The 72,089-nt window shown below is 36.2% G+C and overlaps 4 protein-coding genes across 4 annotated transcripts in view; 2 read left to right on the top strand and 2 right to left on the bottom strand.

Moving 5' to 3' along the window:
* Positions 1 to 2,435, top strand: part of LOC121409168 (sedoheptulokinase-like) — a 6,890-nt gene extending 4,455 nt beyond the window's left edge. Inside the window, exon 3 of the mRNA XM_041601013.1 lies at positions 409 to 2,435. Coding sequence (XP_041456947.1) covers positions 409 to 1,007 — 599 coding nt within the window. The 3' untranslated portion in view covers positions 1,008 to 2,435. The remainder of the gene's footprint in view (positions 1 to 408) is intronic.
* Positions 2,436 to 7,360: 4,925 nt separating this feature from the next.
* On the bottom strand, positions 7,361 to 13,537 carry LOC121409167. Its single transcript, XM_041601012.1, has 4 exons — positions 12,998 to 13,537; positions 11,875 to 11,999; positions 10,438 to 10,556; positions 7,361 to 9,311 (listed from the first exon to the last, which is right to left on the bottom strand). Exons 1-4 carry the CDS (start codon positions 13,472 to 13,474, stop codon positions 9,175 to 9,177), a joined length of 858 nt encoding a protein of 285 aa, XP_041456946.1. The 5' UTR covers positions 13,475 to 13,537; the 3' UTR covers positions 7,361 to 9,174.
* A 1,244-nt stretch (positions 13,538 to 14,781) lies between these two features.
* Positions 14,782 to 24,305, top strand: LOC121406969. The gene is made up of 3 exons (XM_041597843.1): positions 14,782 to 15,109; positions 15,873 to 23,406; positions 24,170 to 24,305. Exon 2 carries the CDS (start codon positions 16,922 to 16,924, stop codon positions 22,547 to 22,549), a length of 5,628 nt encoding a protein of 1,875 aa, XP_041453777.1. The 5' UTR covers positions 14,782 to 15,109; positions 15,873 to 16,921; the 3' UTR covers positions 22,550 to 23,406; positions 24,170 to 24,305.
* Positions 24,306 to 37,196: 12,891 nt separating this feature from the next.
* LOC121409166 (switch-associated protein 70-like) lies at positions 37,197 to 65,319 on the bottom strand. The gene is made up of 14 exons (XM_041601011.1): positions 64,958 to 65,319; positions 60,237 to 60,548; positions 59,327 to 59,542; positions 52,056 to 52,202; positions 49,202 to 49,331; positions 46,476 to 46,654; positions 44,902 to 45,039; positions 44,107 to 44,244; positions 43,556 to 43,693; positions 41,816 to 41,953; positions 40,998 to 41,164; positions 40,281 to 40,500; positions 38,531 to 38,728; positions 37,197 to 37,867 (listed from the first exon to the last, which is right to left on the bottom strand). The coding sequence occupies exons 1-14, from the start codon at positions 65,054 to 65,056 to the stop codon at positions 37,763 to 37,765; spliced, it is 2,325 nt and encodes a 774-aa protein (XP_041456945.1). The 5' UTR covers positions 65,057 to 65,319; the 3' UTR covers positions 37,197 to 37,762.
* Between the last annotated feature and the right edge of the window lie 6,770 nt (positions 65,320 to 72,089).

Raw genomic sequence — 72,089 nt, 5'->3', positions numbered from 1 at the left:
GGCCGCCGTACGGCTGCCGTAGAGCATATGTGACCAAGGTATTAGGTACTCTTTTAAACTTCCATAATGTTGGTGAGTAGGCAAGAACAAAAATTGCCTGTAGACTGAGTCTGATTTTCACTTAACTGACACACCTAGGCAATAGTCAAATAGTTTAAGCAGAAATTCTGCTACAACCATAATGGACTAATGCTTTGTATGAGCACAGGAATGGACCATGGCAAATAAATTTAACATCACATGTGTTATAATAGTAATGTGCAATAACAAAAGTGATATTTTGAACTTGTAGTTCATTTCTTTATTCCATAAGTTTTTGTATTGTGAAACAAATAAAGTTTGAATGAATATGCTCCATGAAATAATGAAATTTATGCAATTCAACCAATCCCTTATGATCTATTGCAGTGATAAGCATCAGTACATCTGCTCAGATTGTTACTACCACTTCACCTGGTTTCACTCCAACGGCATCGGACGGCTCATCCCCCATTGAGTACTTCCCATATTTTGACAGGAAGTTCCTCTCTGTAGCTGCTTCACTAACAGGAGGTAATGTCCTTGCCCACCTGGTGACTACACTCCAGGAGTGGCTGAGTGCTTTAGATTTACCCCAAGCATCCGATAAAGATAGATTATTCTCAATAATGATTGACTCGGGTTTGAAATGCAAGGATACCACGCTTGAGGTTGATCCAGTCCTTGGAGGAGAACGGCATCAGCCAAACAGAAGGGGTTCGGTGTCCAACATTGGGTTCGAGAACCTATCTCTTGGTGACATCTTCAGGGCCACTTGCAGAGGTATTGCAAATAACCTCAGCAGAATGTGTCCTGCAGAAGAGATGGTTTTCAAGGGAGTGACACAGGTTGTTGGGTGTGGCAGTGCCCTGCTTCGTAACCCGGTACTCAAGGAAGAAGTTGAGAAAGTATTTCAGAGTTTGCCATTTGTGTATAGTGATAAGGGTGATGCATCATTAGGAGCAGCATTAGCAATGTGTACAGATTAAATCAGTTAATACACTGCTTTTTTATCACTTTTACTTTTTCCTGGTGATGTTCAACATTGTGGGAAAATTAGTTGTCTTGGTGGAGCATAAAGGTAAAGAGAACCGAGAAACAAAGAATTACAAAAGAATACACAGATGCTCTGTAGCCTTTGATGGCAACCTATGATGCCGCCAGTTTCATGCGAATATTAAAAAGTGATCTGTGTTGAAAATAGATAACTGGGATATTTCCATTTTTATTTGAGCATGAAACATAGATATTGAACACATGATGAAATATACATCAAAGGCGTATTGTGTGTCATGAAATTGGGCGAAATGTTGTATATCGTTTAAAATGTGGTAAAACCTAATGATTTGACGTTTTTACAAAATCCCACAAACCTCCACAGCAGCTCAATGAAATGGTCGCCTGGTATATTATAAGCTTTCTCAAAGGATTTATTTAAAAAGGAAATGGTTGTAAAATGAAATGCTTTGCATAAAATGGAAGCATTTTTGTTTCATACAAACAATTCACTAGTTTCTAGAATAACTGTACCAAACCTGAGTGAAGTTGAAAAGTAATTGTCAATTTTCTATGCTTCTACAGGCTGCGATAAATCTGTTATGAAAGCCCAGACAATATTTGTCAATCTGTCATCTTTCTCCAGAAAATATAGTGTTTTTTCAAAGCAACAAAGATGTTTCTATAAATACTGCACTCTGAGATTAAGTGGATTTAAAGGGCAAAATAAAACAAACATAGAACTAAAAATCATATTGTATAATCGGATATAAACTGTCAAATTATCAACCTTTTTTTTATTTTGCACTGTTTTGAAAGAAAGTATACTTATGTCTATATCAATATGAATCTATATTAATAGAGTGATTTAGTATTTCATTAAATAACAATTATTTTTAAATGTTATGCAAAAATGTAGTGCATGGTCAAGTTCTTCAATTAATGTGTTGAATCATCCTTACAATTCCAACTTTTGATCCACGTTCATGAAAAATATTGCAGGATGTCATATATAATGGTAATGAAAAAGTTGACTTTTGAGTTATAACAGCATCATCTCTTTCTCTTGCATGCACATCACATTCTTAGGAAATACAAAAGTACTAAAATAATCTTTCCTTTCTTATTCACTTTTACTATTACTGTTTTTGAAATAAACTGTGCATGGAATAATACCCTCACACTGTACATGTAAGTCCACGCTAGTAAAAGAGAATAAAAGGAGAAATATCATACGAGCATAACACTCAAAACATCATAATCGATATAAAATAGGAACGCTATGACATTTCAAAATTTCACTTAATTTCATATTGATAAATGCACATTATGGTCGTTACAGGAGTTAGAAACACCATTTATGTCTTAGTAATTTTTCTTACAGTATGTGCTTTGCTTTATGAAATATGAAATATATTTGCTATTTTGTACAATGACAAGTTTCCCTTTTGTCAAATCTGCCAAAAATATGCAATATTGTATAATGAAATACAAAAGAAACACAGAGTCTGTGACATCAATGATTCTTTCATTTGTGTATTTGTGCATATATTATTAGTGTTTCATGAAAAATGAGAGAAATTTCATGTCAAATTATCAAATCAGATGTACAATAAGAATCATATGTATGTTTCTTATTATACATCCGATTTGATCAAATCTTTGCAGTTTGATTCTTTTTTATTGAAATGTACCTATTGTTGAGGTAGACTTTCCGTCTAAGGATATCCATTTAGATTGCACGCTTTTTCTCCGGGTAACGTGAATTGTGGGGAGGAATGAGGCCAGTTCTGCTATTCTTTTTTTTCACCAACATACAGATAATTTATTGACACTTTGGGCAGCTTGAAGCTTTGATTGTTAAATCATCACAGAAGAACATGCCAATGTATTTGTATGTTTTGGGGTTTGTGAATGAAATGATGTGCCAAAAGTTTGGTCGGCAAAAACCGCATCAGGATATCTACCCCCTGGACAGCCACCCACCGGACATCTACCCCCAGACTTCTACCCCCCCCCCCGGACCTCTACCCCCAGAGCAGTCGGAAGCCGCAGGAGTGATTTTACGTGATATCCGACCACCAACGGAGTCATCCAAATCATCGATAGGGTCCTTCTCCCGCATCAAAGACACTTCGTTCTCCTTTAACCCAATCAAACGGTCATGATATACTGCCAAATTCAGTAACTTAATTGTGGGTTTAATTTGTATTTAGATTGCTAGTACCTCGTTCTGTATTTCAAAACGGAAATAAAACTACCAACTTCTATTTTATGTAACTAAAGAATGGTCTTTGCATATTTTTACACGTTGGTCATTTCTTGTTTTTGAGAAAGATAAAAGAGGGCGAGTTATGGGGTGCTTGACTATTATACTGTACACTGGGTTGCAATCGCCTTTATCCTAAAATGATTTTATTCACACATTTGGGCATAACTTTTCTGCTTTTTTTTAAACATTTTTTTACTGCACCAGTAGTGGTATTGGTAGAATGAAATGTAGAGGAGGGAGAAATGGTCGTGTTTTTTAAAATAAAGTCCAAAATGAACTCGTCCACTATTTTTCTAAAATACCCCTTTTCTCTATTCTTCCCTCTCCATTTGTTCCCCTATATCATTCCTGCCTTTACTTCCTGTTTTCTCTCTCCATACTGAATCTACTTTCTTCCATTCATCTTCACTGCTTGAAAGAACAGTAAGCCTATAGATAGGGCCTATATAACAATGTGAAATCACCTTCACACTGTTTTCACTGTTTCTTTCCAGCAGACTCGTTTTCTCTATTTACTGGATACCCTACTTCTATTTCCCTAATCTCTTTACCTTTTCAACATCCCCCCGTCTACCTTGCTTTTATAACCCTTTCCGCATCTTAGTTTTCTGATCTTAGTTTTACCTTTATCTACAAGTGTAGTTTCTTCAGAGAGCATTACGTCCTGAAACTGACGTAACTTTTTCCCAAATCGAGTTATAGTACTGTTGACCCCATTCCCCCCTTTTACCCCCTCGTTCTTTCTCCCCTTGTTTCTGGCATATGACTACTTAGGCGTATTATTCTATTTACTATCTTTTCTAATAAGAGCAGTCACCTGATGGTCATCTCATGCTTATGTTTTACATTACCTCTCATTAAAAAGAAACCAAGACGCCATCATGTTTATATGAGAGGTCCACATCTAAGGTAGATAGTGACCCGATTGATGAAGGCGCCATCAAACTTAAACCTGGCCAGTACGGTGGATATCATGAAAGTGTATGGGGCCTTTAAATCCCCTCCCATTTTTTTTTAATTATATCACCCAAGATAGAATAATTGGCTCTACATTTAGAACTTCACAAATAAATCCCAGTCGATTCATCATTTTGTGATCCATGAATAAAGGTTTTGCCAAATATAAATTTAAATATGCATGTGATTTATTTTGTTGGGTGTTGCTAGGGAATATATTGCCAGCAGGGAGTTTATGGGTATGGTTACGTGTGTGTGTGTGTGTGCGTGTGAGAGAGAGAGGGGGAGAGAGTGGGCGTCATGGAGCAAGAATTAAAAAAGAATGGGAGAAATAATGAAAGACAACATTACTCCCCCAAACATATGAATAAATCAAGAAAATTGATCACATTCCACACTTTTTGATTGGCTTTTATTAAAAAAATTAGTATCCACGTATAAATGCAAAGAGAATACGGGATAAAATAATACAATCACGGATAGAGAATATCATTTCTCTTATAAGGTCCAGAGATTTAATCACCACATTTTCAATAACGCATTCACAAGTGATCTTTACCTCGTATAGTCATAACATTCATTGATAAGTACGGGTCATTCCATCTGGATTCACCCAGTGGTTGCACCCGACCGTCTCAGAATTCGTTGTAAATTGGTAAACATAAAATTCAACATGGCCCAAGCACAAAACAGAAAAATTATTCAAATCGGTCCGTCGGTTCTCGCGCTACAGCCCGCCCTTTTCTCCTTGTTTTGACAAAAATGGGCGTGACCTTCAACTTTCAATGGCCATTGCGTCATAATGTGTTGACCAATTTTCACGAAAGTGGTACTATTTAATAGGAAATTCAGAGAGGAATCCAAAACATGCATCAAATAATGTATTGGAGCGATTTATAAGGTCGTGACCCTTGACCTATTCTTTGACCTTGAATTTGACCCCCGGACAAATAATTTTTTGACTTGATTTTCGTGTATGTTAATTATTTGTATGATATTGACAAAATATGTTAAAACCAATGATGATATTTTATTTCTTCACCTTTAAAAGCTCTTCCAAAGATACCATGAAATTTCACTCTAGTCCCACATACTGATATTCATGTTAGTAAAGTGTTCAAAAGTTACATGATTTCTTCTAATCTTAAGTCACAGTATGCAAACACATTAAAAGAAATTAAGCTCATCAGTTCACAAATGAAACATTAAACATTTATGCTCATGAGTAGGTATCTGTTTAGGCATTTTGATGTTCAGCAATATATATCATTATATGTATATATTCTTCTTAGTAAAGTGTTTACCCGGTACTTTTATCATCAAATTGTTGAGTATATGCTTATATAAGGATCCCTAATATACATATATGATATATATTGCTGAACATAAAAATGCCTAAACAGATACATGTACCTATTCATGAGCATAAATGTTTAATGTTTCATTTGTGAACTGATGAGCTTAATTTCTTATCATGTGTTTGCATACTGTGACTTAAAGATTGGAAGAAATCATGTAACTGGTGAACACTTTACTAACATGAATATCAATATGTGGGACTAGAGTGAAATTTCATGATATCTTTGGAAGAGTTTTTAAAGGTGAAGAAATAAAATATCATCATTGGTTTTAACATATTTTGTCAATATCATACAAATAATTAACATACACGAAAATCAAGTCAAAAAATTATTTGTCCGGGGGTCAAATTCAAGGTCAAAGAAAAGGTCAAGGGTCATGACCTTATAAATCGCTCCAATACATTATTTGATGCATGTTTTGGATTCCTCTCTGAATTTCCTATTAAATGGTACCAGTTTCGTGAAAATTGGTCAACACGTTACGACACAATGGCCATTGAAAGTTGAAGGTCACACCCATTTTTGTCAAAACAAGGAGAAAAGGGCGGGCTGTAGCGCGAGAACCGATGGACCGATTTGACTATTTTTTTTTGTTTTGTGCTTGGGCCATGGTGAATTTTATGTATACCAATTTACAACGAATTCCGAGAGGTCTACAACGTCTGGTGCAAAATTGTACTTTCATTGGGTGAATTGGCATGGAATGACCCGTACACTTTAGATATAATTTTTCTTTACTTGTCGTGTTTATTTGGTAAAATATATAAAACAAACGTAGCGTCTTTTCGTGCCCTCATACATGTTGACGAGTATATAGTCATCATGAAATTATAAATTCCCAGCGTTAATTAACCATATTTAATTTATTTATTGATCGAAGTTAGAGATGACAATTATTGCACAATTAAGAAAACGAACCATCGATTTTGAATGTAAATCAGTTCGTAAAAGCTAAAAAAACGTTTCACATGAACCAAGATACTGAACAACTTATATGCAACCTAACTAGTGTTTGAAAATAATACATATGAATTGATTTTCATATGAAAATAAAAAGTAATATAACAATACATGTTTCGTATTCTAATATATCGCATCTTGTCTAAACCATATATTGTTTATTATTGTTGTAATCTCTTTTATTGTTGACCTCATGGGATACCTCTATAATTCGGTGATACGTGCCATCCTGAGTATATATCAGCAATAAAGGAATGAAATAATGAATAAATAAAATAATGAATAAACAAATGGTAATAATAATACCAACATGCTTATATAGCGCATACATGTATCACTGCCAAATGCATCCCAATGCGCTTAATTGCATATTAGTATGGCTTTAGCCCCGCAGCCTTTTACAGCGCGGTGGCATTTCAAGGAATAAATTCCTACCAGTTAACCATTTACCTCACCTGGGTCGAGTGCAGCACAGTGTGGATAATTATCTTGCCGAAAGAAATTACGCCATGGCTTGGATTCGAACCCACGAACCTTTGTTTCAGAGTCCAAAGACTAATCCACTGGGCTATGAAATGTTTATTTAACAGCAAGTATTTCTCCAAGTAAATACATTTATTCATTTTTTAAGCTGGATTAGAGTATAATCACTTGAGATTGAGCATTTTGCACGTTCCTGACACCAGCAGCTTATGTCGGAAGGATATTTATCTTGTAATGTTGATATATTGACCTTTTCAAATGTTCTTTTGTGACAAACTAATCACACTCGTTACTATATTCTATGAGCATTCTTTATAGTTTATATTGATGTGTATTTTTAAGTTAAAACGTTCTGCATCTACAATATTCATTTAACAACACAACTACATTTGACATTTTTTACAATTGAAGACAGTTCAAGCAATTAAAAAACTATAAAATAATAAGAGTTAGACAACTAAATTATTCCAAAAAGTAGAGTTGACATGTTTGAGTTTATAGTAATTTCTTCACATACATGTAGATAGCACCATGGAAAGAGTATATAGGTGTATTTAGGATTACAACATTTAAGATCTTCCATGTTTACATTTAATAAAAAATGCAGTAGATGTACAATCAACAAGCATATATATTCATTACACATTTTTGTTGAGCTGTTGTTGCTCCCATTTACAAGCAAAACATCAGGCGAAACATGAATTTTCAGAAAGACAATGACCTATGTGACCTTTGACCCATTGAATCTAATCAGATCTTCGTCACTTATGATAAGTGACAATATGATTATTACCATTGTGATAATATTATCTTGTTCATACTATGGTGCCTAAGACACTTTGACACATATCGCAACATCAAATTAGAAGCAGAGCAGCTGTTGTAAAAATGCTTTCTTCTATCTCTTAGAATAAACAAGGTGCCTAAACTAACAAGTTCACATCTACAAGAGTGAATTCATGTTAAAGAAAAGAGAGTCATAATCTCGTGTTTTAAACAATATTACAAGCATAACTCTTTGTCTCCCCAAAATAAGATCAGTAAAAGTTTTTGAAATCCTCAGTGACAATAAATTACTAAGTTTGATGTGGTTATGTTACCAGGGTAATTAAAACTCTAAATTAGGCAATATCACTATAAAGTAACACATTAGTCTACATAATAAACCTCCCTTGGTTGATTACTGTATCCTGCTAAAAGTGATTTTTTTAATGCCAAAGGTTCAAGTTTTGATACCATTTCCTGCAATTGATGCTGAAGGGAAGAGTAGAATTAAGCAGTGAGAGTAACATGATGAAGATATAGAATACATATAACAGGAAAACGATGTTATTGAAGAAGTTTGTGAATTTTGTGATTTTTATTTGAAATCACCAAACTTTTTTCTCTCCATGGACCAAATTAACAAATACCATATCCAACATCAACCCAGTCTATCTAAAATAATGATTATGTTATTTTTTATACTTGCTACATCACTGGATTAGACACTGGCATGATGGTAAAAGGGAATGGGAGACTGACTACTGACTCTATGACACAACAGCTCATCATTGCAATCAGCAAAAAGGAAGCAATGCTAGAAAAATTTTCACAATTAAACAGTGACTAGTAGCAGCTCATCTGACAATTATTCACACAAAAAATCCATTTCCATCATGATAATCATTCATCATGTCATAATTATCAGATAATAGAATCTGTTGAGCCCTTTGCTTCATCAGCTATGCTAAAAAATAACAAGACATTTCTGCATAAAGTTTTGATATATCTTTCAAAAAGTAATAGAGAAAAAGAACAATTTTTCACATCTATATAGTGCTTCATACATCAGTGACCATAGCAATATCTCTAGGTGCTTTCTATGACTTTTTACAAGTTTTTATTTCTTAACTATTATTCAAGTGTACATCTTTGGCACAGCTTCAAAGTATGTTGACAAATTTTTTTATAGCATCAGTACTAATCTTAAATGTGCCGTGAAAGTACAGTGGAAGACTTATTTTATTTATTTATTTATCATTTATTCTTTTTTTTTTGGGGGGGAAGGGTCTGTTTTAATGATGGAAGAAAGCCCAATGTATGCATGAAAATACCCTGACCTTTGTGTGTATTCCAGGAAAATGCTTAATTGTGTCTGAAGATATATCTGTTCTTTGCGAGGAGAGGATCTATAATTTTCTTCCAGTCCGTCAATGTCCAGCTTGGCTGAGAGGAGATAACTGCACCATTGATGAAGGTCTGAGGTGTGCCGTAAACACCACCTGTCAGACAGAGAAGAGTGAATAACCATTTAGTGAATATCTCATTACTTGTGTGATCAGGGCTGCCATATTTATCACTACTGTACAGACACTGACCCCTGGGGGGCCACTTCTATCCATGAGTGGATACCATGCGCGACCATGAGATCTCAAAAAGCAACCTAAACATGTATTTTCCATATACTGAAAATGCACCCCTTAAAAAGTATTGACATGTGAAACCCTACTCTTAACAAGTATTGGAAACAAAATGATACTATGGGCAAGTATTCCCTGAATTGCAACCCTAAACAAGTACAGCGATACGTCGAGGACGTTGATCGTCAGTTTTACCCTTACCTACACCATTGGGTTTAGTTAGTACACCCCCACTCGAGCAAATCGTACTCTAAACACCTAGTGCTGACTCCTGGGGCAAAAAGTACATATGCTTTATAAAACATTTTAGTCTTGATTTTTCATACCCCCGCAAATTTGACCCTAAACACATATCTTTCCTAACAAAATAGATACCCTTTTTTCTTTATTTTAGTGTTCTTGACACCCTTATTACGTTACTTACGTAACGTGCCATATCTTGAAAAAGACATCCTTTTTACGTGTTTGTTTGGTCGTGCATGGTGCCACTTGTCAATCTAAGTGCCCCCCCCCCCCCCCCCGGGACACTGACTCATGTGTAGAAAATTAATGAGAGATTGAAAATATATTTTTTTGTCCATTTCATGTGTGAAGTTCAATATTGGCAATCAAATTAATGAATAAGCAATTAAATATAAAAATACTAATGTTAGAACAGATACATGTATAATAGTGATGATGAAAATAACATTAAGATTAAATAATAATGAAAACATTAATAACAATAGTACAGTATACTAATTTTATAAAAATTATAACAATATTATAACAAATAACAACAAATGTACAGACATTGAGAAACAAAATGTTCGTCTAGATCACTCCATGACTGAAAAGATTTCCAGACCCTCCTCACTTAATGACAGATCATTAATCACATCAACTCCCCGGATCAACTCAACCCTTGCAGGGGGTGATGTGTGATCAATATAAGACGAGATATTCCCTCTCTCTCTCTGTCTTATTTAGAGATATTGAAAATACTTACGTGTTGCACCATACTTGAATTCTATCCTAGCTAATGATTGGGTTGGATCACTGCGTGCTAGATGCATCTTAAACTGAGCTTTAGAATAACCAACATCTGATGCCCACTCAGAAAGGGTACTGTAAAGGGGAAAAAGTTTTACAGAAAATTGTAATACAATTAGCTTTTTTAAGGCAAATATGTTTGCTTTAAAAGTTAGACATCTTTTTTATACCATATTACCAAGGGTAGAACAACACTCTGTCATTAATCCACAAAAACACAACTTTATTTTATTTTTATTCTCCTGTATAACACATGAAATATTAATATTTTCATAAAGGATTGCTCACAAATAGACAAATATCACATAGACTATATTGCATGTATACAGCAAACCTTTAAAGGTAAATGCTAGTTTTGGTAACGATATCAAAATGAGTTCGTACAGAATCCAATGAAATGACCACCAAAGTGTCTGTTTGTATAAATAAAACGTATGTGCCAAAGGATTCTGGAAGATATTTTGTAATTGCTGAGAAATCAGCAAATAAGCACAGGATTCGGGTAGAGCTTCGGGCCCAACATTCAAAGCAATAATTATACACTGTCCCACGTGCGCTTATCTGTGTTGGGGATCTTCAGTCTGAACATTTTTCAGCGTAGATTTAAGATTTCACAAAGTTCAGTTTATGTAACTGTACCAGATCTAGATCCTCGATGATATACTGACAATTAAGCCTTGTTTTAATACTTTCTTGTGAAATCAGTGTTTACTGCAACTACTGGAATTTCTCTTTAATATGACTACGCATCAAAAACTACTGTAGTTGAACCATTGGTTTGATTTGAATAATAAAGATTTCTTTTTAAATCTCCACTGATCTACAGTGTAAATTCAAACCTTCAAGCTTTGAATTCAATTCTAAATCTCAATCTCATATTAGTTTTAGCTCATCAACAAGGACAAATCTGGATTTATTAAAAATCCATGAAATCTAAAGAGTATGAATTATCACAAAATAAAAACGGAAGGGGTCAGTGTGTTTTGTTTATCTTAAGGGCATCTTCATAAAGCTGTTCACAAATTAATAATAAATATTATTAATATTTCATTCAGCATTTCAACAAAGGTCAATTTATAAGCAATTTACATGAGTGATAATCACAAGAATGATGACCTGCTTAAGTTCTAAATGAGATTTACCCTAATCTGTCCTTTTTTAACACAATGAATATGGTTCAATGTCCTACAGTACATGTATTTATATATGAAGTCAAAGAGTGAAAATAATAGACTTTGCCTTCAGATGCATGTTAACATAATTAATCAATTTGACACTTAAGTGTAGCTATATGGGGATAAGTACTAATAAAATCTGATTTGGCACCCAAGAGCAGATCTCCAGTCATGCATACAGTCAAGTTTACCATCTAAACATAGAAATGCCTTCTTACTTTATAATATACGTATCAGGCTGTTCTGAGATATTTCCATCATAGAGTGCTGCTTGCTTGTCAAAGACTGTGTTAAACCAGCTGTATGTCTTGTTTGGATCAAGCATATCTGCTACAAAGGCACCCTGTTCCATTAGAAAGAAAGATTAACATTTCATTAAAAAATGCAACTGATTACTTCCTGTTAAAACTCACTCAGACTCTAGTATGCAAAAAGCAAAGTCTTGTACAGTCTCCAGCCTACAGACTGGTAATATGTAGCTATGCTATGGCTTTATACTTCCTCATTGTGGCCAAATACATTATTGAGTCGATTTTGTTTGGCCATCTATTGATGGCATAGATGTATCTCTACACAAAACAAAGGATGGTTCAGCACACAAACTAATTTCGAGGTCAGAGCTAGTTTGAGCACTTTGTAAATGTGACATTAATGATCATTTAATGCATACACGTAGGCCTATAAGCCCAGTTAAATACCCTCCCACTCCTCTTATATATTTAACCCCCAAAATCATATTAGATGAACAAATTTTTAAAATAAAATGAGATATGAATTAAATTCAATGACATTAACACTGATCTCGCTATTATCATTGGCGATATCAGCGAATATACCCAGCAATCCTCAAATTGCTAAGATTCCTACCCAAGATAAATGTAACAATAATAAATAAAGAAGTATAAAATTTCTAAAGAGCCATGTAAAACACTCAATTCTGCCATGACTTGCTCATAACTCAAAGTGGTTTAGTGCATCGGGTTAAAGCTTTAATAGCACTGTAGTGTAACTGTTCATGTCAAGTTTTATATCGGTTCAAATCCCCATCTTCATATTTTTGGGGGAAGAGTTAGTTTAGCAACAGCCACCCTCACCCATAAATATATCATTTTTTTTCAGACTTTGGGTGGCTGTTACGATATGAACTCTTCCTTTTTAGTGACAAAATTGATATCAATACATTAGCCTTAATCCTTGACTGCAATAGTGAATTTTAAAAAAAGAACCAATACTTGGGACAAATATTTTTTGGGTTCTGGGCATAATAGTTAATATTAAACTTGACCTTCTCTGTCAAGCCGGACCCCATAGCCTATAGGCCTATATAGGATGTTGTCATACCTGGGCAGCAGCCATTGCAGCTCGATGATAGGGTAGAGGAAAGATCAAAGCTGAAAATCTCACTGTGTCTGGTCCATAGTAATCTGCAACTCTCTGATATGTTTTCCAAGCAGCCTTACAGTCTGGACATATGAGATCTACAAAGGCTTCGATTTGTATAGGAGCATTACATGATCCAGTGCCGTAGAAAAAGCCAGGTGGTCGAAGAGGAATCGGTGCCTGAGCGGTACCGTGGCTGATCAACCCGCCGAAGACCAAGGCGAGCGATGCGACAACGGTCCGATGCATGTTCTCGCTACGTGTCATAGAATCGGCCAATGTTTGCTCAAGTTTGGGTAATACTTGTGCTGGAAGGTAAGCCGTTGGCAGGTTCCAGATTAAACAAGTGCCGAAAAGGAAAATTTCTACAACGACTACAGCTAGTAAAAGCCAAAATAGTCCTACCAAGTTCCGTGCAAAACGATCACGAATAGACATTTAGTCTTGTCATTGTTTACACATCAGAAAAATTGCGTAATCGCCGCGATAAAAGCGACACGCCCTCTAGATCTCGTATACATCAAGTACCGGTACGTAATTTGATGATAAATGCATGGCAGCACCGGCACGGTCATATTTGTGGAGGGGTGGGGGGGGGGGGGGGTAAGTGGGTCAGATTTTTTGTGGAGTTTAGCCGAGGCCACAACGCGTCATCACAATTATGGCCAATATAACTTACTTCATTCACTTGGGAAAATACATGCACTGATATATTGCGAGCGAGTATAAAAATGTAGGCATATTTGAAGGCCCATTATATGCAAGCACGAAGCGCGATTTTCGGGGTTATAATTTTATATCAGGGGCGGATCCAGCTTTCGCCGATAGGGGGGGGGACGAAGAATATTTTCATCAACATTTTTCTCGATTGGCCGCTATAATCTGATTTTTGTTGTTGTTTTTTTTAGGTTAGTCCTAACTAAAGACTGAAGTTTTAAGAATATGTTTTTTATATGTGGACTTAATATATAAATTCTTTGATATCTTATAAACTTTGACCTGAAGATTCTGAGGAGATTCTATAATCATAAGATAAGTATGGTATCCAACCAAACATTGCGAATCGCGAGCCGAAAATTTATTATAGTAACGTGAAAAGGGACTCCATTAGAACGGTTCTTTCGTGATTAATGAAGAAAATACATGTATCATCAATTAGATAATGAGAGTGTGAAGCGCAAACTCCAAATTTTTAATATTCCGACATGAAAACTAGACAGTTTAAGCGCGTTTTTATTTAAATAAAGAACAAGCTATGTGTTCACAAACCGTTAATAATTAAATGCGAGCGCGAAGCACGAGCTTAATTTTTTGATATACTGACATGATGAAGGAGCATTTTTTACAAATTTTGGTAAGAATTTCCAAAAAGGATAGGTAACTTATAATTCAAACAATTCGTGCGCGCAGCGCAAGCTGAAATCTTGTTTTTTGTGTAAATCAAACAAAATAATGAAAGATTGAGGTGCAAGCTAAAATATTGTGTGCAAAATGATTTCAGAACTGGATATAAGTGCCATTAATCCTCTTGAATTGGATTCATTACACAGGCAATGCGAGCGCGAAGCGCGAGCTAAAATTTTATATAAAGTTTATTTGCAAATTGATCCCTTAACTTTTTTTTGTTTCCTTTCGAGGTCGGGCTGGCCGTTACGAGGATGTAAATTACACATCATGGGTATGATACTTTTTTCTTACTTTTCTTTCTGTGTAACAGCACACCATACTCAACTGAACTCATTTGGCATCCCATAATAATCCAAACAATGCTTTGTTTGTTTGGAGGAAGTCCTCCAAGGTATATAGTGACAGGGAATGGGATGAAGGGTGGTATAATCTAAGTATTGTTACTGCAGATAAGATGCCAAGCAGCATGCTTGCGTGTTAATACAGGAGAGCAGTGCTATTGCAGTACTGCATATCAACTTATAGAACTTTCAACTATATTGGTTAAAACTATGTTTCCTTTAATGTTGCTTTGATGGAGCAAATGATGATGTGGATAGGAAACAGTTCTGCAGAATTAATTGAAACTCAGAGATTTGTCTGCCTTTGATGCCAACTGGCACAGTGGTAAGCATTATTCAAAGTCATATTATTATTATTATTATACTGCATATCTTTGTCTATTTCATGTTTCTTTCTTGTATGAATGTTCTTTTTATTGATCTGTAATGTCTTAAATACTTTATACTTCATACTGGAAATGATAAGTACGGAAGAAAGATATTGAGATGTTATGATGTATACCATAATACTGTAAATATAACTCTGTAAATAGGGTCTAGCATGTGAGACTACACATACCTATAGGGGCAGCTCATTTTGTGAAACAAAGAGGGTCTTGTTATCTAGCTGTTTGTGGGGTCCACTGACCACTGTCCACTTTGGAATGTGGTTCCATTCACACTAATCTTTATTTACTTTCTCCTTTCACTAGGTGATTTGGGTATATAATGCAATAATGAATGCATGGGTCGTTTACATTGTAGTAACTTAATTCGATTTATATTTAATCTTGTGCTGTAATACACTAGTTGCATAGTGTAAATGGCTATATGTTGTTTCTCATCATTGAACTATAGTCTTAAGTCACAGTTATCAATTAGCTATAGTATATGTGTCCGTTTTGAACATAATTAACCTGATTTCTCTTTGTAATCATTAATTCACTACTAGACATTAATTGTTCACTTCAAATGATAGTTTTCGTGATTAATATAAGCAGAATCAAGTTCATCTTATGTATATATAATCTGTATCATTTGTTAGATTAGTTGTTTGTTACCTTTATTTTCATATATTTAATTTGTTTATTTACTTTGTTTATTTGTAGTTCTTACGGCATTGGCTAAAGCATAGAGATGGATTTACGGATTGAGAAGAAGCTTTTACAGAATAAAGTCTTTAGCTAAACCAGTACTTGAGAACGTGTCATTTATCGCCGTTATTTGTATTGTTGATCATCGGGGCAGGCACAGTAAGAACACTATAGAGCCATAGGCGATACACTTCACGTACTATGGAGAGAGTTGACTTCAACATGGTTCCAATCTGCATGGGAAATTCAACAAGCCTGATTCCACTCAACGGATCCTCTACAAGACATCAGATCAACATCTTTAACAGGTTATTGTAGATTGCAGTGGAACTTTTAATTTCAATTCTCATCGTCAAGTGAACTGCTGTTAATTCATGGACAATTATTAGCTTTCATGGATACTTCAGAGCGATATTCAATTCACGGAACTGTTAGTTTTGAACTCTCATTGCCAAGTGAACTGTTATGCGCCTCCTTTTAGCCGACTTCAAGGATGTTCAAATGTACTTCATCTACTGAAGCAACATCAGTTCAAGTAAGATCACAATGAGCAAGTATTCATTCCTAGAAACAATGATGAATTAAATCAAAGAGTGAAATATATATAGTGATCTTCAAGATTCATGGTAAGGTGATACCGGCAAATGAATTTCTTTTGTAAATACCAATTATCTAATTGTGAAGACTCGAGTATTATATCATGAAAGATATTTTGAATATGTTTTGAAATATTCATGTTTACATATATATGTGTAAATATTCGTGTATGAATTCATAAATGTATCATAATGCCTTTAAGAATGTTAGATAATTAGGACCTTTCAATGTCTAATTAGATCTCTGTTTCTATAATTGTGCTTCTTTCATTAGTAGATTCACTGGTAAGGAAAACCTTGTGCGTGCGTCGCGTTAGATATTGTGTGTAAATCGCATTGTAATTCAGCTAGAAGTTGTTTAACTATAAATTGTTGGTTAGTTACAAAGTGCCTTATTTTGGTGCGCAAGTAAAGGCTGTTAACTGTGACAAATCTTTGCCACATTTACTTCATCAAGTTAAGGCAATCATGACAGATGCGCAAGCGCGAAAATCATCAAGGGAAAGACAGCCCACTGAAAAGATGGCAGCTTTGCAAGCCAGTGAAGAAGTTAAGATAGAGCGAAAGTTTTTCAAAGCATATGGCACTCTAAAAACAAAAGTGAAAGAAGCACGGGAAGTAGTCAAAACAGGGAACGAGGAGGAATTGATCAGGCAACAAATAGAAAGTCTCGAAGAAGGAGAAAAGGAGTTGGTAGATATTTTCGAAGTTTTGAGGAAGAACAAGGCTCCCATTAGAGAAGTGGCGACTAGGATGGACAGGGCGAATGCCATGGTAAGGGATGGTATAAATGCCCTTGAAGAGGTGTTAGGGTCATTGGTAGGACCTTTTGATGCTGAAGACCGTAAGCAAATAGCAAGAGAACTCTTGAAACAAGAGTATGCACAGTCGGTCTTCAGCTCATCTTTAAGTGAGGTCCCAGGAGCTGAATCAAGTCAGCTTCCTGAAGAAACACCAATCCCTGACACTGGTAGTCTTGCCAGTCGTCGAATGGTGCCTTATCATGACAAGGCTTCCTCACGACCTCCTTCCGATGATGGCGTAGATAATCCGTCAGAATTCTCCAGAACTTCATCTATCGCCAGCCAACAGAAGCCTCCTCAGTCAACATTAGATATGCAAGGGTTTGCACAGACACTTGCAGATAGCATGTACCGGACTAGGCTTCCGGTTCCGGTTCCCTCCACTTTCAGCGGAAACCCTCTTGAATTCGTAGAGTTCGAGAGGAGTTTCACCACCTTAATAGGTGATAGAATTTCTGCAGCCGAGAAATTATATTACCTCAGGCAGTATGTGACAGGACCAGCAAGAGAGGCTATTGCTGGTTTCTTTTACGGATCAACAGAATCTGCTTACGAAGGTGCATGGAAAAGCCTTAGGGAAAGATACGGTCATCCATTTAGGGTGCAGCAGGCATTCAGAGACAAGCTCAACAAGTGGCCTAAGATTTCCGCAAGGGATCCGGAGGGTTTGCAGAAGTTTGCAGATTGCCTAAAGGCTTGCAATGATGCAATGCCTTATGTTGATGGACTTGCAGTCTTAAACGACTGCAATGAAAATCAAAAACTCCTAGGGAAACTGCCTGATTGGTTAATAACCAGTTGGAACAGAATTGTCTCTGTAGACCTTGAAAATGGATTTTATCCTTCATTTTCTAAGTTTTCAAAGTTTGTTGCTCAAGAGGCAAAGATCGCAAATAATCCCATCTCCTCTTTAGGAGCTGTCAAGGGACAAGAATCCTTTGCAGATTCAGGCGCAAAGGCCTCCAAGGCCAAACGTGATGGCCTGAAGAGGGGATCTGCCCTGGCTACCAAAGGTGAAGAAAAGCCTTCTAATAGTACAAACAGTCAGAGGCAAAAGGGTGGCACAAAGTCTAAGGATTCAAAGACTTGTGCCATGTGTTCCTCTGCAGACCACCAGTTAGAGAAATGCCAGAAGTTCAAAGATAAAACGCTGTCTGAGCGGAAAGAGTTTATTAAGAAAGGTGGACTGTGCTTTGGATGCCTGCGTAAAGGGCACATGAGCAAAGAGTGCAAGAAGAGGCTCACATGTGATGTGTGCAGCAAGCGCCATCCATCTCTACTCCATGAATATCGAGTTGGTACAGAGGCCACAAGTCAGTCCTCTGTCCAAGGAGGCCAAGATGGAATGGATCATGTATCCACCACCTCACATAAATTACACTTTGGAAAATCAATCAACACATCTATGATTGTTCCAGTGTGGGTGTCTTCAGAACAATGTCCTTCTCATGAAATACTCACATATGCTCTGTTAGATACACAAAGCGATGCCTCATTTATCCTTGAAGACTTGGCTGAGGCTTTAAGAGTTCAGAGACAACCTGTGAAGTTACAGCTGTCCACAATGACGTCTTCATCTACGATTCATTGTGACTCTGTATCCAACCTTGTAGTAAGAGGTATGACAACTCCCACAAAGCTCAACATTGGTAAAAGTTACACCCGCAGTTTTATTCCTGCAGACAGAGAACACATTCCTACGAGGGATACGGCCGACAAGTGCCCGCATCTCCAAGAAGTAGCTCGAGAAATGTCGGCTCTACAAGGGTGTGAAGTTGGGCTATTAATAGGGTACAACTGCCCTCGAGCTTTAGTACCAAGAAATGTTGTCACTGGCAATGACACAGAGCCTTACGCCGTTCAAACCGATTTGGGTTGGAGCATTATTGGTGTATCAAATCCAGAAGGTGACACAAGTCACTGCGGAAGAGTTGCAACTCGAGAGTGTCCTGGAATAACTCCCAAGGATGTCTTAAGAGCATTGGAACCTGATTTCAAGCAGGAATCAAATAGTGACACGTCCGTCTCGCAGGATGATGTGGAATTCATCAACTGCCTAGGAGAAGGTATCTCCCGGAATGAGGACGGTCACCTAGAAATGCCGCTGCCCTTCAAGAAAAGGCCAGAGATGCCAAACAACAGGCGTCTTGCAGAAGTAAGGTTACGCCATCTTTCTAAGAAGATGGAACGCGATGATGAATACAAGGTTCAGTATAAGGCCTTCATGTCCGAAATAATCGAACGAGGCTATGCTGAACGTGCTCATGATGCTGGCCAAGAAGGGAGCACAAATTACATCCCTCATCATGGCGTCTTTCATCCTCAAAAGAGAAAACTGAGAGTAGTCTTTGACTGCGCAGCAAGGTCCGGTGGCACTTGCCTCAATGATCATCTACTTAAAGGTCCTGACCTGACAAATTCACTGACAGGTGTGTTACTCCGGTTTCGACTCCATGAGGTGGCATTGATGTGCGACATTGAAAAAATGTTCTTTCAGTTTCGTGTCACGGAAGGCCATAAAGACTTCCTCCGCTTCTTATGGTGGGAGGGAGGCGAGACCCAGAACAAGCCAGTCGACTTTCGGATGACGGTACATCTTTTTGGTGCTGCATCCTCACCAGGCTGTGCGAATTATGGTCTTAAGTACCTTGCCAATGCTCACAAGGATGAGTTCCCCTTAGCTGCTTGTTTCATAAGCAGAAACTTCTACGTGGACGACGGCATAACAAGTGTGCCAGAAACGGAGGATGCTATCCGTCTGGCAAGAGAAGCCGTTAGTCTTTGCAAGAAGGGTGGCATTCGGCTACACAAATTCGTATCCAACAGCAAGAAAGTCATTGAGAGCATTCCGGACTCGGAACGTGCCAGTGGGATTTCGGGTCAAGACCTCAGTTTTGAGGATTCCTTTGAACGGGCTCTCGGAATCTGGTGGAACGTTGGTAACGATCACCTTTGCTTCAAAATATCGCTTAAGGATCAACCAAGTACGAGACGAGGTATTCTGTCGACTGTGGCATCTTTGTATGACCCACTTGGTTTCGTGGCTCCTGTAGTACTGAAAGGGAAACGGATATTACAAGAGATGTGCCGCAGCGGAATCGGATGGGATGACCCAATCCCTGAGACTTTGCAGCCAGCGTGGGATAGCTGGATTGTAGAGCTTCCGAAATTAGAGAAACTCCAGATACCTAGATGTCATCACCCCCATGAATTTGGTCCATTATCAGTTGTTCAGCTCCATCACTTCTCCGATGCAAGCACATCAGGTTATGGCCAGTGCTCTTATGTGAGACTGGTAAACAACAAGGGAGAAGTGCATTGTTGCCTGATTTATGCCAAGGCTAGAGTGGCGCCATCCAAGGTAATCACCATACCTAGGCTGGAGCTAACGGCCGCAGTGGTGTCGGCAAAGGTGAGCACAATGCTTAAGAATGAACTGGAGCTTCAAGGAGTTCAAGAGTTCTTTTGGACTGATTCTCGTGTGGTCTTAGGATATATCAATAATGAGGCTCGTCGTTTCCACACCTTTGTGGCAAATAGAGTACAACTCATTAGAGATAGGACTCCTCAAGAGCAATGGCATTATATTCCCACAGAGGAAAACCCGGCCGATCACGCGTCAAGAGGGATGGGTCCGGAAGAATTAGTTAATTCCAAGCAATGGTTAAATGGACCAGATTTTCTGTGGGAACAAAATCTTAGCTTCAAAGATGATGTACCACATCAATTGAAGCATGGTGACCCTGAGGTAAGGGTGACCACATTCTCAACCAATCTGTCACAACAGGGTCTACTGCATCGTCTTACCAGGATCTCCAACTGGTCTATGATGATCAGAGTATTGTGCCGGTTGAATGTGGTTGCCAAGAGAATCAGGCACTCAAAGGATATCTCAGTTGTGCAAAGTAGAGAAAAGGCGAAATTGTCCATCATTCAGATGGTACAGAAAGAGGCCTATGCAGAAGAACTGCATTTGCTGACTCACCACAAACCTGTGAGAAGTACGAGTAAGATCCATTCCCTCGATCCATTTGTGGATGAGAATGGAGTACTTCGAGTTGGCGGAAGGCTGCAAAAGCTTTCCATGGGAATATCACACCCAATCATTCTTCCAAAGCAAAGTCCAGTAACTGAAGCCCTGGTTCGACACATCCACCAGAAGGTCCATCATCAGGGTAGAGGTGTCACTCAAAACGAGTTGCGAGCACAAGGATACTGGATTGTCAGTGGATCCAAAGTTGTGTCGGAGTTAGTGAGGAATTGTGTGACATGCAGGCGACTGCGTAGACCAGAAGAGGTGCAAAAAATGGCAGACCTGCCTGAAGAACGCACCGAGCCCACACCCCCATTCACATTCGTTGGCATGGATTGTTTCGGACCATTCATGGTCAAAAGGGGCCGTTCCGAAGTCAAGCGATACGGACTGCTATTCACCTGCTTCTGTTCCCGCGGTGTACACATTGAGATGCTAGATGATATGTCCACTGAATCATTCATCCTTGCCCTTCGATGTTTCATCGCCATCAGGGGAGCAGTCCGGCAGATCCGGTGTGATCAAGGAACCAATTTTGTTGGAGCCAGAAACGAACTCCAGGCGGCAATGAAGGAAATGAATGCTGATAAGGTGGAGGCTTATCTTGCAGAGAAGCAATGCGAATTCGTTTTCAATGCTCCACACTCAAGTCATGCTGGCGGGGTATGGGAGAGGCAGATTCGAACTATTCGAAATGTTCTAAGAGCCACAATAGATCTGTGCCCAGGAAGGTTAACAGATACAGCTCTACGCTGCCTTTTCTATGAAGCTATGACAATCGTGAACAGTCGCCCCTTGTCGATGGCCAACATAAATGACCCAAATGCAGATGCCCCACTCACGCCAAATCATCTGCTCACCTTCAAGACTACCACTCCGCTACCCCCTCCTGGAGAATTCCCGGAGACGGACATGTACGCCCGAAAGGCTTGGAGAAGGGTGCAGTTCTTGTTGGAGCAGTTTTGGTCTCGGTGGCGCAAAGAATACTTGCTGGGGCTGCAGGAGCGTCAGAAATGGACAAAGCCCCACCGAAATCTCCAAGTAGGAGATGTAGTACTTGTTATTGACCAGGAGGTACCGCGTATGAAATGGCCTCTGGCTGTTGTGACCGCAGCTGCTCCGGATGCAGATGGTTTGGTGAGAAAGGTCCGTGTTCGCGTCGGTAACAAAGAACTTGATAGCAAGGGAAGACCTTTGAAGAGGCCAACAGAGCTTTTGAGGCCCATTCAGAAGATAGTTCTCCTCATGGCGTCAAGTTAATATTTAGGTAGTTGCCTGTCAACGATCCGTTCTTTGTTTTGACTTCAATTAGGCCTTTCTTTCGTGCTTTGGGAGTTCGGATACTTTAAATGCTTTGAATCACTTTCGCCCTGCGTGTTACTATAGCATTCTGCTTCTTTGTGCTTTGTACACAATGAAATGGTTCTTTTTCTTTCAGTTTCTAAACTTGTTAACAAAATTTGTCATGATTTCCGTTTTTGATGATAATAGCAACTTGCAAAGGCGATGTGATATAGTTGCCTCCTTCACTTGTGATAATGGAAATTATTGTTTATATTGTATACCTCCATATCAATGTCATAATTTATATTGTAGGAGTTAGGATCATGTGGTTTCATACTTTGAAGTTACATTTGAGGGTTATAAGTAAGTTTATTGATATAATTTTCAGTTGAGTAGAGAGTGCTTAACTTAAGAAAATTACTTCGTCATGTATCATTATGATTAAACCCTAGGGTAATTTTGGTGGGAGTGTAACAGCACACCATACTCAACTGAACTCATTTGGCATCCCATAATAATCCAAACAATGCTTTGTTTGTTTGGAGGAAGTCCTCCAAGGTATATAGTGACAGGGAATGGGATGAAGGGTGGTATAATCTAAGTATTGTTACTGCAGATAAGATGCCAAGCAGCATGCTTGCGTGTTAATACAGGAGAGCAGTGCTATTGCAGTACTGCATATCAACTTATAGAACTTTCAACTATATTGGTTAAAACTATGTTTCCTTTAATGTTGCTTTGATGGAGCAAATGATGATGTGGATAGGAAACAGTTCTGCAGAATTAATTGAAACTCAGAGATTTGTCTGCCTTTGATGCCAACTGGCACAGTGGTAAGCATTATTCAAAGTCATATTATTATTATTATTATACTGCATATCTTTGTCTATTTCATGTTTCTTTCTTGTATGAATGTTCTTTTTATTGATCTGTAATGTCTTAAATACTTTATACTTCATACTGGAAATGATAAGTACGGAAGAAAGATATTGAGATGTTATGATGTATACCATAATACTGTAAATATAACTCTGTAAATAGGGTCTAGCATGTGAGACTACACATACCTATAGGGGCAGCTCATTTTGTGAAACAAAGAGGGTCTTGTTATCTAGCTGTTTGTGGGGTCCACTGACCACTGTCCACTTTGGAATGTGGTTCCATTCACACTAATCTTTATTTACTTTCTCCTTTCACTAGGTGATTTGGGTATATAATGCAATAATGAATGCATGGGTCGTTTACATTGTAGTAACTTAATTCGATTTATATTTAATCTTGTGCTGTAATACACTAGTTGCATAGTGTAAATGGCTATATGTTGTTTCTCATCATTGAACTATAGTCTTAAGTCACAGTTATCAATTAGCTATAGTATATGTGTCCGTTTTGAACATAATTAACCTGATTTCTCTTTGTAATCATTAATTCACTACTAGACATTAATTGTTCACTTCAAATGATAGTTTTCGTGATTAATATAAGCAGAATCAAGTTCATCTTATGTATATATAATCTGTATCATTTGTTAGATTAGTTGTTTGTTACCTTTATTTTCATATACTTAATTTGTTTATTTACTTTGTTTATTTGTAGTTCTTACGGCATTGGCTAAAGCATAGAGATGGATTTACGGATTGAGAAGAAGCTTTTACAGAATAAAGTCTTTAGCTAAACCAGTACTTGAGAACGTGTCATTTATCGCCGTTATTTGTATTGTTGATCATCGGGGCAGGCACACTTTTCTTTCTGTTTTTCATAGTTTCTATTTTTTTTCTGCAGGTTGTCAAAAAAAGGGGGCCAGGGCCGGCTCGGCCCCCTCCTGGATCCGCGCCTGTATATTGACCTATTAAAGGGATGGTCCAGGCTGGAGATATCTATATCTCAATATACAGAGTGAAGCGAAGCAAAATGCTGAAAAATCGGATAACAAATGACCAAGTTATTGAATTTTACACATTTGCATTATTCCATTGAAACTGTGCAGTTCTTGGCATGTCTATACTAAATATTCATTAGATGGACTAATGATGTCATTTCCCCATTTATTCTTTTGTATTTTATTATATGAAATTAAGTTTATTAAAACAAATCTGCCAAGAACTAAAACAATTGGATTGAAAACTGATTAACTCCATTAGTTATTTATTGCCGCAACTTATAATATGGAGATACTTGTATGAAAAAATGAAATATTTATGATTTCATGTAATAACATAAGAAAACGTGGAGATGTGACGTCACCAGCCCACCTAATGAATATTCACAATAATGTGCATATAACTGTTTTCACAAAATATTGATAAACTTTAAATTTCAATAACTTCGTTATTTTGTTATCCGATTTTGATTTTATTTTCAGCACTATCGCGAAGCGAGAGTTGAAATATTTTTATGACCGAACTATATAATAGACATTTCAACCATTAACATAAAGATGACGTATACACATACTACTAAATAAAATAATGCCATCGCAAAACTCTATAGATGAAATATTGTGGTATATAGAAGAGGAATTTATAAGCCTACTTTTTTTAATTATTGTGCAGAGTTAAGAACGGGATATTTTTTTTACATATTCAGGTCTGGACTAAAAACGGGTCATTTAAAACATATTTTGTCGTCATGAACGACATGATGCGCATCTTACAAAACAAACTTAACTATTTCTAATGATCTTTGTAGGTTTGCATGGTGAATCGATATCTCATTAAAGAGTAATGCGGGCAGAAAGCTTTTCTATATTTGTCAATTCTCGATCCCCTCCTCAAATTTTCTTCATCTTCCTCTTTTCATGTTTCGAACCTTCCTCTTCTTTTCTTAATCCCTTCATTTCGCTTCTTCTTTTTCCCGGGTCTTTTTCTCCCTTTCTCTTTCTCTTCTCGACCCACCACCCCCACACATGTTTACTCGTGTCATCAATATTGATATATAGTGGGCCGTAGCTGTTTTTGGCCCCACTGGATCTGTCTATCATCCATTTCGTTTCCTGAACTATATGGAACAAGAGGAGACAAGAGCTTTAGGGTCGTAGATTCACAATTTTCCAAAAAAAAAATAACCTACTGATATTTCCTTAATACAGGCTGTCTTTCTACCAATTATTTTCTTCTCTTTCTGTCTTGTTCCTTTCTATTATTTTTCATTCTCTCTCTCTCCTTTTCCACTCCTTCCTCCCTCTCTCTTTTTCTTGATTCTCTAAGCTTACTCTCTCTCTTTCCCATTTTTCTTCCCTCTCCCTTATCCTCTGTCATTTATTATTTGTGTGTGTGTGGGGGGGGGGGGTAATTGGCAAGTCCACGCATCCGCGTATACCATATAAAAATGAAAGTTATCACGATAATGATGATGACGATAATAATTTGACTTATAAAAAAAAAAAACCTGAGCAGTAAGGAAACATTCGAAACCTGAAAGCATATCTGTGATATGCCTGCAAAAATACACTTATAAATAAATAACCATTTAGTGCTATAAGAAAGTAACAAACAAAATAACTAGAAACCCCATTTCAATTTAATTCAATATAATATATTGTACAACGCCTACTTAGCTCGTTGTACACGATCAAATGGGAGGCCGAGGCTGAATGTCACACATTCGTACCGTTGCACACAAGACGTACCATCCAAAATGTACCATTGCACGGCTTTAGGAGGTGACGTCACAATGCGATTTCATTGAATAAGGTAACAATGCGCGTACAGCCCGCTGGCTAAATGCGCAATGCTGTCCAAGATCATGTGCGCTTGTGGGCCCGGCTTGTGGGATTTTGCTGTTCGCTTTCAATATTTTTGCACCCTTTTCATAGATTACTGGAGGGAAAAAAATCTTGTTTTTTCATATTTTCGCTAGATTCCGAGGCGTTGTACAACACAAATAGCGAATATTCTTATTCGTGCAATGGTGCGAGATTTCGCATTCCATGCATTCGGTGAAAGAAATCATTCGCTTTTTATCAGATCCTTTTTTTCTAATGATGATAAAATACAATCTGCCATCTATTGAAGGTATTATGAGTGATAGGTCTTGTGTGTTGTAAGTAGGATTTTGAAGATACAGTTTTTATGCTTAAAAAGTATATTCCTCTCAGTGATCAAGGCACAATACACTATATGCCTACCTCTTGATCAGAAGTTGAAAAACATTCATTTCAAATGAACAGGATTCTATTACATAACACTCGTACAAGTCTTCAGAGGTTAGCATATCCCAGGTGTTCAGGCAGTGGAATCACACAAAGGAATTTCAAAGTAATTTAAAATTCAAATGAGGCATCGAGCCCGAGTCTCTATAAAAGGACCCGCTGTCCGTACGGTATTCATCTTTTCCTTGTGTGCAGGCAGTGACGTTAGTTCTACACCAGTAACATCTTTTCTCCATGGCCGACGAAGCCCAACCGGAACGAGCAGAGCCGCTCCTCTCCTTAGGAGAGGATGTTAACCAACGCCTGACTTCTCAGGCTGCTGAGATTAAGCGGCTAACTGAGACGTTGTCTCGGTATATGGATCATGAAAGTTCAGCTCCTAGTGAGCATTTCGGCAGACGTGCTTGGCACGCTGTGCAGCAACAACATCCCCCTCGGGGTGATGACGACATATTAAGCCTCCTTGCGGGGCCCAACGAGCTGGATGCTATGTCGGATGCTGGATCTTCCGTGACCCCAGTAGTCCACTACGACCCAGACGTCGATTTGGAACCCAAGGAGCTCGATATCAGAGAGGATGCCGATTTATACGACACTGGCATCAGTGTTGGCCCTGCCAAATTTGATAAGCTGGCCGAAAGGCTTACTAAAGCGGTTACTCTCCCGCCCAAGAAAGAGAGTTTGGAGAAGATTTCATCGCGATATCTTACCCCCAGCAATGCCCCTGAAGCTTGTACGCCACGCATTGTGCCTGAGGTTTGGCAAACTATTTCGGGTCGAGCTCGGTCTAACGATGTTCGCCTCCAGAAACTGCAAAACAATGTTGTGCAGGGACTTCTTCCCTACGGGGAAATTTTGGAAGAATTACACGCAGCAACTTCTCAGAAGAGGCCAGTGTAACGCATTAAAGAGTTTTCTCTTGATGGGCTCACTTTAAGCGGGCATGCTTCTTATGAGTTAAGCATGTATCGGAGGGCGGAAATCAAGCCCTATATCAACCCCAAATACAAGGGTTTGTGTAGCCGGAATACTCCCTTGGATGAGAAGTTGTTTGGGAAAGATATACAGAGTACCCTAAAAAATGTGGCTGAAGCGTACAATGTGGGACAAAAAGTCTCACATCATGGGAAGGCCCCACGTCGCCACACCCAGAGGAAGCAAACCGATTTTTCCACTCACCGTCGCCATGACTTCAAGGGACAACGATCGTCTCAGTGGAGCCGCTCTCGAGCTCCAGCAACGGTGTCTCGTCCACCGCTTTCACCCCCACGCTATCCAGCGGACCAGAATCGTCAGGGCTCTTCGATTCATAGACAGGCAAAAAAGTAGTGAGTACCCCAATTTTTGCAGGAAGACTCAAGTTTTTCAAAGATGCCTGGTCTCAGATCACCTCCGACCCATGGATTTTAACATCCATTTCGGGTTACAAGATAGATTTTTTATCTACTCCCTTCCAGTTTTATCATCCGAGTATTATTTCATTTACTCAGGAAGAAAAAGTCGCAATCGATACAGAAATTGCCGACCTTCTAATGAAACAAGCTGTTAGAGAAATTCCATTACGTGAATGCATGTATTTGTCAACAATATTTACTGTTGCTAAGAAATCTGGAGGTTTGAGACCGATAATCAATTTGAAAAACTTGAATAAATTCGTGACATACGAACATTTCAAAATGGAGCATTTTAATTTGGTCAAAGATTTGATTATTTCTAACGATTTCCTAACTACGATCGATCTTAAAGATGCATATTTTTCTGTACCCATTGATCCTAGCCAACATGGATATCTTTCTTTTTCATGGGACGAAAAATTCTTCTGTTTTCAATGTCTTCCTTTTGGATTGAGCTCAGCTCATCGGGTGTTCACCAAAATTATGAAACCTGTCATTGCCTCAGTTCGAGAAAGAGGCATACGAGCAATGATTTATTTGGATGACATTTTAATTTTTGCTCGTTCTAGACAGGAAAGTTTGGATAACACGTCATATGTTGTAAATTTGTTAGAATCATTAGGCTTTGCCGTTAATTATGCCAAGTCAAGTTTGATGCCCCAGACTACTATCACATTTCTCGGCTTTGTCGTCAATTCAATGCAGATGACGATCAGTGTGCCAATTGAAAAGATAAAGAATTTTCAATTGCTTGGGAAGACTATTCTTAGTAGCCAAGAGATCAGAATCAGAAATCTTGCAAAGTTTATTGGCTTAATTGTTTCGTTTTTTGAGGCCTTCCCACCAGGCAAATTACATTATCGTATTCTTGAATTTGCGAAAACGAAAGCCTTACAAAATTCTGATTATAATTTTGATGCGTATTTTGTGTTCGAACCCCATGTACGCGCTGAAATTCAATGGTGGCTTTCTAAAACACCAGAGGAATTCCGATCCTCTATTCAGCATCCTTCTATTAGCATAACAATATCTACAGATGCAAGTAGATCGGGATGGGGTGCATTTTCACATGAAGATGACTCTTTTACGCAAGGCGCCTGGCCATCCAAGCATCAAGATTTGCATATCAACGGGTTAGAATTACTCGCAGTTCAGAATGCACTGCTTTCTCTGTGTGGCACATGTGTGAACCAACACATTCATGTAAAATCGGATAATAGTACTGCTGTTTCATACATCAATAATCTAGGCGGGAGTGTACCAAGATTAAATTCTATTTCCGCACAAATTTGGCTTTGGTGTTTTGAATCAAACAATTGGCTTTCTGCATCACATGTTTCTGGTACCGATAACTGTACTGCTGATGTACTATCCCGTCGCGACGTCAATAAAGAATTGACCCTTTCACCATTTGTTTTTAAATCATTGTTAGACAGATTTCAACTTTTGCCAGATGTAGATTTGTTTGCATCAAAATTTAACAATCAGTTATCCAAATACGTCTCATGGAAACAAGACTCGGAGGCAATAGCTATTGATGCCTTCTCTTTGTCTTGGGAAGATTTATTTCCTTACATGTTTCCCCCTTTTTGTCTTCTATGCAGAGTTCTGAACAAAGTGAGAAAGGACAACACACAATTGGCTATTCTCATAGCACCTGTTTGGAAAGCACAAGTCTGGTTTCCAATACTCCTCGACCTACTGGTAGCACCCCCCATCCTGCTTCCAGAGGACAGCCTCATACCCCACCCTCAACACAAACTCAAACTTCAACTAGCCGCCTGGCTTATCTCCGCCAACAATGGAGTTCAACAGGAATTTCGGAACAAGCTGCCGAACTCATTGAATTCTCTTGGCGACCAGGAACAAATAAACAATATGAATCTGCATGGCAGATATGGCGTAGTTGGTGTACTGAACGGTCGACTAATATGTACAACCCATCTATAGACAGCATTGTTAATTTCCTTGCATATCAACATTCCTTAGGGAAAACATATTCAACCCTTAACTCTTATCGTTCTGCACTTTCGTCTATTTTAACGGCGATCGATGGTTTTCCTGTTGGGAAACATCCACTAGTTGTTCGTTTACTAAAAGGGGTATTTAACAGAGACCCCCCTAGACCAAAGTATAATCATACTTGGAATGTGTCTACCGTGTTAGATTACCTTTCTTCGCTCCCAGATAATGTTAACCTGTCCTTACTAAGTTTGAGTCAAAAGTTACTAGCCCTAACGGCTCTTGTTTCTGCCCAACGGACACAGACTCTTATGTATCTAGATATTAGTTCAATGCAGATGTCTGAGAACTTTGCAGTTTTTTATGTCAAAGAATTACTTAAGACTTCAACACCCCGAAAGGGTATCAACAAGCAAGTTGTAAAATTACCAGCGTACCCCGCTAATCAAAAACTTTGTGTTTTGACTACCCTAAAAGAATACATCAAACGTACTGAACCTCTTAGGGAAGTAAACAAAGAGACCAAGCTTTTCATCTCATCAAGAAAGCCACATAATTCTGTTACTACATGTACCTTAGCAAGGTGGATGAAAGCCATTCTGTCAACATCTGGCATAGATACGAGCATTTTTTCTGCTCATAGTTTCCGTAGTGCATCGACATCATTAGCTTTTGCTCAAGGTGTTACCCTAAACGAGATTTTGAAGACAGCCGATTGGTCTAACGCTCGGACATTTGCCGAATTTTATCTAAAATCCCCAGATAATAGTAAATCTTTTGGCGTTACAATTCTGAACAGTGCTTCAAACATCTAGATGATCATTTTTATGTAGTTTCCATTATACAAACGAGAGTCCTTGTTTGTAAGGAATTTTACTGTTTTCCTTTTTCTGTGTATTTATTTTTGGAGAATAAACAAATAAGAAAGAAAGGAATTGAAGAAGAAAAATCAGTTTAACGTGTTCTCACGGCATTGAGACTGCATGAAATAAACTTAAATAAATAATATTTTTGTTTCAATGTGCTTTTTATCTTCGTCAGATTTAACATGCCATCTTCTGTGCGTGATTGCTTTGAAGATGCTAACCTCTGAAGACTTGTACGAGTGTTATGTAATAGAATTCCTAAATTATACAAATTATTAATGAAGTATAATTAGAATTCTATTTAATAATAAGAAGTACAAGTCGAAGAGGTCCCACCCTTTTCACAATCAGGAAATATTTTCCTTCTGTTTCCCCTCCCTTTCATGTCGTACTCAGCACAGAAGATGACAAAGTCTGTTTTGTGTGTGATATCTTATCATGAAAGAATGCTTTTTGTGCGTGAGTGAATTCTCAACATGAATGAAAGATTGTCTGAGGGTATGCTAAAGTGATTTGATTGTTATATGAATAAAATACGATACAGTGGGAGTGTTTTCTCCCTTTTGTGAAGGAAGAAAATATTTACCTATCAACTTTCTTTCTTCTTTGTTCTTACCTTCTTTAAACCTTCAATCTACTTTGAACGATGAATACCGTACGGACAGCGGGTCCTTTTATAGAGACTCGGGCTCGATGCCTCATTTGAATTTTAAATTACTTTGAAATTCCTTTGTGTGATTCCACTGCCTGAACACCTGGGATATGCTAACCTCTTCGACTTGTACTTCTTATTATTAAATAGAATTCTAATTATACTTCATTAATAATTTGTATAATTTAGGAATTATCAGAAATAAGTTACCATGTTAATTGCACAAAATAAAAGACAGAAGTAACCAAAGCATAAACTTTCGGGTGATGTAGTAATCAAACTGGTGCAGTATTAATGTAATGGCAATATTTCTCATACGCTTTAACCCTTTTAAAATGCCCAATTTTAATTCCTGCCCAACCCCCAACTTCAGCATCATTTAGTGCCGATTTTCAGGTTTTCCCCTTTCACATTAATAACAAATTAAAATGAACACAGCATCATTAATTTAACGGATCATGTTTCATTCTCATGTTTAATGATATCAAAATGTCAATATAAAAATTACAGGCAACAATATTACAATAACAAATCTGCACATACAATGTATAAAAGCATTCAGTACTTAAATATCTACACACAAATGAGTTGTAATGCTGTCATAAATGTTCAAAAACTTCTTAAATCTCAAATACAATATAAACTGTAAAAGGATTTGTTTTACACTAAACAATATACTTTAACAATCACATTAATTTACATTTACAAATGACTTTAACTCAGTGAGAATTTGAGGCAATGGAATAAAATCGTTGTATCGGTGCAGGAACGCCCTTAGCACTGCCCTTATGCGCATTAATATGGGTTTTTCCTGCCCCGACAAGACAAAATCAGGATGAGTCGGTATACAAAGTGGCATATTCTTATCGAAAATTCAAGAGGAAAAAACATAAATTTTGTATGGACCACCGATGATGAATAAAATGCACCGTAGTCGTTTAAATATAAGCAATACTGTACATAAAATTCAAATGTCAAATGAAACACAAGAAAGCATGCTGTGGCCATTTCAAATCATCAATAGGCATAATTCTATTCATATTCATAGAATTCATCTTGGCTATTTTACTGTATGGTTGCTAAGTCACACTTTATCTCTACATTTCATATCAGGAATGCTCAATTATGATAAATGAACTTGATTTCATTATTTATCCAGACAAATAAGGTTGGAGTGTAATACTCAATATGTAACAAACAGTCATTGTAACTCATGTAATCATTGAATTTTAATACAAAATCACAAAATTTGATTCAATAAATAGTTAAACCTTGATTTTTAATGATTAGTTCCAATATCATTTGATACATTTTTCAGGAATGCTTTAATCACAAATGTCTTTGTGATATTAATAGTACTGCACATATTTCATTCTTTTCAAAGGAATTGTTTCTAACTGAAATCACAGAATTCTTTGATGGTTTCATGATATTACAAGTAATATCTGTATAAATCTAGCATAAGGAAAACACTAATACCATTAACATATTTGTACTTGTATGAGGAAAGTGAACTCTATATGTATTATCAACATATAACTGGAATGCTTCTCTTTTCACAACAGGCTAATGATTAGAAATATTTCAGATATGTTAAAATATACAAATATAATACTATCATATTAGCTGGAAGTAATATCAATTGTAATTGATTGATTGGCCCATTATGACCTTCTATTCATATTGAAAATAGAAACATACAACATGTAACATGGTTAAGCAATACTTTAAGTATATAAAATTATAAAGAGACAACAGATAAAAGACACTTAACAATTGAAAAGATAACAATCAACGAAGATTAATAGTACAATGACAAATAATAGTTATCATGTTTGGAAGTATAGCTCCTTTGCAATATTACCTGATTTGGTATTTCCAAATTGTCTCATAAGTATTTTGCATGTATTCAAAGCAGAAAAGGAAAAACTACCTACATTATGTATATTAAATCTATACCTATTACATGTACCTAATGACCTTCTTTACAAAAAGTAGTGTAGAAACAAACATTTACAACTTAATTTTATTCAATTTAATTTTATCCCAATGGAATTTCTCTTTTTTAAACTACCATAACAGCTAAGTGTTATTCAATATTTTTAACAATATTCAAATGTTTTCATCATGAACAGGCAGATGAGACAAAATTAAAAGGGAATCCAACTCAAATAAAAACTTGTTTTTAGAGGAAAAAGAAAAATCAGACAAGTTGTAAGGTGAAAGTTTGAACAATACCAGAGAAACACAAAGAAAGTTATGAATTTTCAAGTCATAAAAATTGGCAATCACTATATCCATGGAGACTTCAAATTGGCCGCATATGTGATGTCATTATAATGTAAGGCAAGGACTACTCTTCCATGTACAAAGTACTCCAATACATAAAATGTTTATCATTTTTTCACAAGTTTTACTCCAAATTACATTTTTCTTTTATGATGATATAAAAAAATATACAAGCTAGGATATATCTAGATTAAACCAGGGGAATGGGTACTGAGGGGAAAAAACACACACTCCTGATTATTAAGTACATGGCCTAAAGGAAAGTTGTCCTTGTCCCTTGTCATAATTTACTTACCTAGTTGCCAATTTGAAATAGTAGTATAGTATAGTAATGGATTATTGGCAATACATGATTGGCAGCCAGTGGCTGAAGTATACATGTTTACACAATATGAGAACATACAAACATATTTTGCAAAGAATTAAAAAAAATCATTCAATACATAGATTAAATTACAAAAAGATTTTCATTATGATGGATCTAATTACATAAAGGAGTTCTAAGTGTAAGTGAAATTATACATTGCATTGAATCAAATATTGCATAGACAGAAGAAAGCAAAAAGAAATCAAATGGTAAAACAAAAGAAAATCATATTCAGGAGGTCAGCAAAAATCTAATTATAGGTCAAGTATTAGAAGATTCATTACTGATTAATGAGTAAAGAACATAAATGTGTAATAATCTCATTAATGTTGCATTGTATTAAATAGATAAAAAGAAATTAATGGAATTATAGATTCAAAGGAAATGCATAAATGACCATTAGTTATTACAAATGTACAAATGTATTTGGGTTTCTAATAGAACAAAGGAAAGCAGACTCAAAAAATTACAGGTAATTAGAAAGAAAGAGATTGGCAAGAAAAAGTATATTTGATTATTAAGAAATTTGCATGAAAAAGAGAAAAAGTGCTACAGTATGGGGAAGAAAACAAACTACGGTAATCAAGGTTATTTTTTGACATTTAACAGATCAACGAAGAAGGGGAATGGACTGTTTTGGAATCTTTTCGTTTTGCATTGGAATTGTTCATAGATGAGACTTTGACGAAGTTGTTTGGTGTTGTTTCTTTTTGGGGGTAGCCAGTTAGAATAGATAGGGTGTTTTGATAGAGACTCAGCAAACTCTAGACATAATTTTCTTCTCCTTGTCTCAAGGGTTTGAAGATTTAGCAAATTACATGCACTTTCGTAATTTTCATACCTCAGTTCCAATATAATCCGGAACACTCGTTTCTGGATTCATTCTAAAGTCAAAGATTGGCCTTTTGACAAACCACTGTGAAAGATAGGGGTGCAGTACTCAAGGAGAGGGCGAATGTATCCAGTGTATACCATCTTTAAGTCATCTATAGACAATCCATGTTGCTTCAGGGTCCTAAACATATACATTTTCTTGTTGCATTTCTTGATCATTTCAAGTTTCAACAGTGTATAATTCTATCACACTATAGTATACAATGAAGAGTTATAAAGATAGTTTGCTCTGAGAACAGAGCTAGACCCTTTAAACATAAAAGATAAAATAAATGTTATGATTGATTGTTATGTTGGGATTGATATCAATCATAACTCTATGACGCCATGCTCGTTTGTAAGATTAATTGAATCTCTCCATGTTCTGAGGTTCCATAAATAAGCACAGAGTCTAGAACTGGTGAATCTTTGAACGAAAGGTAGTTTCAGTACATAAGTAATTCAAACATACATGATCCTCACATAATACTGTTTGAATAACCAGGGGAAGGGTTGAATACTGCATATGTAGTTACCTACATGATTTTATATTAAAGTCACAAATATTGTAGAAAATGCCACATATTATCTACAGGTAGTTATGGTACCTGCACATGAAGTGGGCCACTCACCTTGGAGGAAACATGCGCCCTGTACTGTCTTGCACCAATTCAATACCTCATGTTGACAGCATGTCAGGTTTTTTAATAATAATGATAATATAGGGAAGCCACTTCAGTTCTGAAAACTGTTCTCCCAGCAGGCCCTGCTATTATTATTACCGGCTTTAGCTAGGCTGCCTAGGTGCCCAAAGCATTCAAGGAATTTCTTCCTACTGGGTACCCATTCACCTCACCTGGGTTGAGTGCAGCACAGTGTGGATAAGTTTCTTGCTGAAGGAAATTACGCCATGGCTGGGATTCTAACCCACGACCCTCTGTTTCAAAGTCAGAAGACTAATCCACTGGGCCACAACGCTCCACAATATAGTGTTTTATTGTTGAGAAAACTGCAGATTTTCTAATTTAAAACAGACTTTCATCCTGTTGAATACCAAAATATTCATGAATACAGCAAATGTAGGTTTCCATATGGTTGGGATTGACATAGAATTCAGAATGTGGGTTCATTATGTTCAATCAACATGCCCCACAATTAAAGAATTCTAATGGGATCCGTATGGCATAAATATACATGTAAATGAAATGAAATTATATCTTTTGAGAAAACTGTTACATATAGCTGTGCATTATCAAAGTCAATGATAAACAGAGTAAGGAAAAATAAGAGAACAAAAAGGGACAGAGAATATATGACAGCACTCCGTAAACACAACCAAACATATATATATAAATATCTCAGACATTTTGTTTCAAAGTGTTTCCTAATGTTCTAATTTTTGGATTAGTGTTATCTCCTATCAATCTAAACTCTCATGTTCAAAACAATCTACTTTCTTTTCATAATGGAATGTCCAGATTAAAAGGTAAATCATAGTCATTAGGTGAACTGTTAATACAAAAATTATATGAAAAAAAACTCATGCTGTATGTGAAGTACAAGTGTGTGTATATATATATATGAAAGAAAAATAGTTAAATCGATAGTTAAAGTGATATTGTTGTAAGGTCCCATGCGTAATTCAGGTACTTATCAACTATCATTTTTTGACAAAAAATGTTTCACATGTTGCCTTATATGGTCAAATCATCTTCCCACTCTCTTTATAAGAGCAGAAAGTGAAATGGGTAGGGCTGACAAATGTATTTTACCTGAGAGCCTGTTGCTTGGTCCACTAACCTAAATTAATTGCAATTATTTCCAGCTCTTTTAACAATGCCGGGTTCATCAAGTTGCAATCATCTATTGTGTAAATGCTGACAACAAAATCTCTCAAAATTCAGTGAGGACCAACATAAACATTAAAGGGGCTGCATGATTATGTTATATTTTAAATGTAAGATTTAATAAAACATAATTTCAATTTTAATTTCACAATAACAAATATATTTTTATATTTAATATTTCATATAGAGAAAAAACATATTTCTTTAAGGACATTTTATTTTCAAACAATGAAATAGAAAAGTTGAAAAATATTTCTTTTTTAATAATTGATACAAATGATTGGCACAGAAATTAAACAAATGAATTGAGCAGGCATTCCACGATTTGAACAAAACAATATAATTTTCAATTTTTTTGCTTCTGATATCAAATAACAAATACAATATCATATGAACATGATTATAAAGAGAATAATCTAAAAATATATTGTATCATAAAAACATAATATATAGATTTTAAAAAAGGTATTTTTCAACACTTTATACAAATGATTGGCCAACAAATTGACTGGAAGATTTAAGCAGGCATTTCATAAACTGAATAGTCAAAGAAACTTTATTCAGGCACTTGATATTCATTGTAGTAAAGCTTTCATGTTAGTACATTGACTGGAAATTCCATTGTAAGATATCATTCAAATACTCTTCAATAAATTTCAAAACACAATATGATAGGCATATAATTCAGCATAAATATTTTCTGTAGGAAAAGGAAGTGAACACAAAGTATTTCATGACATAATCTCAGCTCTTTAACCTTAGGAAGCAAACACAACTTTAAATGACCTTTCACCTTTCACCTTCAACAACATTCTCTGTAACCCCGTTGACCTCGTTCTCTTGATGGCCATTTAATGTTCCTTCACTGCTCGGTGATGTAGCATTTCCTTCATCCTGATTGTCACCAAAAATAATGAAAAAAAGAGAGAAAATATGCTTTATTTCTTTGCAGACCTTAGTTGGTGAAGAATTTTTACTACGCCATTGGGTGAAACTACCAGCTGTGCAGAAATAAATGGTGTTAAAAGAAGATTTTTTTTTTTTTGGGGGGGGGGGGATCATGACTTCAAATTTTAATAGTATGGAGAAAAAGAGTTCTTCTTTCATATTTAATTTCAATTTTTCTATAATAAATTACAATAACCAACTACAGCAAACTTTTCTGATGACTCTAATGTTGGTGTTTAGGCAGAAGATCATTCATATAATTCTTAGATAGACTGCATTATCTTGTAGTTTTGTGTGTATTTAGATGCTTGTGTGTCATGGAAAAGAGACTCATGGATCAGAGAGATTCAGTTCCATTTTTGCCTCCAAGGCACAGGTGATGCCAAATGAATAATAATAGCATTGGGTGTATGTGCATCAAACAATATTGTACTTATGCTTTGTTATGTGATTTTCTAATTTCATATAACGATATTAATCATGAGAATGATGATGATAATCATGATGATGATAATGAGGATGATGATGATAATGATGATGATAATAGTGGTCATCATTGGCATCCCCTCATAATGTTTCCTTTAATATCAGTGTCACGAATATACTTACCCCTTTGACTAGCTGTCTTTTTTCTTTTTCTATCTCAAACTGAGCAGCAGTGAAGGCCCCAACACCCCTGTGTGTGGTAAGAGGTTTTGCTGAGGGTTGAATCAAGCGAGCTAAGCCTACCGGTTTCTCAAGCTCTCTCTTCCTCCTCTCTTGTAACTTCTTAGCTTCCTCAGCTTGAGTAAGCTTGTCCATGGCAGCCTAGACACATTGACATTGTAAGATAAGGATGTATGAAAATGTCAAATAGAACTTAAATTAAAGACCTTGATAAAGCATTTTGCTAATCCAATGGCATTCCAAAGTCAATTTTGTCCTATCTATGGTAATAATAATTATACTTGCTTATACAGTGCGTCCCACAAAAAACGAAACCGAGATTTAGCGATCATTTATCATTACTTAATCATACATAAAATAGACAAATGACCTGCCAATTTGAAGCTTAGAATCTCCTCTTTCATCTGATATTACTTACATTATTTCTCATTCACGCATGAGTGAGCAAAGACAATTTGAAGAAAGGATATCAAAAAGTCATTTGGCAGGGGGTATCTGGGTTTCAAAAAGAAAACCACATTTTTGAAAAGTTCAATATCTGCTCTTTAATTTGATACCTAAATTACAGAAAATGGTCAAAAAATAACAAAGTTCTGGTCATTTGAAATAAGGCTTGAATTTCAATAATTTCATAAAGTGAAGAGGTTCTCCAGGCTGGCTTTCAAACTCACTCGACACTCCGTTTTGTTGACGATCAGCCATGCATCAAATCTTTTGTTCACCATGCGATAGCTTCTGTGGGAAACCAGTGAAAACACGTTTATCTCGTGAAATTATGGAAATACAAGCCTTATTTCAAATGACCAGAACTTTTTTATTTCTTGACCATTTTCTGTAATTGAGGTACAAAATTAAAGAGCAGATATTGAACTTTTCAGAAATGTGGTTTTCTTTTTGAAACCCAGATACCCCACGCCAAATGAGTTTTTGGTATTCTTTCTTCAAATTGTTTTTGCTCACTCATGCGTGAATAAGAAATAACGAAAGAGGAGATTTTAAGCTTTAAATTGGTAGGTGATTTGTCTATTCTTTTTATGATTAAGTTACGATAAATGATCGCTAAATCTCGGTTTTGGTTTTCTGGGATGCACTGTATAGCGCTTAATACTTACTTTGTTAGAAGTCTCTAAGCGCTCTACAGTATATGCAGCATAATTACCCTGGCTTTAGCAGTGCAGGTGTTATGCGTGCTGCATGTCAAGGAATAAATTCCTGCCAGGTGCCCAATTACCTCACCTGGGTTGAGTGCAGCACATTGTGGATCAATTTCTTGCTGAAGGAAATTACACCATGGTTGGGAAAGTAATGGTTTCATTCTTTCCTATCGTGTTTTACTTCATCTCTAACTATACACTCACATGGCTCTACTTCCTCCAAGGCCATTCTCACCTCCGTTTCTCTTCCTATCTCAATTTTCAATTTTTCCTCTCCTTTTTTACTCTTGCTAATCTGCTCCATGAAACAAGGAGTGTAAGCTAATTTGCTAAAGTTAAAAGTGATCAATCAACTGTAAAATTGCAACAGAATATTTGCGATTGATTGGAAATATTTTCTTGCAACACCCCTTTACTCTCTATATACACATTGTTCTCCCCTCTCTCTCTTCATTATTTATTCCTTTCTTTCAACTCTCTCCTTTATTATCTACAATGAATCCCATTCTGAGTAGATTCATCATCATGTCATCTCTTACCTTGAGTTTCTCATCAGCAGCTTTGCGTTGGTCTTCTAGCTCTTCTAGTCTTTCCCTCTCCAGCTCCAGCTGTCTGGCCTGCTCCAGTCTCTGCTGAACCAGCTCCTCACTCCACTGCTCCAGGTGCTCCCTCTTCTCCTGCTCCTGCCTCAAAAGAGCATCCTGCTCCTCCTTCAATCTCTCCAGCTCCTCTCTCTTTTCAGTTTCCTCAGAAAGAATTCTGGATTGCATGAGAGTGAAGAACAGGAACAGTGGCAACGTTCAGTACTGAACTCTTTTAATCAATATCTTCCATGTATGTCTTCAAATTTGCAAATAAGCATCACTGCAAACAATCTATCTTTATCACAGTAGGCAAATATGTATTGTGAACAAATACTTTTTATCAAATTACTTATAAAATAACATAGTCATCATCAACACCATCACCACCACCACCACTATCATCATCGACCTCATCTTCATCATCACCATCACATCATCATCATCATCGACCTCATCTTCATCATCACCATCACATCACCATCATCATCATCATCATCAACACCACCATCATCATCACCGTCATCATCATCACTATCATCATCAATCATCACCATCATCATCATCAACCCCTTACACCATCATCATCTACTACACCAACCATCACTGCCACCAGCACCAGAGAAGTAACCAGTGCCAAGACTATTTCCTTGAGAACCATCACTCTCATCCTACCTAGCCTGCAGAGCACGCACAATCTCTTCATCCCTCTTGGCTTGCCTCTCCTCTTCAAGTAACAGTTCCAGTTGCTGAAGTGATTCCTCAAGCTCTGCTAGCCTTTTCCTGTCTTCCTCTTTCAAACGTTCCTCGATCTCAGCTCTCTTTGTTGCATCCTCGTACGCCTGTACAAGTACAAGTAAAACGTCAAAGGAGAAGACAGATATATTTTTGGTTTGAACAAGATGTTCTCAGGTTATCAATGGCAGATAAGACCTTTCTCCATAAACCAATGGTAATAATGTATTTTTTACTACCATTAGTAATGAAGAATTTTATGAGGCCATATAGAATACTAAACACATATGTTATATAATGTTTTATTATGAATTGCATATAATCAGCAACCAAAAAGTGAACCTAAAGGAATGGCAATTCTTTCTTTTCCCTTTAAAGGACACTACTTTTAAGCACCTTGATAAATTTCCATTTATAGTCCATTTTAATAAGGAATTCCAGTCAGCATCTACTCCCTTCTTACCCTACATTTCAACATTAATGTGGAAGTAAAAACAAAGTCTACTCTGATAACATCTTAAAGAACAATGGCAATTCTTATCGATGGATTGCAACCTGCTATGTTGTAATTGCAAAATTAGATATCAAGATGTTATTCATTACCATAATCAAAACATTTTCATTGCTATTCCAGTGAATAATATCCAATGCCAATCTCCAAGTAAACATAGACTACAAGGTGAATTTTCAAATGGATTAAACACACAACACAGTTTATTTCTACCAAGTCATCAAGATCATATCATTGTCACTCTTACCTTCTTCAGTTCTTCTAATTCTCTAGCCTGTCTCTCTCTTTCTTCTTCCTCCACTTTTCTCCTTTCCTCTTCTTCTTTCTGTCTCTCTATCAACTTCTTTGCCTCTTCTTCTGCTCTCCTCTCAGCTTCTTCACGAGCCTGCAAACAAATTAAACAATAAAGAGAAGTTGGTTTACCCTCCTTGTATATTTACCATCATTGAAGGGGGAGGTGTAACAGTATTAGATCGTTGGTTATTACAGCTGTTCAATAAAACTGTTTGGAAAGTAATGGAAGATTGTACAAATGACTGGAACATGTTCGTGTTTGCATAAGCTAAATTTGGATATGATGTTTATACATTGAGAAACAAGTGTTACAATGACAAGTTTATCATATTTAAAGTTGATAGGGTTGTAAGCAATGTTGGTAGAGCGTCCGTCTCACAACCAGGAGGTCAAGTCTCGGCCGTGTCAGACCAAAAGACATTAAAAGATGAGAGTTGTTGGTTCCCTGTTTGGCGTTCAATGATGTAAGGAATACAGCTACGTTCATCTAGCGCTGCACAGTGGCTCCAAGGGCCACAATCGATTAGCCAACATGAATTTTTGGAGTATTTCTATTTTCGGATTTCTATATTTCGAACAATAAAATATAGATTTTAATTTTCATAGGAAATTCAGTCTTATTTTACTAAAAACACCAAGAAAACTTGGGGTATCTTTACAAAAAAATACAAATGCCGTAGATCATCATCATCTTTATTTAAGTGATGAACCAATTCAAGTGAGGAATTGGGATTAGTATTATGCTAAATTATATACCTTTATAACAGCTTTATTGAAAAAAACCCTGCATATCCATTTTCAATATAATTATCTTTAAGAAAGGCATCAACAAATGTCTTTGATCAAATAGAGAAGCACAAATGTTTTGGGAAAGAAGAAAAGCAGAATGTTGCCATTGGTGAATGGTTTCCATTAATAGCATTAAGAAAATTTATCATAACTGCTGTACATATGCAGTAATACTATTTCAGAAGTCATTCCTTTTAGTTTTATTAGCATCCTAATTGTTTCATAGACTTTTCTTATGTACACCTCTGTCGAAGTACAATTTCTCTCATTTCCTTATTGAAGTTTACAACAACACATCAAGTGTAAGGCAAATGAAAAAGGATAATCAAACACACATGATGAGTATCACATTTGTTCTGATTGTATGAGATCATATTAAGTAATTTGGACTAGTGCCACTAACTCAAGATAAACTCAATACAAACAACACCATCAAATGTATGAAATTTGTGAAGTATGTATGAATGCATTAGCAGTGTCGCCTGTATATCAGAGTCATTGAAGGTTTGCTTTAGACATTCAACCTACGTAATATAACCTTATTTTCAGATGGTATGATTTATAGTACAATCATGTTTTGTACATGTGTGTTTTTGTACTGTGTGTGTTACTGTTTTTTCCCCTACATGACAGTGAAGAATTAAAGGCCATCAACCTAAATGAGATTGCACCTTATTAAGCTTGTCAGAGTTGCCTACTAGCCACATAATAATAACAAAAATAACATATATGATTTATAATGGATCAAATCCACTATGCAGAGTGCTCAAAGCACAATGAAAGAAGAACAAGAAAAAATGTAAAAAGGAAGAAAGAAAAAAAAAAACAATGTCAATTAAGAGGTACACCCTCCATACAATCCCAGCTAACAGCAATTTCTCTGGCATGAATTAAGCTTACTTACCGCTTTAAGTGCATCAATCTCTTGTTGAGTCTTCTCCCTATGTTCTTCCTCTCGTTTCCTGTTCTCCCTTTCTTCTTCTTCTTTTGCCATCCTCAGCGCCAGCTCCTCTTCCGCTTTCCTGGCTGCTTCATCTCTTGCCTTGAAAAAAAACATTAGTCAATCAAGTTTATCAATTCAGTTCAGTTATTTTAACAAATCATAAATTATTCTTCCTTTTTGCAAAACTAATTTAATAGTTGCCAAGAATCTAATTTAATTCATTCTTAATCCTCACTGCCATGTAAATTTTAGTTATTTATTTATGGCATGATATTTGGCAACTAGCCTAGGGCTAGCAGAATAATGACATGTGTAGCAAGATTATAGCAAGTCATGTCACATCCCTCTATACCCTAATCTTAATGAGAAATGTAGGCATCAGTTCAACAATTTATTGTTATATAAGACAAAAACTAATACCATGCATTACACTGGAAGCACTGAGCTTTTAAATCATTGTCTTCTTAGGTCGAAAACTTTTCTCTAAGCTGCAATTCAGTTCTTGAACTTACTATTCTAAGTTGTTCAATCTCTTCCTGTGTTCTTGCTTTATCTGCCATCTCTCTAACCCTATTCTTGGCTTCTTCCAGTTCTCTCTGCATCCTCATTGCCAGTTCTTCTTCTGCTTTCCTAGCTGCCTCATCGCGAGCCTGAAGAAAAGAGAAGGGGTAGGCCGCTAACAAGAATAAATCAAATATTTTTCACTGGAACATGAACAAATCGACCCTTACATGAATTGATCTATGTGTAACATAAGATATTCTATTGTATTTCAATAGAATGGATGATGTTTTCCAAATCGTTGAGTCTGGGGTGCTGAAATGGAAATGTTACAAAACACAAAATTACTCATTATACTCTTTACCTACATGTACCATCTAATGGGTAGCTAATCCAGGTTTTCAAGTTTTTTAAGATGTCAGAGAAATATATGAAAATTGTTGCAATAACTTCGTCCCAAATAGTGTGTCAACTTCTCTTTGACTTTTCATTTCTCTTCTCTGATGAAATATGACATCATCACCTTCCCGCACAAAAGCCGTTAGCGCGGACTGAGTCACCTTCCCGTGAAAGGGCCGTTAGCGTGGACTGTATGTCGCCTTCCGGCACAAAGGCCGTTAGCACGTACTGTCCACTGCACGATAATGGCCCTTCCGCGATGAAGGTGACGTGCAGTGTACGATTACAGCCTTTGTGCAGGAAGGCGACGAGCAGTGCGCGCCAACGGCCTTTCGCGGTAAGGCAACGATGTTCCTACAGCAGTTGTTGTTTGAAAGAAGAAACCTAGATGGACAAGATGAACTCACTGCTTTAAGTGCATCAATCTCTGCTTGTGTCTTAGCTCTTTCTTCCAGCTCTCTTCTTCTATTCTCCTCTTCTTCTCTCTCCTTTGCCATCCTGAGGGCTAGCTCATCTTCAGCTTTCTGTGCTGCTTCATCTCTTAACTGTTAACAAAAAAGTAAGATAAAGGATTCAATGGAAATGTAACCTTAGGCACCTTAACAAAGTTGTTTGCAGGATCTTGCAATAAAGGCAACATGTGTCTTTTCAGAGTAGCTTTCCCGCACCCCGTATAGCTTTGTCTATGATGAATATGTGAAAATTATGAATGTGGAAAAAAATGCATGTAGGATTCCTGTATGAAAGATGTGACTTTGAATTTTGTAACAGACATCTTGACCAAAATGACAGCACAAAAAAGAGAGATATGCAGTCCTGTCAATCACTAGATTAAAACTGTCCACCATCAAAAAGATTTAATAGAATATAATTGTTTCACTCTCAATGGCACTGCAATGTAATGATCAGATAAATGCTAGAAAGGTCAAACCATTGTGAAGACACAAAAGCGTGTCCCTCACAAGCTTTGTCTATTCAGAATGTTCCAGCACTGTACACTTTACATTGGACAAATGAAAAAAAAACATATTTAGCCAAACAATGCAACAACAAAAAAAGAAGATTTTTTTTTCAGAAATATTACAAGGTTTTACATAATGTAAAATACATAGGAGTAATGCCGAAAATTTGTTTACAAATTATAATTTCCTCCTATTAAAGCCTCATTTACTATCTATTGTCCACGGCGGACTGCATTTGCATATTATGCATATTAATGAGTCAGAAAGAAGAGGATCGAGGGTATTTGAATTCCAGTTCATCTTGATTTAGCCGTGAACCAGAATAGCCTGGTGGTTAAGTCGCTGCCCGGAAAGCAGTAGATGGCAGGTTCGAGTCCCACTGGTTCTAATTTTTTCTGACTTATGATTTTCATTAAAGATCAAGCATGCAATCTTAATACATAGGAGTAATGCTGAAAATTTGTTTACAAAAAGGTTTTACATTCATTTGAAAGTCTTTAACAAACACTGGCAAACATGGAGTGTGGGTAATATGGATGAAAGCTCATCACCCACAATGAGATATCATTTCATACAGGTGAAGTGACCCTCAGATTTTTGAGAAATTCTCTCCTTCTCTCTATCTATTGAATTATTAAGTTCAGTTTTTCATATTGTGCTGATCTACATTTGCCAATTAGATCATGTTGAAAGCCTAAATACAGAGACAACCCTGAGAAAAATTTTAAAATTTCTGACGAAGATTCTGCTAGGATCGAAAGCTTAGGCCCCTTTTGACCCAAAAATTTAAAAAATATAAGAAAATATTAGAGGGGCAAGCTTTTAAAAGTTCCTTTGTGCACTCACAATGCCCTGATGACACTGACCCTCACACTTTTTCTTTGGAGATTGTCTGATTTTGTCATAAAAAATTGCAAAAAGAAAGAATATTTTAATCAAAGACCATAAAGCCGATATGAATATCAAATTGAAAACAAAGCAAATGACCCTACACAACCGAACAGTTTGTAACAATTTACCCTCTCCATTTCAGCAAGTCTTTGTCTCTGTTTCTCATTCTCCTCTATCTGTAGCTTTCGTAATCTGTCTATCTCTTCGGCTTCTTCTTGTCTCTTTCTCCTCTCATCTCTTCTACTTTCCAAATCCTGGACGTGGGGGGACTGACCACATTCCATCCGTTTTAATACATTCTCTATGGCTAACAAACGGAAGAGAATAAAATAGGAACAGAAATTAAATATCATGAAAGTTTAACTAGCATATATATGGACATATCCACAAATTTAATGCTCAAGGCAGACTTAGTGTTAACAAAACACCAAGGGGTGTTTCACAAAGATTTAAGTATGACTTAGAGTCACACTGAAATGCCAATGTGTACATGATATGCAACGTATGTGCAATCTTATTGATCAACACGCAGTAGTGTGCGTCCTGTTGGCATGATCTGACCAATGTGGTCATGCCTTTCATAATGCATGGAACCAGGCATTCAAGTCATACTTAAATCTTTGTGAAACACCCCCCTTGTCCACCCACGCAAGTTAAATAACCCTATCTAGGCCAGCGTATTTTGGGAGATCATATGGCCGAGGGAAGGGGCCCTTATTACGGGAACAAAGTACTCTCATCTTCCCTGATTTCTCAAAGGCATTTGATAGCGTTAATCTTTCAAATAATGGTATCCCAATAAGTAATACAAGCAATTGATGTACATGTACATACAGGGGCCCGTTGCAGATAGAGTTGCAATCAAACGCAACTCAAGAAATCTTGCGCAACTTGATTTTCAGCTAATGAAGCACCCGCATTCAAAACTTGCGCTTGATATTTTGACTTGCTTCCCAGGCCCCCCCCCCTTGAGATCTCGGCTATCGACAGCGCGATCGTGCCGAAAATTGGCACATGGGTTTTCTGGGACATAATCTACAAAAGTGTGTAGTAATTTATTCAATGCGAATTGCTATTAAGTGATTATGCTAATTTATGCATAATTAGTACGCAAAATCATACTTTTTACTCTAACTCCCTAAATAAAGCTCCAAATGTTCTAATTTTTGGTATAGAAACTCTTCTTTGTGGTGTTCTTAGCAAGTGTACATGAACAAAATTGTGATATCAAATCATTTTCTTAAATATATTATATTGTTTTTTGCAAATTTTCATGTTTTTCTTTGTTTTTTTAACTTTTGTTTTTCATCGGTTTTTCACTGAAATTTGTTTGGGACTCTTCTAAGATCATGAAATGCACAAAGTAAATACATTTAAACCAACAAATTATCATACAGTACATTCATGATTTTTGGTTGAAAACACAATTTGCATTGACTTTGTACACAAAATCACGTTTTTGAGCAATTTTTGGTCTGACATGAACTTACATAATGTTGCGTAATAACAGAACTACATGTACGTACACGGGTGACGCAAAATTTGTCTCAAAAGAAAGTAAAAAGCCAGTGAGCGGCGCAGTAAAAAAACTTTGTGTGGTGAAATATTGCGTGAATCGTTGAGGCCCCCCCCCCCAGCCTAGATAGGGTTAAAACATCTGTAATACTTCCTGGCTTGTAACAATCAAGGAAACTGATGATACTATTAAAGGGAATATTGAATATTTCAAGTTTTATAGTTTTTCATGGTTTTGTTGGAGAAGCCCTTCATTGATTTACAATAAATAAATCCAATTTGTATTCTTCTAACATCTGACAATTCACCCCCCCCCCCCACTCCACCCCATTGTCATTACCACCCCCTTAGCAAACACAATCTTTCCTGCTTGACTAGTTGCTATGAAATCAATGGAATATATTCTTCATACTTCCTTAAAGGTCAAGTCCACCCCAGAAAATTTTTGAATGGAGATGAAAGAGAAAAAATCAAACAAATAAAATAAAATTCGTTTCACATGCCAATGAGGAGAAACTTAGAATTTTTCATATTTCACATAGTAAACTACAAAAGAAATAGTGAGTGGGTGACGACATCAGTCTGCTTAATTGCATACTGACCAGGATGTGCATATAACTGTTTTGTGAAATTAAGTGAAACTTTAAAATGACATAACTTTCTTATTTTACATCCAATTTTGATGAAATTTTCAGCACTATGCTAGTTTGATTTCTCTATTTCCTTTCCATTCAAAAATTTTCTGAGGTGGACTTGTCCTTTAAACAGTATGACAGGAAATGTGCATAGGAGTAGAACTTTTATTATTTATTCCTAGCATGGAAAAACAAACAACAGCTTCTATCCGGGTCTCTCTTGTAAATGCATTACATGATAACATGAGGACTGCAAACATGTCATTTTGCAATGAAACATGTTTTTTTACAACTGCTAATTGGAAGCAATCCACATCAACTTCATTTTTATAATCAAGGAAGAGAAAATGAAAGAACATTGGAGAAAAATCCATCAAAGAATGGATTTTAAAGCTTTAATATTCATGTGATGTCACTTAAGAGCAGCTCCCTTACACTGTGCTACACTGCTACTTGATCCATAAAATACGATTCTCTCAGAAAATATGAAACATGTGTACATTCAATGTATGAATCGAAACTTTATTTGGATGCACAAACTATTTATTCACCATGAACCAATGCAATTGGGAATTTATCATATTTGTTAAAGGGCATTTTCTCATGATACATTACAAAATTAATATGTAACTCTGATTTTCAAGTATCTGTTTCATGTTAGCCTTCCCCTTTTAAAGTGATGTCAATATGATCTGATAACTTACCAGTTACCCATTCTTGTCTATTTCTAGGATCTGATGCATTAAGCTCATAGCGTCTCTTTGAGTTGATCTGTGTGGTGTCTGCTGAATACACTGTAAATAGGTTCTTATTACCTTTCTGTTCAGGAAGTACCTAGAATGACATTTAAAAAAATCAATATAATTCAAAGTCAGAGCTACCAAGTCTCACACATTATGCGTGAGACTCAAGCATTTTGGACTCTTGTTCATCCCCTCAAATCTCTGTCTCACGCAACTATCACAGCCTATCCCCATATACATTGTACACAATGTGTGTGATCTCACTGAGATTCACAGAAAATCTCACGCATAGCTGGTCTTTGAACTTGGCATCTCTGCAAAGTATGTTTTCAGAACTGAACCTGAAGGTGTATTCTGTGCATTCCTTTCATTTGTTTTATGATACAATAGACTGCATAATATCGACCTTCCAAGAGTCAAATAATTACCTACACTGTAACTCGAAGAAAAATTGTCAGACCAGAACAAAACATGATTTTTCTTCTCCTTACATGTATTAAAGTCAAATATATTTCTTGACCAAACAGATTCGACTTTACCAAAGTTATCTGTACAGTGTAATTCATTTTTTTGGGTAGCTTTACATTTACAAAGGACATGTTGTTGTTAATAATGTTCACAGAAGATAATAGTCACAATATTTCTTGTTTTCAGATAATTCTCCATGATCTTGATATGTTCGCAATAAGTTTGCAAATTTATGATTGGTAATTATTTAAAGGAGAATGAAACCATTGGAACAAGATAGCTTGTGTGAAAACAGAAAAATCAAAGAAACAGATCAACAAAAGTTTGAGAAAAATCGGACAAATAATGAGAAAGTTATGAGCATTTGAATATTGCGATCACTATTGCTATGGAGAAAGCAAATTGGCAATGCGACAAAGATGTGTGATGTCACTGATGAACAACTCTCCCCATTACTTTAGTATATATTTCACTTGAATTGCCTCTTTTATCACATCTATCCATAGATCATGTGTTCTTTCTACATGAGAGCATGTAATACATATTTTTTAAGAATACATAATGGATAAAGAGTTTGTATCATCGTAAGAAAAAGCAAAAAGAGACATTTTGAGGGTATTTTATAGTCCACCAAAGGGAAAGTTGTTCATCAGTGACATCACACATCCTTGTCGCATTGCCAATGGGAGGATCTCCATAGCATTAGTGATTGCAATATTCAAATGCTCATAACTTTCTCATTATTTGTCCGATTTTTCTCAAACTTTCTTTATTCTTATTCTTTGATTTTTCTGTTTCTACACAAGCCTATTTGTTCCAAAGGTTTCATTCCCCTTTAAATAAAATTTCTTAAAATAAAAAGCTGTTAGTGAGCCATGACTACCTACTGGTACTTTATCAAACAACCCCCATAATCAGAGCCTAAGTTGTTGAACTTGAAGTTAATGCACACAGTGGATTCGATGTCATACATTTTTTAAATACTTTATTCTTGTACTTCTACAGGTGAATTTTTAACCTTCAATTCAAATTTATCACCTTAAAGTTACAGATCATTAGTTTCATGTATAGATTGACTCAAAAAAGCGATCTGTATAAAACGTACTCTAAATCTAGTTTCAAGCAAAAATGTCACAGCCAGGGTATAATCAAACAGATCAATTTAAGAAACAATTATCAGTTTCATATCTTTGGCTGAATGGAATTTGACCCCGAACTTCACAAGAACAATTCTTCAACTTGACATTTATAGGCAATGCAAAGGGGTTTTCCCTATTATGATCAGTTGATACAACCTACTGCATTGCACTATCTGCACAAAACCCATCTCTATCTACAGGACTACATATATATAGCCTATATATTCTTAGTTAGAGTAAAATACTTTTGCCTGGGACACTTAATTTGGAAGGAATTAGAAACTGTTCCAATTCATGTGACATGCGCCACAAACTTACATTGCCATGAGAGACTCATCATGCGGGCAAATATACTTCACAGTATTAATACATGTAAATGTACTTTATGTATGTAAGACAATCTACAGAGCTCCTGATGAGGTGGCATCATGCATGACATGTTTTTTTTTTTTTCTTAATGCATTCCTATTAAAGGCCACCCACAACCTTACCACTGGTACATGTTCTGATTTTGGAACAAATTGCATTTTGCTCAACTTCTAGAAATGAAAAGTATCTTTTTATTAGAGGTTCAATTAATTGTAAGAATACTAATACAACAATTTTGGATTATTGCAAGCCTTTATTTTAGAGTAAAGGCCAAATGAGTTTCCAATCGTAGCCAATAATACAACTGCTATGACGTCATTTCAGCTAGATATTTGACTCACTTTCATATGGATGACAGTATAGTCAGCATAGTCACAGATTTGTAGATATTCCTAAAATTATTTAAACATTACACAGTAAAACATTCCACATCTCAATATCATCATCAGATTCTATTACAATTTATTCCAAAATTGGATGGTGGACCAGTTATGAGGTGTGTGGTGGCCTTAACTCCTTCCCTCAACTTACACCAAGTAAACAAATTTTTTAAGTTGAGGGAACAAGTTATAATTCTAGGGATGAAAGTTGAGGGAATAGTTATGTCGAGGGAACAAGTTGTAAGTCGAGGGAATAAGTTAGTAAAAGACTCATGTCATGACATCTTTGGGGCTCTGTACAACCACCCAATTTCTTATAATAATAAATGACTGAGACATAATTAGCTGGTTACATTCAAGTTGCTCATTAAGTCCTCCATAACTATACATGCATCTTAAGGACCCAAGTACAAAACTGCATCTGAATTTCTTAAAGTGTGTTAATGAACCAAAAATTACCTCAACTTTCCAATTCTTAGTTATAGGAATTTCCCCTTTCTGATCCTTGAGTGTCTTGTCTACATAGTATGCAATACAACCAGGTTTCAGGATAAACCATCTCTCCTTCCAGCTAGCTACTTTATGACCTTTCTTCCTCAATGTACCCTGTAGGCAAAAAACAAATAAGAATTCATGTGACTTCACTTTAATACACTGAAATCCATTTAAGGTCTATGGTGGAATGTCCAAGGCTGTATTGTTAATTTTTCTTAAATAATGAGAATTTTTACATACACGTAAAATGTTTATATGCATAGTGCACTATACAAAGCTCCTAGAATGTTAGTTTTTAAAGCAAATAGTCTTTGAAGCATTCCTATTAATAGCGTTTGAAATAACACTCAGTTTGAAATTGACTGATCAACGACTTTCTTTTTCATTTCTTTGTTTTTATGTTATTTTTCCAAAATTTATTGCAGATCAATTTCAGCCAACAAAAAGTATCATAAATGTGACCAGCAGTCACTATAATCAACACTTAGTTGCCCAAAATGAATTTTGAGATTTCAATCGAGTTTGAAATTTAAGCAGATCTTAAGCTTTACAATGATGACTGGTCAGAATTGATCACCAATATCCCTCACAAGTAGAATGCAGAAGAAGCTTTAAGAAATGCTTCAAAAAATAAATAAAACAATGTTTGAATTTCAGACTTCACTCAAGCATGAGTTGTGCACATTGTGCAATTTGTGTCAAAAGGAAATCTTGTATTTTTTATTCACCAATACAACTTGAAATTTTGAGTCTGAAGAAGAATAACCCGTAATATTTTTTTCTCAATTTTTGCTTTTGAAAACAAAATGACTATATTGGCTATTTACATAGAACCTTCACTGGCAACTTATAGGGTGTCTGATCACACATCTTTATTAAGTAGGTACTGTAGGACACTTCATATGCACCGACTACACAAATTCACTTTGGGAACGATTTTAGGTCTGACATGAAATTCAATTTTATATATTAGTACTTGTAATAATGTTGCATAATTTGGGGCTCTGTATATGGGCATCACAAATTTGATCTCAAATAATGGATAAGACTAGTAAAAAGTCAGTAAATGGCACGGTATAAACACTTCACACTGAGGAATGGTCATGGAGGTTGATTCATCTTCCCTCTTGCTATTTTAAGACAGAGATCAATTTGACCAAGTATTAGAGCAGTCTATATCACAATCTCCATGATTCCTTTTGAAAATGTGCATCTGACTATCTTGATTTGTGTAATGGTCAAATACAGTATTTTTACAATATTGATTGATCCATTCCATAGTTTGATGGAGTAACAACTGCCTACACTTATTTTGCAATGAAATCAGAAGAAAAAGATGATATCAGTAATTAGGTGCAATGTGAAATCAAAATGATTTCTTTTGAGCATTGTCTTGTCATATTGAAGATGAAACCTAGCAGTAATAGTTTGGACTTTTTAGTCAATGAGAATACTACCCTTTAAGATTGATGTCAAGCATGGGTGAAGAACAACAACCAATGTGTTCATCATCATCCTTATGAAAGACATGCTATTGCTAAGAACTACTAACAGGCTCAATGAAAATCTCTTAACTCAAACAACTAGCGATCCCTACTTCAAATGAAAGGAAAATCAAAACCTGCCACTTGAATGCACTCAGACATGCACAGAATGGAACTTGTGGGGAAACTTGCACCATTTTCTTGAAAGCCAGTTTTTGTATTAAATCCTGTGCTATCATAGATGTGGCTATTTTTTGGAAAGTTAGCCCTACCTACAGACTGGGGTATAGGCTGAACTATCCATTCTCAACACTTTTGCAAAATGATTAAACCTCAACAGTACTACAGTCCTCTGTGGGACTGCAAGATAGCATAGTTGCCCTGGCAACTGTGGTGCTAAGGCATGAAAAGAGAGGAGCCGGGGCTCTTATGAGAACAGAATTGTACTCAGCCATGCCAAATATGGTGTTTCATGGTACACGTGAGGCAAAATGTCCAAGCGCTGTAATCCATTCAGCCAGGGGGGGGGGCCACTTACAGTGACAAGTGGATACCATGCGCGACCAAAAATGGAAGTGCCCCCCCAGCCATTCAGAGATATTGTAAGCACTTATGAGCTCTACAGTCTACATGTACCACTATAGGAACAAGCAAGGTGTTCTTAGCCGGGGTTATAGCCCGGGGAGGCCACTTCCATTGACGAGTGGATACCATGAGCGACCATGGGGTCTCGAAAAGCACCCTAAACACATATTTTCCATTTTCTGAAAATGCACCTTAAGTACCCTTAACAAGTATTGGAAACAAAACGAAACTCTTGGCAATTGACCCCCAAAACAAGTACAGCAATATTTTTATTGTTATGTCACGGACGTTGGTTGTCGGTTTTACCTTCACCTACATCATTGGGTTGACAGCCCCACCTTTCACATCTGGTGCAAATCGTACTCTAAACACGTAGTGTTGACTCTTGGGGTAAAAGTACATCCTTCATAAAACATTTTAGTCTTAATTTTTACACTCTCGCAAATTAGATAACCCTTTTTTCATTATTTTTGACAACCTTGTCACGTTACGTACGCAACATGCCCTATCTTGAAAAAGACACCCTTTTAAAGATTTTTTTGGTTGCGCATGGTATCCACTCGTCAATGTAAGGGGGGCATATAGGGTTATAGGCAGAAAATTTAGGCCTGGGTGTGAAAAGGAAAAAAATATACTAATGGGATACCATGGGGTTATAACCAGGGGTTAAACAATAGTCTGAGGTTAAGAAACTGTCATGGGGGAAACAGGTATTGGAGATAAACAGAAGAGAGGATATCATTGTTTTAACAATCATGATTGGAATTAAAAGATAGCTAGGACAAAGCCAAAGAGGAATTATGTTTGCTAAAATACACTTCCTCAATACATCTGATATTACATGTATATCAAAATATCAACTTTTATGACACAAGTATCATACATTGTAGCAGGGGCAGATCCAGGATTTTCCATAAGGGAGGGGGGCACATTTTCCCCAAGGAAAAAATTTGACAAGCAAAAAAAGGAGAAAAAAGAAGGTTTTTAACCAAAAAGCATTTTGTTCACTAAAAAGTACATGTATGACAAGAAAAAAAAGGTCTTCAGTTTCAGGAGGGGGGGCACGATTCTGTTTTAAAGGCATTTTTACATTACAAATTTTAATTATGCCTCTCAAAGGGGGGGGGGGGCACGGGCCGGCTTTCGCCTAATGATTCTCATATTATCAATGTATTATTTCCATTTTAACAGCCGTGATTCTCCAAATCAAATTGAATATTAATAGAAACTTGAATCAATATCAATGGAAACTCTGTAAGATACAGCCTTCTATGCAGTGTAAGGTTTCTACTATTAAAGGACAAGTCCACCCCAACAAAAACTTGATTGGAATAAAAAGAGACAAATTTAACAAGCATAACACTGAAGATTTCATCAAAATCGGATGTAAAATAAGAAAGTTATGGCATTTCAAAGTTTCGCTTATTTTCAACAAAATAGTTATATGAACGAGCCAGTTACATCCAAATGAGAGAGTTGATGACATCACTCACTATTTCTTTTGTATTTTATTGTATGAAATATGAAATATTGGAATTCCATTATTTTAACATTTTGTGCTTCAGGCAAGGAGGTCCTAATCATCAAATTCATAAAAATTGAAATATTGTATAATTCAAACAATAAAAAACAAAAGAAATAGTGAGTGAGTGACGTCATCGACTCTCTCATTTGGATGTAACTGGCTCGTTCATATAACTATTTTGTTGAAAATAAGCGAAACTTTTAAATGTCATAACTTTCTTGTTTTACATCTGATTTTGATGAAATTTTCAGCATTGTGCTTGTTTGATTTTTCTCTATTGATTCAAATCAACATTTTTCTGAGGTGGACTTGACCTTTAAAGGGGTACTCCGGGCTGAAGATATTTATATCTAAATAAATACATGAAGAGTGAAATTCACAGAGCAAAATGCTGAAAATTTCATCAAAATTTGACAACAAATAATGAAGTATTACTGAATTTTAAACTTTAGCAATATTTTGTGGAATACATGTAGTTATATGCACGTCATCATGAATATTCATTAGGTGGACTGATGATGTCAAATCCACACTTTCCTTTTTCTTATTTTATTAAATGAAATCAAAATTGTTTCATTTTTTTATACAATTGTGAATAATGTGTCTCCTTTACAATGAAATAAGTGGTAGCAAATAATAACCAATACACAATTCAGTTGTCAATCCATTTTTTCAGTTCTTGGAAGAAAAAAATTGAAAAAACCTTATTTCATATTAAAAATAAAATACAAAAAGGACAAGTGGGGATATGACATTGTCAATTTGCTCACTGAATATTCATGAAGACATGCCTAGAAACTGTTTCGTCGGAATAATGCAAATCTTTAAAGTGCTTTAACTTTGTTATTCCTTGTCCGATTTTGATCAAATTTTCAGTGTTTTGATTGTCTATTTTTTCTTTATCTGTTTAAATCATATTGCTTTCAGTCCAGAGCATCCCTTTAAAGGACAAAGATACTTCATAAAAAAGAAAATATCAGGAGATATGATCTGAAGTCTTATATGTAAAGAATTGTTTATGGTTGTCAGAGTAGTAAACTAAGTATCAGTATGGATGTAAAAAAAGCAAACAATCTTTAACCATAAAAACCCATATCAACAATCAATGTATTCATTGTACAAACCTGCAGTAATTCATTACATTTGAAATGTAATCTTCAAATGTTCAAAGTCCAATGAATTCATTCCCAAACAAGGTAACACAGGTAGAGTTCTTTGAGGTGACCCAGCCATCACCACCCAAACTTGGCATTGTGCTTCCGCTTACTAAAGTAAATTGTTTAGCTTGCATGGATTTTTTCAAAAGGCAAATTTATAATTTTTTGGAAGTGAGAACTAGGATATTATGGAAAAAAATGAACCCACTGTGCCCTCTGAATCATGAAATCTTGGATCCGCCAGTCGGGGGTGGGGGCACTCAAATTATTATTTGATGGGAGTGTGCCTCAAGAAACTCTGAAATGGGGTCTAAGGAACTGACTACAAGCGTATAATACAGAGTCTTGGCCCAAATATGAAAGTTCTAAAAATCAAAGTCACAAATCTAAATACAGGTAACAAGAATAAAAGTATATGTAGTAGGCTGAGCAAAGAGTTGATGGCAACTTCCTGGTGAAGTGGAAGTATATATTGCTGTTACTCACAGGTAACCGCAGGTCAGGAAGGAACTGTATCCGGAGGGGGGGGGCACTCATATATATTGGTGGTACGGGAACGTGATGCTTTGTGTGACCCCTTTTTCAGACCTAATTTTCAGTTCTCTATATACTCCGAATGACAAAAATTCAGTTCAGAAGCCGCCAAGCCACAATCTAAAGACCCCCATTACAAGACATATGAGCAATGCATGCGAGAGATGAACCTATGGCTTCACAACTCCCTACATATGTAGTAGCCGCTCCATGCATGGCAAGCATACACAGCGCTATGGTGCACCTTACCTACAGCGCCACGATCCCGTTCTGTAAATCCTGTTTTTCACACCGCACAGTATTTCCCAAGACCCTGTACTTTACCATTTTGGTCAGTTCCTTAGACCCCCATTTCAAAGTTTACATACTGTACATGCAAAACGTATTGATGGGTTCTATGGGGTTGTGATTTGTAACAGTAACTGACTAACACTGATTCCACTCAGCTTTGAACTTCAAAGCAGCATACCATACGGTTTTTCTGCTGAGGTCACAGAAGCCCAGTATCAGTCTCAAAGACATAAAAAGCATTGGTCAAATTGCAATATGAATTATAAAGCTCATACATGGTTTGAGTTAGAAATAGGACAAAAGATTTTCTCCAATTTAGCACTATGCCCATCTCATAATCTGTATAACAGTAAGATAAAAAACTTTAGAAGTCCTAAAGTTGATGAAATGCTCCCCTCATTGAACCCTGCCCATGCTGGGATCCTACACGTAGCTGCTGTGAAAAGAGACTAAATAGTATTCATCCTAAAGATGCAGCATGTGACAAAGCTGCTGCATAGACAATGAGTACCATTTAAATGCAGCAAAAACTTCTATCAAATCCCATCTCAAATTTTAATTGGTAAAGTGTCAATAATGTGAATTATACCTTGAGTATCATAAACAATGCAATCTTAGAAAAGTGCAGTGGCTGTTTTTTAACCGTTTATTCTTTTTAACTTTCAACTATCAAAATCCACTTGGTATTTAAACTCTCTGTTTTTAGGAGAGAATCTCTGAATAATTGTCTTGTAACACTGATTAGATATCAGTAAGCTACAAAGACTACATCCTTAAAGGACAAGTCCATCCCAACAAAAACTTGATTTGAAAAAAAGGAGAAAAATCCATCAAGCAAAACGCTGAAAATTTCATCCAAATAGGATGTAAAATAAGAAAGTTATGACATTTTAAAATTTCGCTTAATTTCACAAAACAGTTATATGCACATCCTGGTCAGTGTGCAAATTGGCAGACTGATGATGTTACCCACTCACCATTTCCTTTGTATTTTATTTTATGAAATATGAAATATTCTAATTTTCTCCTTGTCAAGTGAAACAAAGTTGAATTTCTTCATGAACATGTGGAATTATACCATATTTTAACAGTTTATGGTTGAGTTACATGTGTAAGTTGGTCCTAATTATCAAATCTGTAAAAATTGAAATATTGTATTCTTCAAACAATAGAAAACAAAAGAAATAGTGAGTGATGGACATCATCGACTTTGCATATCGCTGAGTTGTGCATTTAATTGTTTTGTGAAATATAAGTGAAACTTAAAAATGTCATAACTTTCTTATTTTACATCCGATTTTGATGAAATTTGCAGCTATATGTTTGTCTGATTTTTCTATATCGATTCAAATCAACAATTTTCTGGGGTGGACTTGACCTTTAAATTTTCATCCTATTCCATACTTGAGATTGAGAAGTGGATTTATATCAATATAAGAAAAGTAAAAAAAATGCAGATTTTTTCATTATGATCAGACACTTGTTCTTAAATCATGATACACATCCAAAAAAATTAAGTTGTTATTACGCATCATCCACAAAATACATTAGGTTGACATATATGTACATATGTAATAATCTTGAAAATAAAACAGACACTTTCAGGGATTTAGTAACCAAAACTTATAGAAACATTACCTCACCATCATCTGAACTCACCATTTTTTCCACCTCTTCTATCATATTATTGTAGACCTCTGAGATGCCCACTTGGACACACATCTTGTCGACTTTACCCGTGTATTGCTGTTCAAAAAACTTTAAGCAGTTTGTGAATGTCAGAGTTTGAAGCATCGCGATGTGAGAGTGGAATTCTGTTAAACTCCACTTCATTCCCATAGCAACAACAAGTTTCTCAAACATGATAGCTGCTTCCTATGAGGAAAATAGAACATCAGGAGATTGATTTACTGCAAAAAACACTTCCCTGTGAATGTAGTAGATCAACTAGTAGCTAATATTCTGTACCAATTAATCATTTTGCAAAGACAGTGTGCCAGTGTGCTGAAGTTTCAAATATTGATAAATGTAATTATGTACGCACATGAAATTCATTTCCAAAGGTCTTTATACAGGAAATGTTACAAGCTCATTCTAGTATATGTATATTAAATATATACTAATCACTTCTGTCTTTGGTACAAATAATTTTGTAGTATGAACTAGGATGCAAAAATAGTATGAATTAAATATGTTCCTTTCAAGTAATTTCTTTCCGGAATACCCTTTCAATTGTTATTATTCAAAACTGCACCCTATTCACGAGGCTCTTAAAATGTTGATAAACTTTTGTCTTTGTGAAAGGATTTCCTGGCAGCTTTGGTATGTCAATACATCACAAATCCAGAGGCCTGATCAGAATATTTAGGTAAAATATATACTTCTTCTAAAAAATTAGTAGTTTCTGAAAAAGAAAATTGGGTGGTGAGTTGCAAAGTTTTCTGAAACAACTCTCTGTCTCTCTGAGACCGGGTCTTTACCATTATCATCATCATAATCATGTTAACGAATTCTTCAAAATACTATTCAACGTATTGTCTTTATCAGCGACAGACCCAAGGCAGATTACCTGTGGATCCAGAACAACTGGGAATACTGGCTCAGCAAAGAAATTGAAGATTCTCCACAACTTGTACACATCTCTATTGTCCAGGACATTCTTGTCCCTCTGCCCATAACATCTCCCGCAGATCATCCAAGATACTTCTTCCAGCTTCACCAGGTCCATGTTTTCAAGGACAAGGAACTTTTCTTTCCTCAAGAATTCACGGTAGTCATTGAAGCCAATGGATTGATGATCCTCAAACAGCTCCATAAGACGTTTGGCTATGGCATTGCTGTTCTCAGCCCCTAATGAGTTCCCAATATGAGCAGTGAGAACCTATAAGAAACAATATCATAAAGCAATGGGTCAATCCTTGATATTAGACAAAAGTCACAAAACTATAACATTGTTTATTTTCCTTTGTATTCTTGAAAAATGAACAGCATTTTTCATATATATCATAACACTGCATTTTACAGACCTGTAAAAGTGTAAGTTAATTTCACACTATTTAGTCATGTGGACTTACAAATGGGGAATGGAGGGGGGGGGGGTGAATAGAAAACATATAAAAGCAGATTGTTGATTTTTCTAGATAATGACAAATGTCATCAATTGTTTATTTGGCATTTTCAGAGATTATGACCATTTCAGACATTCAGAGCAGAGCTTCAAGTATGATCACATGGTATGGAAATCTGTCTGTTTTTCTTTTTTTTAATAGCAACATACATGTACATATAACCTTGGTTCATCAACTGGATTATCCTTCTCCTTGATGGAGCCCCCCCCCCCCCATTACAAAATTATGTTACTACTGAAAATAACCTGAATTGGCAAATCAGAAACATTCATACATGTACTTGTAAATTTGCACACAAGGCTGTAACTTGTGTGGCATGTTCGGAATTACATATATGTAGAAAGCTTTAAAGGGGTACTCCCGGCTGGAAAATAACACGATTTGAACTGATAAAGAAAAACAAGACAAACAACACACTGAAAATTTGATTAAAACGAACAAGAAATAACAAAGTTATGATACAGATGTGCATTATTTTGGGCAATCAGTTCTGTAAATGACTTCATGAATATTCAAAGAGCAAACTGATGATGTCATAACCCCACATGTTCTTTAGTATTTTATCGTAAATATATGTAAAATTTTAGTCAATTTTTTCCCCCAAAATAAAAAAAGTTGGATTGACAACTGAATGCATTACAGTAGATATTCTTTGCTGCAACTTTTTTTTCAGAAATAAGGGAGACATATCATTCACACTTGTATGAAAAAAATGAAATAATTCTGATTTCATGTAATATATATGGAAAAAGAAACTGGGGTGTGACATCATCACCCCACCTACATACATTCATGATGACATACATAACCGTTTTCACAAAATATTGCTAAAACTGCAATAACTCTGTTATTTTTTTTTAATAAGATTTTGATGAAATTTTCAGCATTTTGCTCAGAGAATTTTACTTTATTGATTATATATAAATATTTTTGGTCCAGAACTATAATTTTTCTTTTCCTGCCAGTAAACATTTAATTGTTTCCGTGACCAAACCTACATCATTGCACTTGAGCAGGTCTAACCAATATGATCAGTATTGATATAAGGACTTCCTGTCTGTCATCCAATGGTTTTTCAAAAAGCAATTTATAGTAAAAAGAGCTCTTGTGAATGTTCACATTTTATCACTTGAGGTTTGAATCACTTGAGCAACACATCAATCTAATTGCTGGGCTCATGTAGGTTAGGATAGCATATTGTGAGTACTGAGTAAACTTGTTAAATAATTTCATATAAACAATGTAAACAAAAATAAATAAATGTGCACCAAAAATAAATTAAATTTGTAACAGATTTCATAGACGGTACACATTGCATGCTATACAGATTATTGTATTTCATAAATTGGTTCCACACATGATTGAAGAGTATAGCCCTACCCCTTACACTTGCACAAAATTTTACTCTTTGAAAAGCTTTATTTTTTGCTCAAGATAACACCTTTATTCCATTCAACATTAGTACAGGCTGGAATCTACAGGGACTGTGCATCAAAGGCCAGAAATCATATGCGGTCAATGGAAAACTAATTTCTTCAGATTAAGACTCTCTGTAAACAGATATTCACTTGCCAGTTTCCATTGCCATTCAAGGTGAGCTTTTAGCATGTAGAATACTGTATCATCAGTTTTCAGTCAATACAAAAACAAGAAGTTCATCAAACATGTCAATTGTAAAATAAATATGACTCACAATAGAGGTCAGATTGTTGACCAAATTCAAAGAAGAGCTTGTGTTTAGATCAGAATATCAAACAAAAGAAAGATCCTTGTACAGTATTATTATACACTGTGACCCAAAGACCATCGTGTCAGTTGTGTGATAAACCTTGTTCTGAAACTGCTAGAGTTTTTTTTCCATGTTTTTTTCCAGCAGTGTCAAAAGACATTGCTGCCTACAAAAACCTCTCACTACACATGGACAATGAATATAATGTGCACAATGATTGAGTTTTAGGGGATGATCTATTCATATTGATCATACATCATCTCATCCACTGCCAGTATCAAAGAAAATATCTTTAAAAACCCCCAGCTTTTTTAAAAATTCAATGATTATCATTATCATTGTTATTTGTTTGGCGTCACCTGTGCCTGGGAGGCGAAAAGCGAACTGAATCACTCTGATCCGCAGGTCTCTCCTCCCGATATAATTGATTGAGGTGAGTGCAGGTGGACCACTACACAGGGGTTTCCTCCTACTCTTATAAAAATAGTGCAGCTGGTTCTTAATGTGCAAAGGTGGTGACTCTCCTCTACACGGGCCTCCATTTAACATCCTATCTGAAGGACAGAGATTTTTCCATTGTAACATAGCATGCATCTATGAAACATGGGATAGACGTTTACACACAATGCACTGGCTTCAGTCATCTGCCCGGGGAGGACTTGAACCCACGATCTTTGGTTCGACGGGCAGACGCGTTAGCAACTGAGCCAACAACGCTCTCTAAATGATAACTTTAGTTGCAAGATCAAGCTCTTTATGATGGTCATCAAGAGCTTCCAATTCATCTTAATATTAAAACAATCATTCAAAAATAAATTTTAAAAAATATATAAAAACTCTGAAAGATGTAAAATTAGGATTTTCTAGTACAATCTCAATCTAAAAAAAAAAGAGTAGACTCCATGAGATGATGAAAATGGACACATACAGTACATGTACAGTATGTATATACACATGTACAGTATGCAGTAGGTACATTGGAACAAATAAACACGTTCATCATTCACCATTCTTTGTAAATTAATTGAGCTTAGTTCATTTGGTTTCATGCTTGAGTAACGATTCTAATTATGAATTATTTCCAATTATTTCCACTGTTATAAAGCAAGAATGTCCCCTTTCACAATCCCCATTTATATCAATCAAACTCAAGTGGGTGGTAGTGAGTCAATGGCTAATTAATTTAATAGTTTAGCACTTTAGTTAATAATTTAAGGACTACTTCCCTTTACATTGTAGCTATGAATACTATTTCCATTTAATGACATGGAGGCAAAATTAAAACCTCACTTTTATGCGATATGTACCAACTTCAATCAACAGACAAGTACCCGTACTGATGATAAAAAACCTACCAATTATATAATATACTCACATCTGATGACCTTTTTGCAATCATATAGGTAAATAGAGTAATTAACAGGAAGTTAAAGTTTGTATCCTGAAATTTCATCCCATTCCCTGCCTGATGAGAAAGGCTGGGTTATTAGTTTCACCCTAGTTTCACACGTACACAAAAGGGAGTTAGTACACATTGATCATCAAATTTTTCTATTTTAACATACAGGTATGTATTTATTGTAAATTCTACAAATTAATATTTGACTTAGCTTTCCTCTTTCATAAGACATCTGCTTTACGATACAGGCCCTTTTCCATTTCATCTGTCACTGAAATGACTTTAAATGTTGAAAAAGAATACCGGTATTTTATCTTCAGATCAAGAAGAAGTCAATAATTGCTTTGAGAAAGATCTATGTTCCTGAAGTAAACATACTGACTATGCAGGCTCAACAAAATGTAATAAAACTATTCTACAAGCAGATCCTAACGATACAATTGGTAGTGTGCACACTGCATGTGGGCACGTTGCCTCGGGATCGACACGTTTTTAACACAGTACGTGTTCGGGCTGCCGCAGTAAGTGGGCACGTACATGTACATGTGTACCCAAAAAAAATATTCCTGACCAAAAAGAGAAAGAGAAGGAAAAGAAAGGGAAAAGGTGAAATAAGATACTATTTTCTGAATATTATATTAAAATCAATCACAACAGTACATTTTTGTATTTTTTTCACAATTGTCATCTGGTCCTCTCAAATTGTTTCACTCACCATGCCACTGTACTGCTCATGAACTTATAGTACCAGTATCACATTTCAAACATTGGCATGACGAGATAGGAAACAATGCTCATTTTTAAAGGCCAAACAAAGTCCCGGCATATTGATTTGAAAATCCATTCAACCTTATCCCACTCATTCGTTCAGTACAGAACTAGCCAGGAGGCTTCTAGAGAGTAAAAATCATTTACTAACGTAAGGTTACTCTAGTTACGTTACTCTCTAGAAGCCTCCTGGCTATACAGAACTGAACTTCTGAAGGCATTCAAATTTCAATTTAAACATCAAAAAGTCGGACTGCACATCGTACCTTTAATTCTGTCTTTGGAGCAGATCCATTTTTATCACTATCAAGAGCGTCAAAAGCATGCCACAACCACCTAGGTATGCATTCCTCTCTCCGCGCCATTTGTAGTTGGCCAAATTCAACAAAATTATTGCTGTAATCGTTCTAGACGGCAAATGCAATTCAAGTAACTTTTCTAACATATGATGTGGCACTGAGGACGAGAACTCGAGCTCGGCACACTGGTACGGTCGATCGATGGTCGCCTAAACTAGCTGCGCCGCAAGCTAGCCTGACGCGAAGGGCAAGTATAGGTTCGGCTGAGCTGCTCCAACGTATTTTCGGAAGTCCGGTTCCTCATTGCGCTGCAGCACGATTTAGCGTTCCCCTACTTCCGGGTTTCTGGGCAAACAAAACTTTTTTAATGAATATGCAATAAGACTGTACCATTATTTTTTTTAAGGAGATTGAAAGAATTTCAAAATATACGTGTGTTTTTACGGGTTTTTTTTTAATAAAGACGAGAATCATATATTATTCTTTCCAATTTTATTTAAAAATATATGTTTTACTTGTCATAAAAAATGGAAAAATCCCAACGATTTGTTCGTAAAAAATAAACGTAGGAATACGTGTTGGACACACCCCCACACAACCCACAATATTGTTTTAGTCGTAAACATTTCAGGCGGGGCGAGGGTCCAAAGTTTGTGTTTTTGTTTTCTCGTACCCATATGACCTTGTAAATAATGACGTCATTTGATCTTAAACACAGAAATAACCTCGATATGGAGGTAACAAACGATACATTTACGAACGAAAAACATGAGGACAAATCCAGAGAGTCAACTCCCTGAAAAATTAAATGTAATAGATTGTATCATAAGCGTACAATGTGTCTGATTAGGCCAGTTCTATTTTCTAAGAAAAGGGCAGTTTAAACCGATCGGGGACCTTGTAGCCATGGCCACCAAATACTTCTATGACCAGTCGGAGGAAAAAATTAGAAAAGGGAAGAATTAAAAGGGTGAAATATTATAACTATTTTTTTTGGGGGGGGAGGGGGGGGGGGGTTACTAGTCTATCACAAAATTAGATTTTGTATTAAAAAGGATGTTAAACAATAGGCTAGCTTGTTTAGCTAACTCGCCCCTTTCAGAATTTTTTCTCCCTACACTGTGACTGGCCTTCAAAGATCCGATTTTTGCATGACGAGGGAGTATTTATGCATAGGGGTCATATATGTCTTACGGAATCACAAACTAAAAACTGAAAATTCAGTGTAATATTCCTTTGCATATTTTCATTAAACCTACATCGTAAAAAATCAAAAGTAAAAAAAAAATATTATTGAGAAGTTATGATTGAAATGATTGATTTGATTAATAAGATTGAAATGGTTGATTTTATGATTAATATGATTGATGATAAATTATGATTGATATAATGTTATGATTAATAATATTATTTATATGATAGGATTGATACAATTATGATTAATAATAGATGTAATTCACCCCTCCTCCTCTTCCTTCTTCTTCTTCTTATGATAATGATGGTGATGATGCTGACGATGATGATTATGATAATGATGAAGAGGTGGGGAGAATAATTCTGATTCTGAATTAGTCTTGATGGCACTAAACTGTTCATCGTGTCATTGTAGGAGTACGCCACCTTCGGCAGCTTGCGTGAATCATTATTTTTCCCTAGACTAATCACTGATCTCTATAAAAAAAATCTATAGAGATCAGTGAGACTAATGCTCTCACGATTTTATGTTCAAGTTTTTATGTGTTTTCTTCACACAATATGACTGTGTTCAGTGGCGTACCATGGGTCACGGCTTGGGGGGGGGGGCACCAGCAAAAAAATTTAGTCACTTAGTGAGCACGCAAAGCGCGCTGTTGCCAGGTATACTGACCTAATAGAAACAAGGACATTACTTGTCATTAAATGAATATGTATCTCACTGATCAAATAATGTGAGTGCGAAGCGCGAGCTGAAAATTTTTGATATTCAGACCTAAAAAGGAACATTATAAGCAAGTTTTTGTAATCATGATATGTATCTGTCTCGCTAAACAAACAATGCGAGCGCAAAGCGCGAGCTGAAATTTTTGTATATATTGACCACAAACAGGGACATTTTAAGGACTATATTTTAGGAATCCATTAAAAGAATACATACCTCACCATAGTCATCGAATGCGAGTACCAAGTGCTTGCTGATTTTGTTCGAACTACATCTAAACACAATGATGCAATTGTAGTCATTATAATCATGATTATCATACGCATCTCACTAATCAAATATTGCGAGCGCGAAGCGCCAGCTCAAAATTAAGGAAATTCGGACCTGAAGAGGGGCATTTTAAGGCTTGTTTGTAGGAATTCACAAGCCAAACGTATTTCACTTGGATTTCACTATTATTTGTTATATTCAAATTCGAAAAAGGGACATTTAACATGTTTAAGGACTGATTTTAGGAATTCTTGAAGAGCAGACATATCTCGCCAATCCACAAAAGCAAGGACAGGTAATGTTTTATATGAAGACCTTAACATGGGGCAATCACTTTAAGTAGTCATGAAAAATATGCATATTTCACATTAAACAATAATAACTCGAAGTGCGAGGAAAGGTATTTTGTGTACTTGAAAACGGGAGGTTTTAGTACAACAGTATTATATGTCTCCTTAAACAGACAATGCGAGCACTAGGAACAATGAAGACATAGAAAATGATGAAATTGTTTTTCATAAAGTTATGAAAAAAATATTTCTTATGTAATAGAACATAACATAATCGTAATATAATATAACATTATAATGAATAATAATTTATTCTTTCCCACTACGTTTCTCTTCCTTTCTCCCTCTTTTTCTCCTTTTCCCCGTTTTTTTTTTTGGCCAGCCGATTGGAAGGGCACGTGCCCCCCATGCCCACCCCCCCGTAGTTACACCACTGACTGTGTTTTATGTTTTAATACTTGATATAACAATTTGTAAAGCATAAAAAGGGTCATCAGTTGTGTTTGAACCACATATGTGTTTGGACCACATATGTGTTTGAACCACATATGTGTTTGAACCACATATTCCCATTAAAAATATATTGACTTTCAAAAGGGAGCATACTTGTGTAAAAACGGCATATTTACAATAAATGATGATTATGGCTCTCAAGGGGGGGGGCACCGGCCGGATGTGCCCCCCCCCTGGATCCGCCACTGTTCTTACACATACCGAAACTATGATGATGTCGTCCCAAATACCGTTATTTTAAAGAGTTGCGAACCATTAATATTAAAAAAAAGAAAAAAAAGAAACTCCCCACAACATCACACCCTCTCCATCCTCATCGATTTAATTTCATAGGGTCAATTTACAAAGACAGATCCAGATGGGTATATAGGACAAAGTCACTAAATGGAAATGATAAATTCAGCTCGCGCTTTGTGATGTGCGCGCATTGCCTATTTAATCTGAGAAACATTTTCAAGAGCATTGATAGCGCCTGAAATACGTAGTATCTCTTTTACGAGTCCATTAAAAAATCTATGAAGGAAAGATAAAGGGGAGAGGGAGAGTGAGAGGGAGAGGGAGGGAGAAAACCGGGGAAAGGGAAGTTTTAAAAAGATGATAGTCTCTGTCCTTGAGTGTAGGTCTGAAAGGAGGGGTCCTCTTTAAAAACAGGTTTAAAATTTAAAAGAAAATCTTCAACTTTGACACAGATAATCAAAAGATACAATGAAGAAGAATTTAAAAAAAATGTCCGGATGTGAAAGGACACATCTTCGGAAGGAGCAGACCAAAACCAAGGGAAGAGAGAAGGAAAGGGAAGTGGAAGGGAATAGGACAAAAATTAAAGGAGGGGGGGGGGTAATGCGAGCGCATTACCCGTTTAAGAAGATTACGGCGACACATAAATTTTCTTTTTAAATTAAAGGAAAAGCAGTTAAGTTCTTCGCACTGTTCGTTTTGTAAGATAAGTATTCTGTTCCTGATTACAAAGGAGTTCTCAAAATGTCAAAATTCACTCATAAATATAACATTAATCCAGTTCGTGCGTTGCGTTCGCATTATTTGTTTTTAATGGAAGGCTTATACAAGTCTTATCCTCTTCATGAATTCAAACGGTGCTTGATAAGTCCCCTTTTCAGGTCATTATCAGTAACATACATCTCGCGCTTCGCGTTCGTATAAATTATATCTAATATTGTTTGCTCTTTGTCTTCGCTCGTTGGCAAAAAAAATCAGTAAATTACAAGTGTAAGAATCTGTGCAAGTTAATTACAGATTAGGGTATATGTATGTGTATATACTTGCGCATCAACCCCCCCCCCCCCACTTTCCTAACGCGTTATGCCAACCAAGCTGGCATAAATTTATTTTATTCCATTCCCCATAAAATACTTCATCCGCCCCTGCCATGAAGAAAAAAAGGGATGCAGCTCGATCTCTTACTTTCGCCTTTGCTAATCTACATCCATCCACCTACCAAGCTTCAATTATAGTTGAGGCATGGATCCATGGTTGAAGTATGGATTTCTTCTTCGAGGAAAAAAAATCAAAAAGCCAATCCAAACATACTTCAGAGCTTTGCAGGTGAAAAGGTCTTTTACTAATACCGTGCAAAAATGTGAATGGCTGAGTTCACATGTGAATGACATACTGGCTCCGCAGAATGCATGTTTGAAAGGGGAACTGAGCCATATGGACTAAATGTTTTTTATCGTGTATAGCTGAATTGGTTACCCTGTATAAAGATGTGAAATAAATGAATAAAAACATGAAAAAAAATCACTATAAGATGTTGATTTTTTTTTTGTTTACAAGAAGTGTGTGTGGGGGCATTGGCGGCGGAAGCCAAAAATTTAAGGAGGGGACAACCCAAGAAAAAAGTTTGACAAGCAAAAAAAAAAAAAAGGTTCTCAACCTAAAAAATTTAGGAAGGACGCGTAGGAAAATAAATTGACAAGCAAAAAAAAAAAAAAAAAAAAAAAAAAAGGTCATCAACTACAAATTTAGGGGGGGACCGTCCCCCCTCCTCAAATTTAGGGGGGACACGTCCCCCCCGCTTCCGCCGCCTATGTGTGTGTGTGGGGGGGGGGGGGGTAAAGCCACCTTTGTTCCGCAGTCCCTGCGTAATTCAGTTATACATCCACATCATGCATCTGAAGAGTTTCTTTCCAAAAACAAAATTCAGGTGTACCGTGAGAATACCCATAACAAAATGTAATTGAAAAATAACATTAATGGTATTAAACTGTGTTTATCATAAAGTTTGAGTTCAGAATATTGACATTTCACTTACACTCCTGTTTTTTTTTATACTAGCGATAGCAACTGATACTGATAGGGCAACAAGATAACCCCTTATTTGACTGATAACTTCGAATAAAAATTAGAAGTTTCAACGTCATTCATCATTTTATTTCCCAAATCCTTAATTCTCTTGCTTGTACATTCTCTTATTGATTCTTTCTTCCCTTTTCAGGAATTGTAAAATCAGAGGAAATTGGCCGCCCCTATACACAATAATATTGAACATACATGATATTAACAGTTTAAACTTCGTTATGTAATGCGATTACGTATCGATAAATAAATATTAAAATGATAACCGAATAAATCAAATGTGATATAAAGAACCCTCTGTAAACAACGAATATCATTTTATAATCCAATAAAGTATGGCTGGTAATTGTTGTTGAGTTCGTCTCAAGTACACCGAAGTAAATGATTATTATGCCGATGGTTGAACGCAAGGAAGAATAAACCAGTGGGTGTTCTTGAATTAACGTCATGAACTTCGTTTAAACTATAGCCACTGTGCTCATGTCATCTTTTATTTTCGTCAGTGAGATCCATAGTTCGTTAATTTGTCACTAAAGTTCCCATCTTTCTTGTACCCTAAACCACTTTACTGAAATCTAAAGGAATGGTCTACAATTGCATACAAGACACTTCAACGATGTTTTTACGTGCCACTTATTTAAATAATGAAATGAGATTGTATTAGACCGGGTAATGTAAATGAACGAAAATTACATATATGATTGTTATAAGATTTCAAGTATTACACCCAAAAGATATAAATTTCGTTTGCCTGTATAATGTGCAAACGATACTACAGATCAGGTAAAATCCATATACTGCACCTTTAAGATTGTCTTGCGGGGTGGTGATTTATTTTGTTGTGTATGTTATCAGGGTCAAAACTTTGACATTTCGGAGGAATACGACTTAACGAAATCTAAACAAAATAATGAAAGTATGTCGAAAGTTTTCAGTTTTTCGCGAAAAAGCGGAGTAAGGTGCCGTTTCGGATCACATCCAACAGATAGAATGAATTCCCTATCTATCCTTACCTATACATTAAGCAAGCATACCTTTCGGATAAAGATTAAGGTAAGCAAATACTATGGCGGCGTTACAAGGGAGCAGGTCGAGACGACAGCCACAAACTGTTCAAAAATTAATGATGAAATGAAAACAGACGAAATCAAGAAAGGAGATTTTGGAAAGAGGTTGGGCGCTATCCCTATTTTTCATGGCGGGAGCGAAAAAAAAAATTGTCAGCTTAATCTCCTTTGCCCCCCCTGCCCTTCCCTCTCTAAAATATCCCGGATAACGCCCCTGGCTATTAACTCTCTTCTTGTGTTTTTTTTTACTCTCTGTTTTTCTCCTTTTTGGTCGTCACCACCCTTCCTAAACAAGAACATGCTTTCAAGTATTGTGATATAATGTGGTACTCTTCAGGTTTACATGGAGCGACACCTCTGTTATCTTTTTTATGACAAAAATGGAAAGGGGGGAAAGAAGTAAACATAAAAATAAAATAGAAGCGTATATGGAAACAGATGTATATGTCATGTATGTCTACATAATACATATATAATAATGTACCAACATTGTTTTCATCTAAAATAATAATTAGAGTCTAACAATACTTAATCGAACTGATTGAGCCTTGCCCCTCAATCAAAATACACTGATATCACCTTTGATCAATGAGAAAAATATTTTATTCAATGTTTTTTTTTTTTTTTGGCACTTCTCCAAAGTATAAAAAAATCCTAGCCCAACAGGGGCGGATCCAGGATTTTGAAATAGGGGGGGGGGCGCCAGCGGCGAGGGAGCGAAGCGA

The sequence above is a fragment of the Lytechinus variegatus genome, chromosome 2 (genome assembly GCF_018143015.1).
Source record: "Lytechinus variegatus isolate NC3 chromosome 2, Lvar_3.0, whole genome shotgun sequence".
Lineage (NCBI taxonomy): Eukaryota > Metazoa > Echinodermata > Echinoidea > Temnopleuroida > Toxopneustidae > Lytechinus > Lytechinus variegatus.
The sequence above is the reverse complement of the archived record's forward strand: the minus strand, read 5'-3'. Positions and strand labels throughout refer to the sequence as shown.

Coding starts and splice junctions, on each gene's coding strand:
- LOC121409167 (XM_041601012.1), bottom strand. CDS start 13,474: ATGTCTATTCGTGATCGTTTTGCACGGAACTTGGTAGGACTATTTTGG. Junction 10,557..11,874: donor CCTGATACGTATATTATAAA/GTAAGAAGGCAT, acceptor TCCCCTTTACAG/TACCCTTTCTGAGTGGGCAT. Junction 9,312..10,437: donor ATTCAAGTATGGTGCAACAC/GTAAGTATTTTC, acceptor TCTGTCTGACAG/GTGGTGTTTACGGCACACCT.
- LOC121406969 (XM_041597843.1), top strand. CDS start 16,922: ATGACAGATGCGCAAGCGCGAAAATCATCAAGGGAAAGACAGCCCACT.
- LOC121409166 (XM_041601011.1), bottom strand. CDS start 65,056: ATGGCGCGGAGAGAGGAATGCATACCTAGGTGGTTGTGGCATGCTTTT. Junction 60,549..64,957: donor CTCCAAAGACAGAATTAAAG/GTACGATGTGCA, acceptor TGTTTCTTATAG/GTTCTCACTGCTCATATTGG. Junction 40,501..40,997: donor GTGCGTGCTCTGCAGGCTAG/GTAGGATGAGAG, acceptor CATGCAATCCAG/AATTCTTTCTGAGGAAACTG.